The 72089-nt window shown below is 39.5% G+C and overlaps 1 pseudogene; it reads left to right on the top strand.

Annotated features, from left to right (window-relative positions):
- Positions 1-23137: 23137 nt before the first annotated feature.
- LOC149470434 (uncharacterized) lies at positions 23138-44578 on the top strand (annotated as a pseudogene).
- The last annotated feature ends 27511 nt before the right edge of the window (positions 44579-72089 follow it).

The raw sequence follows: 72089 nt of genomic DNA, 5'->3' as shown, positions 1-72089 counted from the left end.
TGTTCCCACAAAGCTGGGAGCATGAAATTGTCCAAAATTTATTGGTATGCTGATGCCTTAAGAGTTCCCTTCACTGGAACAAAGGAGCCAAGCCCAACCCCTGAAAAAAGCTCCACACCATAATCACCCCTTCACCAAACTTTACACATGACACAATGCAGTCAAGCAAGTACCGTTCTCCTGGCAACTGCCAAACCCAGACATATCCATTGGATTGCCAGACAGAGAGTGTGACTCGTCACTCCAGAGAACACATCTTCACTACTCTGTAGTCCAATGGTGGCATGCTTTACACCACTGCATCCAACGCTTTGCATTGCACTTGGTGACGTAAGTCTTGGATACAGCTGCTCGGCCATGGAAACCCATTCCATGAAGCTCTCTATGCACTGTTGTTGTGCTAATCTGAATGCCACATGAAGTTTGGAGGTCTTTAGCTATTGACTCTGCAGACATCAGGTGACCTCTGCACACTGTGCGCTTTAGCATGCACTAACCCTGCTTGACGTTTTAAGTGGCCTACCACTTTATGGCTGAGTTGCTGTTGTTCCCAGTTGCTTCCACTTTGATACAATACCACTAACAGTTGACCGTGGAATATTTAGCAGCAAGGAGATTTCATGGATGGGCTTACTGCACAGGTGGAAACCTATCATGGTACCACACGCGAATTCAATGAGCTCCTGAGAGTGACCCATTCTTTCACAAATGTTTGTAGAAGCAGTCTGCATGCCTAGGTGCTTGATTTTATACACCTGTGGCCATGGAGGTGATTGGAACACCTGAATGCAATGATTTGGAGGGGTGTCCCAATACTTTTGGCAATATAGTATATATATATACTGTATATATATAGTATAGTATTGGAGTCTGCACATGCTCACTGGGTTACATCCACCCACAACTCACTGCTTATGCACAGGAAGCAAACTAAAAGATAGGTGAACGCTTTGGAGGCAGAACACTTACCCAAATGCATAGATGTTGGTAGGCTAAAAAGGAGCACCATCTTGTGGCTAAAAAGGAGCTGGTTTATATATAGTACATTAATAATGATCATTCTCAAATTGGCATCAGGGATATAAATACCTAGAAATGTTGAGAGATAAATGTCCTTACCCTTCTCTGGCGGAAAAGTGATAGGGGTAATGAGGGAATACTGTAACATACAGAATGCACTCCAAAAAGGTGGGAGCTTGGTAACATCAGGAAAAAAGGAAATCTCCCACTCCAGATTAAAATTCTAGGTAAATCTTCCCACAGCTGAAGGTCATAGCTATGAACGGTACTTGGCTCAAGGACCACTCCAGCAAGGCAAAGCCAGCACCATAGAATCTGCATGCATGCACACATGGCCCTCTCATATCAGATAACTATAAATATTTCAAAAGATACAATTCAAAACCATAACCATTACAAATAATACATATATTGCAATTGTCATGTATACATTGTTAACCAGTGATAATGCTAAAACCAAGTATCTGTTAAAAATATATGAATTATATCTTTGTTATGCATTCAGCCCACCCATGCTAATTCGAGTGGTATTATTACATGGCAAGTTTATACTGGTATATGGTTTGTAACTGATGGAATCATTGAGTCCTGGATATTGTAAAGTATGCAGCCAATATATCCATTTTGATTAAATTTCCCCTCCCTTCTAGATTGTAAGCTCGAAAGAGCAGGGCCCTCGAATCCCTCGTGTATTGTTTTGTTACTGTATTATCTCATGTTCTGTCCCCCACTATAATGTACAGCGCTGAGCAAACCTTCTGGCGCTATATAAATACTGTATAATAATAATAATTTCAACAATGTCTTATCTATGCCCCTCCCTCGTTCATGAGAGGGGACATGTTCCAATGCAGAGAAGCCAATGGTATTTAAATCAAACCCATGATAAAGTTCTACATGTCGACTAATGGGGGTTTCCAATTTCTTCTTTGATATTAGGGAAACATGGTCTAAAATACACTTGTAGAATGGATGTTTAGTCTTTCCAACACCTACATTTCATAAGGTATACCACATCAATAGTTTATATATGTTACCCTAAACTTGGGACTATTGATTTGATTATTTGGAAGAATAATATTTCTACCTCTTAAGATGAATTGGCAGTAATTACTTTACCACAGGGAAAGGAACTAACTGTTGAAGAAGTTGCCAGATTGGACTAGTGATTCTGGACTAATTGATCTCTTAGAGATGTTGAATGTTTAAATGTAATCTCTAGATAAGGTTTGCTACACTTACAAATACATTCATCTGAACCTAACAAGTACCAATATTTTTTGTAGATATTTCTAATGATTTGATTATATCTATTATAACAAGTAATAACCTGTGTAGTTGTTACTTGTGTTGATCTCCTAGGTTTATATTCTAAAAAAGATCTGTCTTGTCGTAACACTCTATTGTAGGCCTTTCTAAGGCAAGATTTAGTGTATCCTTTAGACAACTGTCATTTTTGTAGAGTGAGCTTTGGCTTCACGACAAAAATCTATATAATTGGTACAGTTTTGATTTATCCTTAGATAAGGAGAAATTATTGCTCTTACAGCCTTTATGGCTGTAAAAGCAATCAGTGTAAAAAAAAAAACCTTTATGCCCCCCACAAGTAGTACAGTGTCACTATGGTGACACCGTACTGCTAGGGTGACAGTATGTTAAAAAAAAAATAATAATATAAAAATGTAAAAACATTTTTTGAAAAATTATAATTTTTGGATATAAGCTAATTTGGGTTATTTTTTTTTTTTTACTAAAAAGATAGCTGTATACATTTTGGCCAAGATGTATAAAGAAAGATTATTTATTTGCAAGATTTTATAAGAAAAACACTCTTTTTTTCAAAATGTTTGGACTTTTTCATTTATATAGAAAAAAAATAAAAATCCCAGTGGTGAATAAATACCACCAAAATAAAGTTTTATCAGTCTCAAGAAAATGTTAAAAAAATCATATGGGTACAGTATTGCATGGCCGCGCAATTGTTATTCAAATTGTTATGGCACTGAAAGCTGAAAATTGTCCTGGACAGGAAGGGGATGAAAGTGTTTGGACTTGAAGTGGTTAAAGGGGCATAAATTACACATCTAATATTATGACTACCTATCACATTTTTGGATGCCCTGAAGCACAAAGAGAGTGAAAACAAACAAATATTGGAAAGAAGACATTGCAAGGTATTTTTAAGAGGCATAATGAAGCTTTTGAAAATTTATTTTTTTTGTCACAGGTTTTTGAAAAATGCAGAAATAAAATGAAAATGTATTTTTTACACAAAGTTGTAAATGTTATAAGCTATTTCCCACACAAAGCATGAGTATACTTAGAATTGCAGCTCAAAACATATTTTACTATGCCTCTCAAGTATGGGGATACCACCACTTTTGTAGTGGTACATATGGAAAATTGTATCTTGTGTATCACAAAAATCAATAAAGCAGGGTACTTTAATGTTTGTCTCTGTGTGAATGGTCAGGGAATACATTATAATATAGCTTCACCTATAGCAGTCCCTTTTCCTATAAGCCAGGCAGGCCTAACCCACTTGTACATGGCTGCCTCACACAAAAGTTACAAATGTAATATGCTATTTCCCACACAAGTCATCAGTATATTTAGAATTACAGTCCAAAGCACATTCTGCAATCAGAGCAGTATTTCTGACTTACACTGGTCCTAGTGACATTGTACTGGTGTGGTGGCCATCAGGACACTGTTTCTGGCTTACACAGGCACTGGTGTGACTAGCAATAAGGTTAGCTAACACTGGCTCTGGTGACACTGTACTGATGTGGCTTGGGATCAAAACACTTGTGTATGGCTTACATTGGCACTCGTGTGATTAGTGATCAGGACACAGTTTTCAGCATCACTGGCTCTGGTGACACTGGCACTGGTGTGGCTAGCCATCAGGAATACTGTTGCTGACTGCTCTGGTCTGGTGACGCTGTAATTGGTGTGGCAGCAGTCAGGAACACTCTTGTTGGCTCTGATTGTTCTGGCGACACTGTGACTAGTGTAGCAGTGATCAGGAACACTGTTGTTGACTGCACTCGTCTGCAATCACTTGGACTGGTGTTCTTAGTGGTTGGAAAAAATGTTTAACGATGATCTGTTGATGTTGTGACCGAATAGTGACCCATGTTAATAAAAAATCATTTCCATTTTCCCTATTTTCCGATGTACATTCAGAACCACTGGTGTATAGATAGGATCTAATAATATAGAGCCATTTATACAATACTGGCTATATAAGTTAAGGCTGGATCTACACTAAACACCAGTGGTTCCAGATGCACAGCTAGAATCAGGGGAAAATATATATATATATATTTTCGAGGCTGTGCCAACTATCGTGAAATAAAGAATAATAATGCTATTTTTGGAATATAAGAGGGAATGAGACATTTTAAAAACTACTGCTCTAAAAGGGCTCTACTGTGTTATACACTGGTTTAGTGGAAGTTTTTTAGTGGAGGTGCCTTTTATCCCTTCTTATCATACATTTATGGGTTATATTTTCTTTTTCTAAGTGTATTACCTCCAAAAGCTTTTTTTTTTTTTGGGAGATGAGCCTTATTATGTCTACTTTCAGAAAGTAGAATTTTCAGAGGGTACCAATGGCATATACCATGATGGCAGAAGCAGACACCATATGCTGCCTTATACACAATTTTGTTGTTAGTTTGCCTTATAATAAAATATTATAGGTTTTGCCTACAAATAAAAAAAATCAGTACAACAATTAAATATTATAACAAATCAATGAAACTATCTAAAAGGTTTAAAGGGTAAATAGTATAATAATGCATTATTTTTCGCTAAGAACTCTTTTTTGTTAATCCAATATAAACTGATGGATTAGCTACTCATACTGAAATAAACAAAAACCATGATCAAAAAAAAGAAAAATAACTAGGGGCTCAGGTGGCAGAAAAATCAGACAAGCTTTTAGTGTGATTGCATACAATAGAAAATCTTTTTTGAACTCTTTAATAGGAGTTTCTTTTCTATGTGGCCATGTGGCTGATTTTAGCAAAACAAAATAAAAACGGGTTACTGTGCTCCAGAGTTTCAGCAAGAAATATTTTTCTTGTTAAAATAAAGAGCTAATTATGTTACAGAAGTTTAAACCTGGAGAGGTAAAGTTTGAAGTGCACTCTGGTTTGGTTTGCTAAGCAATTTAACCTTTTTTAAAATAGATTTTAATATCAGCAGTAAAAATGAATAATGAACTAAAATGTACTGTTAAGATGTTATATGTCCATGCGTAAAGAAAATCTATTGCTATCTATATACTATAACAACAGCAAATCATTGACCAAATATTGGTTTTGTGGCCACGATGCCCCATATTATTGCATTTTTTTCACCTTTAGATGCACCTTTATTTACCCTAATGAGGGATCATCATAAAATCTTCATTCTGGTTTGTGATATAAAAATACACATCTTTTTCTGATGAAGATTTTTATAGGGTTTAAACATGACTTTCTCTCTAAAAAGCAACAAAGAACAAAGAGGGAATTCAAAGATAAATAAAGTGCCTTTTAGAGTGTGTATATGATACTTTTAAGGACCTTCTCCTCATCACAGCATTTTTGTTATGAAAACATGCCTGAAATGCTGCTCTAAGGTCAGTCTTCTCTCTATTCACTTCAATGGTAAAGCTCATGCACAGCTTATAAATTCATGGTAAAGTTGTGATTATCCCACTTCTTTTGTAAATTGTGAATGCAGCATAGAGAGCAGAGGCAGCTCTTGCCATAATTGCATTCTTGCATACTATGGCAGACTTATGTCCTGGCACACTAGACTCCTATTTTTCTTTCTCAACCAGTGTTTCTCCAGAGATTGCTAGAGGTTTTTTGAGTTTTGAGTGGTAATAGATAAATCTCCTGTCTGGCCATTAATGTAAGGAACCACAATTACATTTTTACATTTTTCATTTCCTCCTGATCATTGTTTGTTTTAGAAATTTGATGATTTTTACAAAAAAGTTTATTTTTTTCTTTGTGTAGAGCAGGAGTTTTTTTCAAAAGGAACTCCATGTTCTTTATTCTTTTGCAACTAACTGATAATTCCAAATCACTATGAACTATTCATATAATAATTATATTAGCATGGGTTCCCTTAGGCATTAAAATTATTTCAAGGTTGTGAATTATATTCTGTACTATACAGTAGGTAGTACATTTATGTCTGCTCAAGTGCCATGTAACTTACATAAAAGCAATGAAATTCAAGTCAGTGATATAGTGATATTAAATACTAAGAATAGTACTGTATTCCTAGAACATCTATAAGTGACAATTTGTTAAAGGTAATCAATTATTTGGACACAGATACTGTGTGATTTAGGCTAGGTAGACAATGACAGTGAATTTACCTCTTCACTTTCTAACAGTTTTAACTTTTCATACAAAAAAATCATGAGACAAAATGGGCAGAGGTTTTAGGGCACAGTAAAACTACTGACATTTGTTTAGGCCAGAATAAATTCTAAACATCACCTCAATTTAGACATTCATAGCCTGTATTTTAAATGTATAAGTGTAAGAAATTTTGTGTCCTTTTCTATAAAACAATAGAGCTGGCATTGCAACACCTGGTAGAAAAAGAAAGTTTAGTGTTGAGATAATACAATACTTATTGAAATAGATTTAAATATGTCCATAGACATCAAATGATTGATGCCTGATCTTCAATTAGCAGTAGTTGGTTTGTAGGTCATAGAAGAACTTAACTGATTGATGCCCTTGGTTGTACTTGAAGGTGATGACCAGTGCATGTTTTGGAGGGGAGACAGAGAGATGCTAGTTAAGAGGGAGAGATTGAAGATGTAAGTTAGATAGTGTAGAATAGATAAAGAGGGTCCAGGGGAATAGGGTCCAGGGGGCAGGTAGTTAGGTAGGCATCAGAGAAAATAAGGCATAAAAGTCTTCAAAGAAATGTGACATTGATCCAAGAGGCCAAAAATTCACAGCAATCTTCAGAGAAACTGGAGAATAATGACAGATACTGTGAGCTTCTAAAGAGGACAGGCATAGAGAGGGAGGTGTAGGATGATCTTGAAAATTTATTTATGGAAATTGAAGGATTCCAACTCCACCTCCCTTTCATCCATTCAGTCTGGCTGAGCAAGTCTAGTAAAGGCCACCATGGGAGAGGGCAGCTAGGGAGTTAGAGACAGATTCCTATAACCAGGTTTCAGTAACAACAAACAGGTTGAAAGATATGTCTACCTTTGGAACCCTGAGTAAATGAGTATAAATGTATACAATTGACAAATTTCTGTGACATCAGGAAACAGCGGACACTGCTTCAACTTTTTGGAGCTGCTTTAAGATTTAATAAAAAGGGACACTGGAATTGATCTCAACTCTTACATCAATATGCTGAATCAGCTTACTATAGGGGAGTGACAGCTAGTGGCTGTGTTGATATTAGTGCTTAAGAACAAAAAGCACCCTACCTGATACCTTTTGCAGTCCCCTCTCTTACTTTGTTGAGGGGGACAACCAGGAACAGACCCACAATTAAGGTCATCAGATATTAACAATGACATAATTACTCTTAATTTGAAACACATATTTGTAATGCTGCATTTGCATTTCTTTTTAGTAGATTTAAAGTGCATTTAACCACCTCAAGTCTGGAAACTTCCACCCCCTTCCAATCCAGGTCATTTTTCAGTTTTCAGCACTGCCATACTTTGAATGACAATTACTCAGTCATGCAACACTGTACCCAAATGCATTTTTTAAATAATTTTTTGAGACAGACAGAGCTTTCTCTTGGTTGCATTTAATTGCCCCTGGGTTTTAAAGTTTTGCTATATAACCAAAAAAAGGCAGACAATTTTGAAAAACAAAACATGTTTTTCTTCGTTTCTGTTTTAAACTTTTGCAAATAAAGTTTATTCATAAATTTAGGCCAAAAACAAACTATGTTATATATATTTCATTTCTTGAGGCCCTAAAATGTCAGGACAGTACAAATACCCCCCCACTGACCACTTTTTGAAAAGTAGACAGTCAAATATATAAATGATGAGTTTTTTAAGTTGTAATTTTTCTTCGCAATTATTTTGAAAATAATTTTTTTTTTTTTTACAAAGTTGTCATTTTTAGTGACTTCTAACACACAGCATGAGCATAAATAAAATACAAAAATCCCCCTGCGCTCCACAGAACCTAGTGAGTAAGCTGCTATCACCTGTTCTTTATACCGCAAGATGTGTCAAATCAAATCATATAAGTGGTGAAGCGCTCAACTTATAATTCCCTAGTGAAATACACAAATCATACCTCTCAAGTAATACAAATAATAACAAATAAATATAAATAAAACTAGTGCAATATCTTCATATACATAAAGAATATATATCCCTGGTGATATAGTGAAAACTTATATCTCTTAAACTGTGTAAAAAGTGAAATACAATGATTAGAATAAATAGTGATGCCACACTGTGCAAAATAATGGCAAAGTGTTCAAATTAATGTCACTCCATGCTGCAATAGTGCTCTTCGTGAAAATCTTGACGTGACTCCCCTCAATAGCAGAAATGCCCCCTCACCTTCCACATTCGACCCTTGCGGGTCACAGAGCTTTTTATATATATCTCTCTGTTAGATGTCCTCCACTGCCTCCACCGACCATGATCCACCTCCAGGCAGTAAGTACCTCTCCAATTACTCCCCTCATACACCGAACTTTGCCAGGTAAACCTCTCCTCCACTGCCACCTCCGACCAAGATCCTCCTCCAGGCAGTAAGTAATATCCAATACCCCTCACACAATGGACTCAGGCTCAGAACGATTCATATAGAACGACAAAACAGACCTCCATAGTGCAACACCGTTTTATTAGACTAATCCAATACAGTGGAATATTAAACTCACATGTCCTCACGATTTAAAAGGCAGTTTCCCATATGCTATGGGTGTATACAGGAGTCCCAAGATGGCGTCCGAACCCGGAACCGGAAGTACGTCACCCCTACGTCGACGCGTTGCGCCACTGTCACGTGGCTTCTTCAGGATATCGTATTGGATGGCCGCACTTCCTTTTAACTCCTCTACATGATCTACAAGGGGCGTGTATACTACCTCCATTTTCATGGAGCCCACTATACAGAGACAGCCGCGATCCGCCGCTGATTCCCCTACTTCAAAATTCTAAAAAGGGCATATAGATTACCCATATATATAAAAAAATTACATGGGGCATATATATTCTCATGGGACCCACTGTATATAGGACAACCGGCTTATAAACACAGACAACCCCCCCATAAAGACCTTTTATTAAACCACATAAGGTAGGTAAGCTAAACCCCAAAAAAACATCAAGAGATCAAAGTTTTATTATAATTAAAAATAAAGTACAGTAAAATCAGGGGATAGATCTACTTTTAATACTTCCCCTCCCACCTAGACATATCCATAGATATATCTAAATTTGTATATATATATACACAAATATAAAAATATACACCAAAATATATAAAAACTATTTATATAAAAAATTTTTTATAAAATGTATAAAAACGTATATACAAAACCCCACCATTACATAAGTTTAATTTACTATTGTAATTGATTCCAATTATTTTTTATATTTTCTTAAATTTGGATTTGGGCCATTAAATTGAAGAAATATTGCATATAATAAAAACCATGTTCTGAAATAATTCTAAAAAATCTAAAAACTCTAAAGAGCTCCTGTATAGTACCCATACCACATGTTCACAGAAATGGAATCATCACTTATTTACAACCTAAGCTAAATATTCTTAAAAATCATTAATGAAGCAATTAAGATCAAATTCAATGTTTAAGCCTCTAGGTGTCAGCGTTTGCATAAGGAAAATCCATTTGGACTCCGCCTGACTAATTGTTCTCACTTTGTGGCTGCCTCTCCAGTGCTTTTTATAACGTTCTACTCCCCAGAATTTCAAACCCGAAGGGTTTGCACTAGTTTTATTTATATTTATTTGTTATTATTTGTATTACTTGAGAGGTATGATTTGTGTATTTCACTAGGGAATTATAAGTTGAGCGCTTCACCACTTATATGATTTGACAGCATGAGCATACTTACGATTACACCATAAAACACATTCTGCCAAGCCTCCTGAGTACACACCACATGTGTGAGACTTTTTCACAACCTAGATGATTAGAGGGATCCACAATACAAGGATACAAGGAACACCTTCAGGCATTCCAGGGGCATAAAGTACACATCAAATTTCCTTGCAACCTATCACATTTTTGGAGGCCCTGGAGCACCAGGACAATGGAAACACCCACAAAATAACCCAATTTTGGAAAGCAAGCTTTCCATGTTATTTTCTGAAAGGCATGGGGAGTCTTAAAAACTTACTTTTTTGCAACAAGTTTTTGGAAAATGTGGAAAGAAAATGAAAATGTATTTTTGTACACTAAGTTGTCAATTAATAAGATATTTATAACACACAGTATAGGCATACTTAGAAATACACCACAAAACACATTCTGCTACTCCTCCTCAGTGTGGCGATACAACCTGTATAAGGCTTTTTCACAGCGTAGCCACACAGAGGGGCCCAAAATCCAAAGAGCACCTTCAAGCTTTCTAGGGGCATAAATTACACATCTAATTTCCTGGCTACCTATTGCATTTTTGGAGGCCCTGGAGCACCAAGACAGTGGAAATACCCATAAAATGACCACATTTTGGAGAGTAAAACCCCTAAGGTATTTTCTAAGAGGTATGGTGAGTCTTTTGATTACTTCATTTTTTTGCAACAAGTTTTGAGAAAATTCAGGAAATATAATTAAAAAGTATTTTTTTACACAAAATTGTCACCTAATAAGATATTTATAACACACAGTATAGGCATAATAAGAAATATACTCCAAAACACATTTTTCTACTCCTCCTGAGTGTAGTGATACCACCTGCATGAGACTTTTTCACAGCCTAGCTACACAAAGAAAAGGAAAATACATTGTTTTTACAAAAAGATGGCAATTTAATTTGGCATTGCCATATTTAGAATTACACCCCAAAACACACTCAACTACTGCTCCTGAGTATGATGATATCGCATACAGTATGTGAGACTTATTCAGTGTCTGGACTGACTATATAACAGACATTGTATCTTGTGTATCATACAAATCAGCCAATTGTGTCAAAGCCAATGTACTGAAATGACCACCTCTATATAAGTGGTCAGGGAATATAGCTTAGATTAATGGAATGTGGAGGTTCCTGGATTTACCCACATCAGCATGAATAATGGTGTGAAAAAACACTCCAAGCAATCTTGTGCCCTACACCACAAATGAGCCTCTTACCAGATACTATGGATCTCCAATAACAGAGATCATTATAGCATTTGACATGACCATAGAGATGATTGGGGAACTTAAGCCGATTGAACTGCCAGCTTCAGTCCCAGACTGTCCCATTCCACCAGGGTTGAAGCCGGCAGTTCCATCAGCTTATGAGATGAGGGAGGAATGGAAGTTTCCCAATCATATCTATGGTCTATAATACCAGAAGAAACAAGCATTATGTCATTTTTGGTTTTGGTTTGCTGTTTACAAGCTGTCACCAGCTGTGAACCCATATGATTAAACCTGTCTTTGCTTTTAATACATACCTAGTAGTTTTCACACTATGTGCGGTCTCTACTATTTTGGAGCTGCTCAACTTGGCAGTCAGGTGACGATTATTGCAGGATACCTAAAGGCATTTGTCATGTCAATTGCTATAATGATCTCTGTTATTGGAGATTCATAGTATCCAGTAAGAGGCTCATTTGTGGTGTAGGACATGAGATTGCTTGGAGTGTTTTTTCACACCTTTATACATGCTGATGTGGGTAAATCCAGGAACCTCCACATTCCATTAATCTTGGTGGATGGACTTTTTGCTCTTTTTGTTTTTGAAATATTGATAGATTTCATATGGAATTTACATTGAATTTTTTAATCTTTCACATTTATTTGATGCTCAGCACATATCTAAAAGTTTATCTGGTAGCACACTGTCTCTATGTATATATAATTTTGCTCATCTTTCATCAGTCCCAGACTGTCCCATTCCACCAAGGTTGAAGCCGGCGGTGGGGCTAAATAGGATCACTTTACATGTGGAGGAAGGTGGTTCCCCCTGAACCACCTTCCTCCACATGTAAAGTGATCCTATTTAGCCACTCAGATTGCTTTTACATTATTTAGCATTGCTTGCTGGAAAAAAAAATACCAGGATCATGACTGCATCTGCAGCCATGAACCTGGCAGAACCACTTAAACCAGAGGATGTAAAGGTATGTCCATATGGTGCAAGTGTTCCGGATCACCCCCACACCAGTCATATTGAGAACTGTTTTGTTCTTCCTTTTTTCAGCCTCCTGTACTTCCTGGCCAGTGAACATGGCATTCCTAAGGGCCACGTACCAGTAGGCTAGGCTTGATTGGCTTATAGGAACTGGGACTACTATAGGTGAGGCTACACTAAGCTATATTCCCTGACCACTTATATAGTGGTGGTCATTTCAGTACATTGGCTTTGACACAATTGGCTAATGTGTGTGATACACAAGTTACAATGTCTGGTATATAGTCAGTCCATACACTGAATAAGTCTCACATACTGTATGTGGTATCATCATACTCAGAAGGAGTAGTTGAGTGTGTTTTGGGGTGTAATTCTCATCTTTGTATTCAAATGTGAAATAGATGCAGCTCTGGGTATAGGTAATCACACTTAGCTCAAAAAACATTTTTCTGTTTATCTACATGTGTGGTATCACCACGAACAGGGTTAGAGCAATAGAACAGACGTCCTATGTAACTCTAAACTGGTAACCTGTAAAGGCTTTTAAAGCATCACCTCTGCAAATTTTTAAGTACCGAAGTTTGTCACCATTCCACAGGCGAATGCAATTTTAAAGTGTGACATGCTAGGTATCTATTTACTTGGTGTTATATAATATTTAATTTTTTAACAAACAATAGGGTATTATATTATGCTTTTTGCACTGAAATTTTTTAAATTGCGCTTGAAAAAATGCTGCACAAACATCTTGTTACATAAAAAGTTGTAACATCCAACATTTTTCCCCCCAACCTTTGCTTTCAGAAAATATATCATGTTTGAGGGTTCTAAGTAATTATCTAGTAAAAAACACATGTATATGAGAATGTGTCAGCATAGGCTTTGAAGGCAATTGGTTAACTGGTGTGGTGGTGATCAGGGACAATATGACTGGTGTGGCAGTAGTCAGGGACAATATGACTTGTGTGGCATTGATCACAGGCATTTTGAGTGGTGTGGTGGTGATCAGCGACAATGTCACAATGGTTGGCAGTGATTAAGGACAATATGAGTGGTGTGGTGGTGATCAGGGACACTGGGACTGGTGTGGTGATGATCATGGACACCTTAACTGGCATGGCAGTGATCAAAGGCACTGTAACTGGTTTGGTAGTGATCACAGATACTGTAACAAGTGTGGCAGTGATCACTGACACTGTAACTGGTGTGGTGCTGATCAGTATGCAGTAACCACTGTGGCACTGCTCAGGGACACTGCAACCAGTGTGATGTAACACTTTGAGTGGGTGGCTATTATTAGGGACAATGACTGGTGACAATGAGTTAAAAATAAAAAAAAAACATTATTTACATATTTTTCTTTACTTGCTTTTACTTTTTTTTTACATACTGTCACCCAAGCAGTACAGGGTCACTGCAATGACACTGTATTACACTGGGGGGGCGGGGGGGGGGTGCTATCCGTGTTTTTTTTTTTATTACACTGTGATTGCTTTTACAGCCATGATGGCTGTAAGATCAATAATGTAAAATCAGCCATTGAGAACACTGCGATAGCTGTGATTGGTCACAGCTACCACGTGCTACAGGGAATCTGAATGCTGTGAGTGGCTTTGTACCATGTGACCATCATGCATCATGCCGATGCGGGGGGGGAGCATACAGGTACGTCCACTCATATCAGAGCTGCTCCCATCTGGTCATTTATGTACATGGGCTGAAAAAAAAAATGTTTTATGGTTTCAGACAAAGTCTGTGCAGTCCACCACAGCTGATCTTGAAAAAATAGTGTTATAGGTTGGAATGGCCTGTTATGAATGTGCTGGGCGGATGGAAAAAATGGTAAGTACACTACAATTGGATAGTAAACCGTTGTGATATATATAGAACTATAGGATTCAGCTTTCTGAATTATTATAAACATATTCTATCAAAGGGGTAATAGCTGTCGTTTGGAAATGTATCTGGCTGATTAAATTCAGATAGACACAATTACTGAATGTACAGTATATTGCAGAGTAGATATAGTTGATATATGTTCGGTCTCAGATGTTTAAATTTCATGAGTGTCATAATTTAATTCAGACAATTACAGCATTTATGGGGTAATCACAACAACACAGGAAATCCCTCTACTTAATTAGGCCCACAGCACGCTATGCACTGTAATTGGGATATGCATTAGAGCATTGCTGGTAGCAAGAGAAAAAGAAAATATTCAATCTTCTGGCTTTTTTTCTAAAATAATTCAACTAAATTTATTTGTTACTAGATGCATTGTCATATGTATTATTATAATTGTACAAAAGGGTTCTTTTTAGGAAAGAACGGTTTACAGTTTTTACATTTGAGGGCCCAGAAATTCAGTGGAATGATATAGTTTTACAAAACAATACAAACAGTATAGGGATAATAAAAGTGGCCCATCTTGTTGGGATAGTGTTACTTATTCACCTGGATATTCAGTCAATGGTTTTAAGTGAAGCATCACTTAGCCACTTCCCTCCCGGCCTATAGTCAAAGGATAGTCGAGCGGGACATTTACCATTCCGGACATCCTCCATGGGCAGCACTGCAGTGAGATCTGGCATCCACTGTGTACACCTGACACAGCAGATGACTGATCAGTGTACCAGCCGCAGACAGTACCATGTGATCGCTGTGAACAAACACAGCAGATCACATGACAATTGTACACAATGGATGCTGTTCATTCTTTCCTTCCAGTGTGCACTATTATGTTGGTCTCTGTGATTGGTGACAATCACAGCCAATCACAGCCCATCTGTACCAATCATAGCTAACCACAATAGTAAGCTGAATCCTATAGTTCTATATATATCACAACGGTTCACTGAATGAATCAATTCCATTGAGTAAAAATGTTTGCTTATACCAGTGAAATTCACTGATATAAACAATCATGATGCATAAAAAAAAATCCTGGTCACTTCCCCAGAGTAGTACAATGTTACTATAGTAACAATATATTGCTCTGGTAACAGTGTAAGGAGATATTAAGAACAAAATTGTAAAGAACAACATAAATAAAAGAAGAAAATAAAAAAAAACAAAAAAACAAACATACTGTCACCAGTCAGTGTCCCTGATCACTGCCACACTTGTTATTTGATGACTCTGTATTGCACTGGTGACAATATGTTTAAAAAAAATTGTGAGAAAAAAATTACAATTTAAAAAAATTTGCCATGCCTTTTACTAAATATCTTGGACTACTTTCCAAAAAGTGGTCATTTAGGGGATATTTGTACTGTCCTGGTGTTTTTGAGCCTCGAAAAATGAGATCAGTACATCAGGACTGATCAATTTTCAGGTATGCAGTATATATACCATAGTTTGTGGACTAGTGAAAAAATAACAGTAATGACTAAATACCACTAAAAGAAAGCTCTATTTGTGTGAAAAAATTGATACAAATATAATATGGGTACAGTGTTGCATGACAGTGCAATTGGCATTCAAAGTGCGACAGCTTTGAAAGCCGATAAATTGGCCTGAGCAGGAAGGTGGTGAAAGTGCCTGGTACTGAAGTGGCTAACATTGTTAAGACTTCCAGCAGGTGATGATAATGAAATAAATAAAATGATCACAATTAATTGAGGGTACTCATACAAAGACTTTACAAACATCAGGATACACTAACTATCTTGCTAAAGTGCTTATATGTCAGGTATTTAGCACCTTTTTGTAATCTTAAAATCAAAGTGTCTACTCAAAGAAAAGGGTTATAACTTTCCTTTTCCATTGCACCATTGAGCTTTGCTGTGTTTACAAGTACTGTATATGAACCATGGTTAAGCTGAAATGGCCTCAGTTAAATTGTTTATTTTATTCCAGTGATGTGAACTGAGGGGACAGACAAAATACTTTGAGTAACCATCTAAACAGGTCCTTTCCTTTCTGACTTTTGCCTAGAGGAGGAGGTCAGTGTGAAGGAAGCTCTGCCTAAAGAGGACATCAAGAGGAAGAAGTGTCTCTTCCTTCCCAGGCCTTTGGCCTTCTGTAGAAGCCAGAGTGATGAAAGATTTTTTTTTTGGGGGGGATGGATAGGTGGGCGTGTGAGGGGGTGGGGCTGAATCTGGGCCTAAGAGATCATACTAGCCTGTGGCATGGGTCTATTGAATCTAACGTGGCCTGGGACAGAGGCCTAAAGATTCTAAAGTAGCCTGTGGCAGAGGCTCAAGAATTAGGAAGGTGGCAACCAGGGGCGGACTGACCATTTGGAAACTCAGGCCCGGGGTCAGTAGGGGGCCCCATGAGATGTCCCTGGTACCTTTTTCATAGGCTTTTTTGAGTTTGGGCAAGGACACAGGGGCCCCATGATCCCCTATTGCCCGGGGGCCCCATGAGTTGTCAGTCCGCCCCTGGTGGCTACCCAACAGAAGCTTCTTCACACATGTCTGCTGTGCATAAGAATATCCAGGAAAGCTTGGGAGAAGTTGCTACTGAATGGACATTGCATGAAGACCTCATTACTCAGCTTTGTAAGGTACCTATGACCGCTTCCAGAAAATGAATTCCTATTGGAAAGCTGCTACTGCAGAATCTAGGGCCTCAAACAGTTACTCTTATATTATTACCAGAAGGTTGAAACTAAACGAATTAGAGCTACAATCAATTTTACTGTTATCAAAAGGCTTCTCTTAAGGCAGGTCATAGATCAGTTGAAAAACAAAAGTTCTGTCAATCAAAAAATGAAAATAGTTCATACCACTGTGCCATAAATTGTTTCAATTTTCTATAAAAAAAATCCTGCATGTTGGATCAGGCACTTTCAAGCCTGCAAACCCAGAAGGAGGACTGGGAGAAGATGGAAGCTCTTTCAGCAATAACAGGTTTGAGTCATACGAAAAATGATATTAAGGTGAGCTGCAAACAGCTAAATGCACAGCCTAATGTAAAGGTAAAACTTTTTGGTGGAGTGGGGAAGAGCTGGAACCACTGTCAGGTTTTTATTGCTGTAGGTGGCCCTGTTAGGTAGATTAATTCTCTAATTACATGATCGCCAATGTCACTGAGTAAAAAAGTGAGGGAGGAACTAAAATGTTGAGTTTCCACCAGAACAACAATAGAGGGGAAATCTTGTTCCTCTGACAACTGTCTAATTGAGGATATCCCTTACATTGGAAAGACATCCTCTCACTTCTTGTTGAGTCCAAAAGACAGAAAAAGTGAAGGGTGGTTTTTCTAGACAAATGGGCATTTAACCCATGCAGTGTGTGTATGGGGAGAAGGGGCACTGTGTGGATACATTTAAAATCAGCTCAGCTTTGGGTATTAAACAATTCACCTTCCTAATTCAGGAATTCACTTTTCAGTGTCATCTCCCCACCTCCAGCTTGCTCATTGGATGCATTAGGAGACATCATCTCTGTCTAAGGAAGCATCATAATGAATTATTGATAGCTGGCCAAAATGTTGAACTCTAAAATGGTAAACATATACTGTATGAATATCCAGCATGTATTTAGCAGTTTGTCTAGAGCTTTACTGTATTAAATAGAATAAATATATAGATAAAAATACATACTGCAAATACCTAAATGTTGGGAACACTATCCACTCAGATAGTTAAAAAACTAAGCATACCCCATGCATAGTGATATATAACGTGCATGGGCTTTACTTTTTTTTTTATTTGTCACTTTTTTAAAACCTTTTTTTCTCCATAACTGTATTGCTATCACTTAGAGGACACCAATAGCTCCCTATATGATAGCATAAAGGTTGTTATAGATTCTCCTTATGGAGACATCAAGGGGAAATTTTAGACACCTGCTGTCTCCCCTGTACTTCACTGCAGCTAATGGAGCATAGATCATGCTTGTGTTGCAGGGATTGTGGAAGTGGTTGGGCAGCTTCAAAAGAGCTCAAATAATTTCTACCTGAAAGCTGACAGTCATTTTAACTCAAGTACACACACTCCCACTAGCTATAGCAGCTGTAATTATGTTTAAGAGCCCTCAAATGGTTAAAGCTTTGATTATGGTGTCTGCCTCTAAATTCATTTTTGTGGGTGCAGGTGCACTGATATGTTTTGTGCACCTCATGTTCAGGAGGAGGGCTAGGACAAGGAGAGAGTGCAAAGGGGCAGGAGATAAGGCACTAAGTGAATACAATTACCACCTTAAGCAGCCACAGAATGTGTAATTATTATGTGTTTAGTTTTAATGGGATGAGGTGGCAAACCTATATAGTGCAGTGAAGTGCAGGCAGTTCTGCATTAGTGGCCAGAGTCAGTGTTAATTAACCCCTTTGTATTGCAGCATGAATGGGTTAATTAACACTGCCAATGGCCACTAATGCAGCAAAAAGAGGTTAACTGACTACCAGTGTCAGTGTTAATTAACCTCTTTATGCTGCAGGGGTTAAAGTAGCATAACTCTACTGTCCACCTATGTTGGGGGCTATTATTGCAGCTGCTGCACAAATGCTGGGATTAATGTAGAAACTGACACCAATGCTGGGGATTATTATTGCGGAAACTGGCACCCATGCTGCGGATAATAATTATGGAACTGGCAAAAATGCTGGGGATTACTAATTATGGAACTGGAACCAATGCTGGGGATTATTACTACAGAATTGGTACCAATGCTGGTGACAATTATCACGGAACTGGCAACAATGCTGGGGATTATTATTACGGAACTGACGCCAATGCTGGGGAATATTATTGCGGAAACAGACACCAGTGCAGAGGGTTATCATTGCATAAACTGGCACTTATCCTGGGGGTTATTCTTTCATAAGATACCAGAGGGGCACAGTTTGCTATTTTCATCTTGGACACCAGATAACCTTGTTCTGGCACCGCTGAAGGGTACACCTGTCAAGATTCATCCATTGGCACATGGGGTTGAGGGGTTGAAACTTTTTACAATAATCTACTACAGTACAGTTCTGGCACCAGCAGAGGAAGTGCAGCAGCATGGGAGTGTGTGAAAAGGTACAAGTGTTGTATGCAGTATGCCCTCCGCATACAGAAGTCAGAAATTCTTAACACACAGCACAGAGTGATGACATTCAGGAAAATACCTCTTCTCCCAAAATTGTAATCTTCCTAAACTCAAGCTAATAACCAGTAAACACAAATGCAGGGACATCAATATATTGTGTTAATTTAGCTCCCATTGATACCAATGAAGCCCCAAGGCTTCTTTTATCCCACTGTCAACAACATAATGGGGTTTGTTTTCCTCTCATTGACATGAACTGTATGGGACTTAGTGTAGCCCACTCTCACTAGTAATTTTGGAGTTATCTTACTTCCACTGACACTAACTATATTATACTTATTATATACTTTTATTATCTCACTGTCACTAACGACATAGGACTTATCTACCTCCCACTGTTACCAACTATATGGAGCTTCTTTTAGCCCAATATCACTGATGATATGGGGCTTATTTTAGCCCATTGACACCACAATGGAACTTACCTTCCTCCCTCTGACAAAAAGGTAAATGGAAATACATAACATACTCTCGCCAACTGCATTCTATATATTATATATTCCTGACTGCTACAGTCTGCATGTTGTAATTTACATACTTCTGATCACAACATTCTGTATGTTACACTGTACTTTACATACTTCTGACCACTGCACTAAGTATGTTCTGGTGTGTGTAAAAATGTCCTTGTTGACACAGACACACAGTGGCAGGACTAGGTCATCTAGTGCCAGTGCAAAGATGCCAATGTTTTCTGCAGCTGGGATCCCACTTCCAAATGCCACTCTGCTTACAGTATCTCAGCATTGCCTCATAGATCCAGGGTCACCAGCTGGGCTTCACATAGACCCTAAAGTGAGACAGGGACCTTCCATCTGTGTGTTCTCTGTCTCGATTACTCAGTCCAGCATACAGAGTTCAGTGGCCATAAGCACAGTATGTAACAGGTGCGTGTACGATACATACCTAAGTATGGTGATCAGAAGAATGTAATGTACACATTGGGTTGATTTACTAAAACTGCAGAAAAGACAATCTGGTGCAGCTGTGCATGGTAACCAATTGGCTTGCAAAATCAGCTTGTTCAATTAGGCTTAAAGAAAGAAAGAAACCTGGAAACTGTTTGATTTCTATACACAGCTGCACCAGATTTTGCTCTTTCCAGTTTTAGTAAATCAACCTCAGTGTGTTATGTAATGCTGACTGCTGCAGTCTGTATGCTGTGTTGTATGTTGCATGCCCTCCGCATACAGAAGTCAGAAATTCATAACACACAGCACAAAGTGATGACATTCAGGAAAATACCTCTTCTCCCAAAATTGTAATCCTCCTAAACTCAAGCTAATCCATCCCCCCAAATGAAACTTCCTAGCAAAATAATCCCTCCAAAAGCAACCTCTCCTAAAATAATTTTACACCTTTCACTCCAGTCCCCAGGCACCTCTTGTCCACAACTTATTTCTTCACCTCTGCATCGCCTGCCCATCATTTGCTTCGGCACTCACTCCCTACTTACCAGCAAACTTCTTCCACCAAAAGCAACCTTTCCTAAAGACAGAATGTATAGAAATCAGTGAGCGCTTATGGTAATAAAAAGCAGCTGTACACTAAAAGGAAACCACAAACCTTCAAAGTAAAATATATAAAACAATTGTGCAGCGCTGAGGTATTAGATATACATAAAAAACAATATATCAAATGGATTAACTTATATAAATATATATAAAACACATACAGTCCCAAAAATGATGAAGACAAAGTATTAAAGTGTGACCAAAAGGGACTTGTCCTAATCCAGATCTGGAGTAATCCCGCAGTCCATGTGAGCGGCAAGCATATAGTTAAAGTGCACACTCACCGGATACGCATAGAATATGCGCAGTGTGTATATCAATGAAGATCCACTCGGAGTCCCTCTCAAGGATGGTATTAGAGATGACAACCCGGGCTGGATGATTATGCGCCAAGGTAGATGCTGTGTCTAGAGGATCCCTTTAAGGATACGGACGCAGCCTCTTCCGGGTAATGGAATGGTCACTACTAGGGGAGGGGGGCTCTGGGGAATTAAAAGCTTGCAAAGGAGCAACAAAAGGAGATGCCCATAGTGTAGTATGTTAACAATCCAATTATTTTATTACATGTATGAAATGTGGATATAAAGCAAACATACATGCTGCAAATTCCTATTGTGGATACGACAATTCAAATAACTGCTATGAGCACTGACCAGCTGGTGTGAGTATGGTGGCCGCCGGACCTCCCTGATCCGACTGCGTAACGTCAGGGCTCCCTTCAGCCTCCTGCCCCCTTCTACATACAAACAATGCAGCCTCCCCTATACTTATGTTGTAGCATTCAACCCTCTGCCACAAGTCACACATACAGTATACAATACAATGTAGTCTCCCTCCTTACGCTTACATACAATGCAGGCTCCGTTTCTCACACATACATGCAATGGAGTCCTTGTCCCCTTCTTTCTCACACATACATACAATAGAGCCTCCTTTTCCTCAAACATTCATACAACACAGGCCTTCCTTTTTACACATATTAACAGTGCAGCCCCCCAGCCTTCCCCCACATACATAGAATGCAGTCTCCCAGCTCCCTCTTCCTCACACATACATACAATGGAGGAGCCTACCTACAGGTAGAGGAGCTGGAATGGAGGATCTCTCAACCTCACCATCCCCTGAGAGAGGACAGTCTGGGAAACAGGGAATGAGCCAGCCCAGTGTAAGGCCTGAAGGCAGCCACCAACCCATATGCTTGCAGGAGAGAACTGATTGAGTAATCAAATACCCCCTGGACCAGATAAGGGGAGAAGGGCATTTGGGTGGGAAACCTGACTAGCCCCCATCTGGGACTGCTGTTCTTAAGGTGGAGGAGATTTCATCTGGGGTCTAAGGTGGTATGTCAAGAGAGGCTGGATTGCTCTCCAAAAAAGAGAAACCCTTCTGAGCACTTGTTCCAGGAAATTGCCCTCAGTTTAACAGTTCCTTGGGCATTCCATATATCACTCATCTCCATCCAAGTTATCAACCACCTCCACATACAATTCAGCCCACAAAAAAAAAAAGAAAAATCTGCATTTGTCTTGTCCCAAAAGCTGCAACTAATATTGGTGGGATGTGTTTTTCCCCAAACATATATAGTGATCCTGAATAAAAAAATAAAGGTGACTGATGGCTGGGGGCGTGGCCTGGATGGAGATGGAGTAGGACACACGGGCACAGAGGTCCACTCTCGATTTTATCCTGCTATGATATCCTGAGTGTGTTTTGCCACTTTTCTTCCCTTCTCAACTTACCTGGAGCTTCGGCCTTACTTCTTAGTATGTCACCTTCATGAAAAGCTGCATCTGCTACACTCTCCCTGGACAAATTTGAGAGACAAGAGTGGGATCCCCTGGAGGAAGATGGCGCTTCCTCTTCTCTTACCTCAGACCCTCCTGCGGCTGACTCTGCGAAGGTACTTGAGGCGATATCCACATGCAACAACAAAAATAAAGGAGGTGAAGGTAGAAATATCTCTTACACGCCAGGACATGCACAAACTCTGTGACCGAGACTGAGGCCCGCATCAGTCCACCATTTACAGCACACCTCTGAGGCCATGCAACGCCAATTACAACCACTTGTTCAGAAACAGGGCCTGACACTGTAATCTCTGCTTTATTGGCTTCCCAGAGGGCTCAGAAGACCTGGACCTGGCCACATTTCTAGAAAACCTACTGATCACTACTTTGAGCAGGTCTGCCTTTTTGACCACCTTTGTAGTTTAACGTGCTCACCATATGCCGACCCGCCAGCCCCTGGAAGGCGCACCACCTCGTACTTTTACTGCAAAGCTTCTCAATTTCAGAGACCGAGATGCTGTTCTAAGGCTGACCAGAGAGAAGGGCAATATCTCCTGCCAGAACGTAAGAATATTGGTGTTCCCCAACTTCTCGGCTGAAGTCCAGAAGCAGCGGTCCTACTTCACGAAAGTCAAATGGCGCCTCCGCACTAAGCATCTGAAGTACGCCATGAGTGGTGGGCAAAGATCGGGTACACTTTTTTGAAGATCGGGAGATGGCTTCAACCTGGCTCAATCAACATGATGGCAACCACAGTCATCCTGCTTGAACTAGTCATCTGCTCACGAGGGTCATGAGTATGCTCTTCCCTTTGCTAGAGGGCTGGAAGGAAACTCTGTTTCTCCCTCTTGTTTTTGGATATCCTTCCTTGGACCTTGTTTTTTTTCTATTGATTTTTCTACTGCTCGACACAACCATCCAGGATCTTACCACATTTTCCTTTCCCTACTTTCTTCCCCAATTTTCCATTTTTGTCTGTCCCCTGCCCCCTTTTTTTCTCCCTCATTGTTCTTTGCCTTTGGATGCCATATTTTGCTCCCTGTATTGATGTTTGTTTTCTGTTCCGTTGACTCTTCAGTTCTTTTGCACCCTGCACATCCTTCCTTCCCCACCTCAAGATATCCAAGACTGAAGGACAGAATGGAGTACCTCCTTTTTCTCCAATGGGGGGTTTGATTCCCTGGAATTATCACCACTGAGCGGATGCTCACGAATCCAGCTAACTTGTCTGAAATCTACCCTAAGCTGGCAGATATAATATGTGTCCTACTGCCCAATCATCACTCCAGTGAGTGTTCGTCCACATAGGACTATGTTTTGTGGTTGCATATTATTAGTTTTATGCCCCCACCATGTTGGGGAGATCGGGGGTGGGGTGGGGGTTATGGGATATATATAGTTCTCTTTGTATGTTTTTTACAGATGCACATGTCAGTATCTATGGTGTATTGTTATGCATTACATAGTTGCACTACTCATTGTCTCCTCTGCATTGGATGTTCCATATATTGTCTCAGCCATGGGGGTTATGCTCTCAGCTCTCTGTAGTTCCATGTTATTTGTTGTCACATGGCCCCAGTAAAGTTTCTTACATGGAATGTCTGCAGGATCAGAGAGAAACTAAAGCACTCAGCTATCAACTATCTAAAATCCCATCGGGCGGACATTGTAGTTTTGGTTGAAATGCATGTCACAGGTCAACTCCAACCTGCTCTGAAGCATCTGTGGATAGGCTGGGCATACCATGTTACACACACCCCGTATTCTCACTGGGTGTCAGTATTGGTGGCCAAAACGGTACAATTTGAATTGATTTCACTTAGCTTCGATCCCCATGGCAGATTTTTATGTATGTGACTCTGTATGGTTGCCCCTGTTTAATTCTGGCTTGTTACATTCCATCCCCATACACTTTGGCTGTGGTCAGTGAGGGCTTTCTTTTCATGGCACAGCACCCTACAGTACCTGCTATATGGCTTGGGGACTTCAATATGGTTTTGAACCCTATTTTGGACCATCTCAAAGTGACTACAGACCCCCCCAATATGACAACATCCAGACTTAGCCTTTTGTTTACTAACTTTGCTCTGATGGATACCTGGCGATATAAAGATCCCCACATGCAGGAGTTTTCTTGTTTCTCAGTGACACATTCCACATCCTCTATTGGAGGATGCAGGATTCCACATGAGAATACTATCAGATCACACCCCGTACTGGGTACGTTTTGGCATTCCCCTGTACTACTACCTCTGAAAACCTTTAAAACACTTGAAGGAATCCTCAGTTCATTTATTTGGGGTTCAGGTAGGCATAAGCTCCCCTGGCTCACACTTAAAGATTCCACTATGATGGGGGGGGGGGGGGGGGGCTTCCTGGATTTTCATTCTTATAATTTGGCAGTGCAGCTGTCTCATTTTTACCACTTAGATAAATCTGAGGTCGCTTGGTATCAGGCCCTGGTTTGTAAGCAACCAGGTCACACATTATTTTCCTTGCTGCAAGTTGTTTTAAGGGGAGGGGTGGGCACTCCATGCCCCTTCAACTCGTGAACCGTTATTGCATCATCATAAACATATTTGGGTGCTAGCTCTTAGATGAATATACTCCCATTCCTATCACTCTTATGTTCACCTCTGGCACCACTCCCAGCTGCCTGAACTCATTACTATTCCTAACCCTGAGATATGGACCTCTAGGGGGGTCATGTATTTATATTAGGTATTTATGCCCTCCAGGACCAAGCCATTCCAAACACTAAAAGAGGAATTTGATCTTCCCAATCATGTTATTCAAATACCTACAGTTACGACATGCGCTGCAGGCTCAGTTTCCTGTGCGGCACCCCCTCTTCAGTCCCTATCTCTGTTAAAGTTTAGCCTACCAAACTGATTACGGCTCTACACATTGCGTTGCGCACCCCCACGGTGGCCCGCATAGTGGATAGGGCCAAATCCTGTTCGGAGTTGGATGTTGGGCCATTGGAAGTAGAGGACTGGGACGGTTTTTTGGATGGCACCAAGCTGGTCTCACCAAGACTACCTGATAGACTTACCCAGCTCTATATAGTGCACCGAGCTTACCTCACCCCACTTAGAGTCTCCAGATTTCACCCTGAGCAGAGGCTCTTGTGCCCACAATGTTTAAGGGAAATGAGTACCTTTTTTCACCTATTATGGTCCTGTCCAGTTTTCAGGTGTACTGAGAACAAAGTATCAAGTTCTTGCATGATCACATGGGCTCTCCTCTAAAATTAGATCCCAAGTTCTGTCTGCTTGGCCTCCTCCCGGACCTACCTGAGGACATGTTCCTTGTTACCCTTCTACATGAGACCCTCTTTAGTGCCCAGAAATTAGTTGCACACCACTGGATGAAGGCGACACCTCCTACCATTCCAGCATGGTTCATTGAAGTTAATTTGACACTTCCATATAAGAAATTGATTTATATACATAGGGGTTCCCCCATGAAATATAGCAAAATATGGGATAGATGGCTTGATATATCTACTACTTATGTGACTTAATTGAGCAGGGGTACTTGTGACTGCTTTGCCCCGTTCCTCCTAACATAATTTTTCACCAGCCTACATCCTGGTATGGAGTATCTGATTCCATTGTAATCTTGCTTGAACATTGCTATGCCCATTGTCTGTTTTTCTTGCTCTCTTTAGTTTAATGGATTTATCCCTGTTGTATAGCATGCCTAGAGGATGTCCATTCCACTGGGGACATACCCAAAGACCAGCAGAGCGCAATGGGAGCTGAATGTGTCCAATGTGTCCTGTGCCATTTCAAGCAAGCTAAACAGAAATGGCAACTATTCCAATTTATATATATATGGATGGTTTTCTTTTCGTTCAGCCAGAGGACTGAATGAAAAAAAAACAACAGACAAATAAAGTGGAGGGAGGATGTCTTGCTATGACACTGTGTTCTAACAGCAGGACCTGCTACTACACTGTGGCTACAGCCAACAAAAGTTTTATAGCCTGCTCCTTTAACAAAAGTCAATCAAACAATTGAATTCTGTGGAGCAGGAATGGTAATATAATGATTGAAATTCATCTGGTTCCTGCTGAACTGACTAAATTTTGATCATTTTATGGCCAACATAAGGTGCAGATGGAAGGGCTTTGAACAGAACAAGCAAAACATAGTGATCTACTACTTGCTATGATCAGTAGTAGATCATTGCAGTGATCTGTGGTAGGGAGGATAGGCAGAGCTGGATCAGTTTTGCCATGTCTATACATGCATTCTGGAGTAACAGAAAGTACTGTTGATGTCACAGTAAACATAATACTGGATTATTTTGCTTCCTTGTGCAGCTGTAGAGTGCCTATGGTGACACTCTTCAGCTGGTTAACAGGTGTAAAACTGATTGTTTTAGTTCATGGGCTAAGTGCTGGACTGCAACTGTTACTGGTAGATTGTGGTTATAGGACTACAGCCCACTAAAATCAGTGGCACTCAATGTGCAGTCCTAAATTAACCTCTGGAGCGCATTGGGTCACGTGCTAAGTTCTGATGGGCCGCATAATAGACAAAAGAGGTGTAAGAGGCCAAGGAGGATGGGGTTAAATTCTGAACCAATTTATTGCTTATTGCTTCCTATTACCATGCAATTAATGAACTTAAAAACATCTTCTCTCTCTCTCCCTCTGTTCAAAAGTGTGCCATTGGGGTGATCTGCACTGTACCGAATCTTTATTTGCGGCTACATGGATTTGTATTTTTTTTAATGAGTTTTGAAATAAATACTTTGTATTAAAAAAAAAGTATTTAGATTCAACTTATTTATCTTATAAACAACACAAAGCACTTCATACTCTAAAAATACAAATGTTTAAAAATGTACTTGGTAAGATAAGTATCATCATATAAAAAGGTTTCCTTTGATGTAGTTATCACCCCATGAGATGATGACACAAATATAATTTGCTTGCTTCCTATGGGTGCATTAGTTACATAAATACAAAAGGCATGTGTCATTATGTCAAAATCTAATGAGTGTTTTGTTCCTCATGGTATGCTACCATGTTCCTTATTTTTCTTTGTTAATAGGCAATGCTTTCTAAATTCAATTTAATATAAGACTTCTAGCTTGAAATGAAAAGTTAATGTTTAATTAGAAAAGCATTGGGAGGTGGTCTTAGTCAAAAAGATTAACGTTATTGTAGTGTTACTTGATGAATGATGCAGTCAATGATTAGCCTGAATGCCTTTCCACAAAAAAGGAGATACATTGCTATAAATAAAAGTTTATTGATAATTTTGCAAAATACATCTTGCTATTTACTCAGGCATACAGTCTCATCAATTATACAGTACAAGAAGTAAAAAAAAGGTTGTTCAAAGTGCAATTCTAAAATCAAACAGCCATAAGGTCACTTTTCATTAGTTGCCAAGGGTTATTGCACTTTGCAAATACAGCACAGAAAATAATATGGTTATGCATACTAATCATCTTTGTTCTTTGCACTACATTATTGAAATTACCTGACAGATTAGGTCCAACTTAGATAATATAATATAATATACCATAAGTTATTAAAGGCAATGTATAAACCTTTCAGTGTATTTTTTACGATTAGGAACTTGAAATGGACATTTTCCATATACTATATGTTGCCAGCTGCACTTATGCATAACAAGCATGAGGTCACCATCAAAGTAATGTCAACCCAAAAACGTTTGACCTTCAACACTGACTGTGTTGATGGGAGAATTGAGCTCCTGGTGGAAAGAGAAAGGAAATAGAATCATCTATGGGCTGCCTTAGAAGCTTGTGTTGATACTCCAGAGCAGATTAACATACTTTAAGTCATCATGCACACTGGACGTTTTGATAACGCTGGTAACGTTAGCTGTGTAAAGTCACGTTAAAATCATAAGGTTTTTTTTTTAGCGTTTTTGCTTTAGCGTTCAGCTGCGTTTTGCTGTGTTTAGCTGCATTTTTCCACGTTTGTGTTTTTTAGCGTATTTTTTTACTAGAAAAATTTTTTTTTGGTCAAAAAAAGTCCAAAAATGTTGGTTTGCTGTGTTTTACCGCGTTTTGTAGCTTTTTTTTAGCACTAGAGCATTTTTACAGCTAAAAAACTCCTCTAGAAACCCACTAATTCTGTGCTTTTTTCCAGCCAAATAAACTTACCAGCCAAAAAACATTGATTACAGTCTATGTGTGCATGGACACATAGGATAACATGCTGGGGGGTTTACTAGCTGCAGAAAAAATGTCAAAAGCCAAAAACAGCAGCTGTAAAAACATCAAGTGTGCATGAGAACTTAAAGGGAGCAGTCCAAGCAGGGGTGGACTGACAGCTCATGGGGCCACCGGGGATCATGGGGCCCCTGTGTCCTCGCCCACACTCAAACCACACCCAAAAAAGCCAATGAAAAGGTACCAGGGGCATCTCATGGGGCCCCCTACTGACCCCGAGCCCTCGGGCAGTGCCCGAGTTCCCAAATGGTCAGACCGCCCCCGAGTCCAAGTGACCACAAAGAAGCACAGTATGTAAAGGCAAAACACTGAAAGGTAACACTAAGGATTAATAAGAAGCACGGCATTGAAGTAAGCAGCTGTTAAAATGATCAAAAACCTAATTTTCGGGTTTTTTTAAATAACAAATATGTCATACTTACCTGTTCTGTGCAATGGTTTTACACAGAGCAGCCACAATCCTCCTCCTCTCAGGTCCCCCGCTGGCACTCTTGACTCCTCCCCCCTGCCAAGGGCCCCATAGCAAATCATTTGCTAGGAGGGCACTTTTGTGGTCTTGCTCCTGAGCTGGCTTTGTGTGTCCTGGACCCTCCCCTGCTCCCTCCTCACTGGAAGTGATCGATAACAATAGCTGCCTCTGAGCCTATGAGGTGGGAGAGATCCAATAGAGCCTCTGCTCTCAAGCACAGCGCTGTATCGAGATTGGGCTCAGGTAAATATAAAGGGGGGAGCAGAACACACCTTAAAGTGGTTGTAAACTACATAAATGAAATATGACCAAACATATCCATCTATATTGTGTACTTGTCTCAATTAAGAGCACTAAATGTCATTTCAGTCTGCTGCTTCGTTCCTCTGCTATCAGTCTGGTCATTTCTGACAAATTTTGCTGACACCAAGAAAAAAATGATGACAGGGGAGGGACCCCCAGCAGATTGACAGCCTCACCTCTGTTCCTGTGAGCTGTGTGGAGTTGGTGGGGGGTGTCTCTTCCCTCCAATCAACTCTCCTCACTGAGCTCTGAGTGTAATTTCAGCTTTCTGCACCCTTTTTTTCTGAACCCTCAGACAAGCTTTATAACGTCTGAACTTTGAACAGATGTACAGAAGTAGAGTATTAGAGAAGACTGCAGAAAGACAGGTACAATTTATGTAGGAGGATTTGTTTCATCTCTGTGTATCACTTGAGGCCAGTCACATCACTAGATGTATGTAAGGGTTTGCAACCACTTTACCTGGAGAGCTGATCACAGAAACTAGATTGGAGAAAAAAAACAGAAAAAGAAAAAATCAGATAAGGCATCACCAGGGGTCAAAAGAGAAAGGTAAGCCAGTGTATGGGGTTGATTTACTAAGGACAAATAGGCTGTTCACTTTGCATGCATTTTCTCCAGGACTTGACACACAAAATTACATACTCATACAACACACAACATAGAATGCTGCTAGTGGAGCCAAGATTGAAATCAGATGACATACCATACAGTGATGGGAAAAAGAATATGAAATCCTCTCTGGAGGAGTCAGGACAGGCAGCTGGCAGTAGCAATAATCTGTGAATTTAGCAAAGGCCAAGGTAGGCAACAGACAGAAGAGGTACCTGGTAAAATAGCAAAGGTCAGAAAGGCAGTAGACATAAGAAGTACCCTTTTAAACATAGCAAAGATCAGTAACAGGAACAAATGAGTAAAGAATGCAGGCATATTTTATCAGCAAATAAAATATTACAAGCACAGAGGAACAGTCTGATGCACTTTAAATATGGAACCTCCTGCAATATGAACCAATCTAAGATAGGGGGTGTGTGGCCAGACTCATTTCCCTGTAGCTGACAAGGAATTCAGAGGAAATACAAGGGTCGATAAGCACTTGGAAGAGATGGGGAGGGGGGACTAGACTCTTTACCCATAGAGATGTGAGGTGCTGGGAGGCTGCCTAGTTACTGTTAACAATTTGACTGACAGGAAAAAAAATCTTTATGGACACAACAGTATAGATTCATTTCCTTGGTCAAAATACTTTCACACTACATTTTAATAGTCGTAGCTGCATGTCCAGTTCATCCAGTTCTCTTTTACATTCTGTTTTGCCATTAGAACCTCATTTGTTACAGAAGTCTGAAGCTGGCTGGGTAAATTGCACCATTCTCCATACAGAAATGACATCTCCTTGGATCTTTCTTTAAAAATAAAAGTTGTAAAACCTTTTTATGGATCACAAAGATAGCAGGGGTATAATATTCACCCTTTCTTCCCTAACATAGTGAGCACAACATTTCATCATAAGTAAAACATCTATTTTTGCATTCATTTATTTGCTGCTTTTAAATGTTTGCCTGGTGTCTTTATAGAGCAATTCCCCAAATGTTACTCATATGGTGCCTCCAAAAAAATTATTTATGAACAGTTGTCTCCCTACAACTGACAGTAATATATTTCTCTTCTGTAGCCAGGTGCTGGCATATAAGAAAAAGAATTTAACTGCACAAAACTATTATTTTGGGGCAACAAGTCCTGGCATATCCACTTGCTGTGATCCCCATGACTTTGTATGTGTAGCACTACCCCCTTAGGGATTGTTGCTGAATTGGGTCCCTCTACAGTCCTGCCCAGTCATTCAGCATTTTCCACACAAGTTTTCATTCAGATACAGAAAACAATCATTGAGTGTTGGTTTTGTTATTTTATTGAGGGGATTAGAACTTGGATAGGTTAAGAGGGGTATAGGATTCCCAAGGGAACCAATAACTGAGGACAACTTTCCTGAAACTATTCTTTTACTGATGCAGTCTCTGTTGGAGTGCTAGCCAGCATCTCCTTGTTGTACCACCCCAGACTCTAGATGAACTCCTCTTCACCCAGCAATCTGGAGAGTTTTTCCTGAGCAGGGGATCTGGCTCCTGCTCCTTTAAACGAGGAGGGCAGTCGCTAGCAGGTGGATAATCTGGTTTCCCACCAGAATGCTCCTTCTCCTATCTGCCCAGGGGGTGAAGGTGATCCTCTCCTATACCACTTGTGGGATGGCTGCTGCTACCAGGCATATCAGCTGGACTGCTCCTTCCCTGCCATACAGGTGGTCCTTTCACGTGGGGCCAGTGAGTCCCGGGTTCATCTCCTCTCCAGCTCCAGGTTCACAGGAAGGCCTCATCCCTCTGTTTCCTGACAGCCTTCTTCCTCTGCCTCACTCTTCCTCTCCACACTCCTCTCCTTCTCCCACCCAACTCATCACTCCATGCTACTGAGCAGGCTCCTACACTTTTAAAGTAGTTACAGCCCCTTGCCAAGCCTTCTGTTGGGGATTGGCTAAGATCCCTCTAGAGCTCAGCAAGCCACTCCTCAAATCCACCCACTGCCTCCAAGGCCCTCTTTGACCCCACTGGCTATTACAACTGAGCTGCTAACAGCTTCTGTATAACCATTAGGATCTAGCTCGCCTAGCTAAACTAGGAGGGTGCTACATATGCTTTTCCTTTTTTGGTTAATATTCGGCACTAAGGAGGAGGTGGTGTTGAGAAAAGAACAATGGGAGGTTTACTTCCATTATATGTAACTGGAATTGCTCCTCATTGAAAGAAAACTACAGTTTCCAGGTATCTGAGTGACCTGGCAGAAGGAATGGGGAGAATCTTGGCAAATTGCTCAGGGAAGTTCTAGGCACTTGGCAGCACACTGGAGAAGTAAGCAGATGTCCTGAGCGTAGTGCTGAACCTCCCTAGCACTTGGCCTATTCTCAGCAGTCCAGAAGCATAGAGCTGATTTACCAGGCTACACTCTGCATCTTCAGGGACTTAGAGCGGGTTCGCTGTAATCTGCATCTCCAGCAGCATAGAAAGGGTTCACTGGTCTAGACTCTGCATCTTTAGTTGCCTAAAATTGGTTTTACAAAGCTCAATGCATCAATTGATGAGGAGCCCCTCTGGATTGAATTAGGCGTAAACACATCACTAAATGGTTACTAGTTGGTATAGCTTGCAATAATTGAGTGGTATAAGGTGTGGGAGGGTGACCCTGTGCCACTGTTTAACCACTTGCCGCCCTGCCACTGTATATATACGTGTGCAGGGCGGCACTGGGGCGCAAAACCACGTTTTAAAATGGGTTCCGCGCTCCCAACGTTTTCACCAGCAGGGGGCGCGCGTGCGCGCTCCCGCTGTCCCGCGGGTGACACGATTTGATCAATCATTCGATTTCAGCCAGTGATGTCTGGCTGAAATCAGATCATCGGTCCCTGTCCTATCCTGTCCTGTGTTGACATTTACACAGGACAGGATATGATGTCATTCTTCTCTGCCTGGACACATTCCGTTCCAGACAGAGAAGAAGACATCCAAACAGTGAGTAAAACAGTACATACCCACAGTTAGAACACACTTAGGACACATTTAACCCCCTGATCGCCCCCCCCCCAGTTAACCCCTTCACTGCCCTGTCACCAGTGTCACTGATCAGTGAATCGATTTTTACTGATCACTGTATCAGTGTCGCTGGCGACTTCCGATAGTGTTAGCGCCCCTCCCAGATAGCGCCAGTTTGCCCGCCAGTACACCAGTAGTCCCATTTAACCCCTTAATCCCCCCCCCAGTTAACCCCTTCACTGCCCTGTCACCAGTGTCACTGATCAGTGAACACATTTTTACTGATCACTGTATCAGTGTCGCTGGCGACTTCCGATAGTGTTAGCGCCCCTCCCAGATAGAGCCAGATTGCTCGCCAATACACCAGTAATCCCGTTTAACCCCTTGATCGTCCCCCCAGTTAACCCCTTCACTGCCCTGTCACCAGTGTCACTGATCAGTGAATCGATTTTTACTGATCACTGTATCAGTGTCGCTGGCGACTTCCAATAGTGTTAGCGCCCCTCCCAGATAGTGTCAGTTTGCCCGCCAGTACACCAGTAATCCCGTTTAACCCCTTAATCCCCCCCCCCAGTTAAACCCTTCACTGCCCTGTCACCAGTGTCATTGATTACAGTGAACAGATTTTTACTGATCACTGTATTAGTGTCACTGGTGACTTCTGATAGTGTTAGCGCCCCTCCCATATAGCGCCAGTTTGCCCGCTAATGCACGGGATTTTTTTTGCCAAAAACATGTAGCAGAATACATTTTGGCTTAAATTTATGACTAACTTTGAGTTTACGATATATTTTTTATAGCTGAAAGTAGAAAATATTGGTTTTTTTCAAAATTTACATTTTTTTTTTATAGCGCAAAAAAAAAAAAAGCGCACAGGTGATCAAATACCATCAAAAGAAAGCTCTATTTGTGTGAAAAAAAGGACGTAAATTTTGTTTGGGTACAGCATTGCATGACCGCGCAATTATCATTTGAATTAGTGTAGCGCTGTATAGCAAAAAAGGCATAAATTACAGTATCTATACCATAGTTTGTAGACGCTATACCTTTCACACAAAGCAATCAATATACACTTATTGGGATTTTTTTTTACCAAAAACATTTAGCAGAATACATTTTGGCTTAAATTTATGACTAACTTTGAGTTTACGATATATTTTTTATAGCTGAAAGTAGAAAATATTGTTTTTTTTCAAAATTTTTGTGTTTTTATTGTTTATAGCGCAAAAAATAAAAAGCGCACAGATGATAAAATACCATCAAAAGAAAGCTCTGAAAAAAAGGATGTAAATTTCGTTTGGGTACAGCATTGCATGACTGCGCAATTATCATTTGAATTAGTGCAGCGCCAAACAGCAAAAAAAGGCCTGGTCATTAAGGGGGGTAAATCCTCAGGAGCTCAAGTGGTTAGAATGGTGCTTTACACCAGATTTTGTAAGAAGCAAGCACACTAATGGCACAGGTGTGTGCTGGCTTCATATGAGAGCCAGAGTTAGAGCCTAGGGCCCTATCCAGAGTTAGAGCTTAGGGCCCCACCCTCCCGAGGGGGACAGTGTGTGAAGGGAGCCAGGAGAGATGCACCCGACCGTTCAGGTCGGGACAGACCAAGGCTTCAGCCTGAGAGAGAGAGTAGATAGGGAGTTGCAAGAAAAGATGTAGAGCTGAGGTGCAGCTTCTATGAATGAACACTAGAACGTGTCTGATGGTCAGGGGGACCAAAAAGGTATTAAGGGTCAGGAGGACCTAGAGGTACTAATCAGCACAGTAAAGCTGCAAGAGAGAGCCAGGAAAATGCATGTTATGTTTTGTTTGCATTGATGGTGGGAACCTCCCGTGTAGGGAAAACATATCTGTATGAACTTTACTTTCTTTTAAATAAACCTGGTACAGAGAGGCCCTAAAAACTATTTCTGGCATGGAGTAAGCTCACTGTTTTGTTGCTGCCACAGAGCTATAAAACCCCCAACATGTTATAAAGGGTAAATCAAAATTCATGATTTTTATAAAGATTGACAATTGGCAGGCTGCTTCTTTTTGCAAAAAAATTAAATCACTAAAATAATAAATACAAAAGAAAATAAACAGTTCAAGTCAAGCTTGAAAATGTACAGTTTATGTTTATTTAAAATATGCTCCAATTTCCCTTAAAAGTAATGACATATGCACAAACGTATACACTTCACAGACAAAATAATATATTGTATATATTCACACTAAAATGCTACAAAGAAAACACATGCATTATGCATTGGGCAGCACAATAGCTAAATGGTTAGCACTTCCACCTAGCAGGACTAGGGTCATTGGCCTGGAGTTTGTATTTTCTCCCTGTGCCCGCATGGGTTTCCTCCGGGTACTCCGGTTTCCTCCCACACTCCCAAAGACATGCTGGTAGATTAATTGGTTCCTGTGTAAATTGGCCCTAGTATGGATATGTATGAATGTGAATTGGGGACCTTAGATTGTGCGCTCCTTTAGGGTTAGGGACTGATGTGAATATACAATATATATGTGTATATATACACACATGTAAAGTGCTGTGCAAAATTAATGGCGCTATATAGGTACCTGTAATAAATAAAATAAACGTTGTAGGGTTATACTGTACTATGTGTTTTCCTTGTAACACATTTGTCATATTTCTGAGATATAATAGTACTATAGTAATTCAGACTTCAAACGTTTGAATCCACTATACTCGTTCCACAAATATCTACTTTGCTCTCTGGAATGTTTGTTCAGAAATATTACTGTATATGTCATGTACTTGGTAACTGAACATATCTACAGGCATATATGACATCGTGATCAGCATCTACATCAGTTAATGTAAGTGCCATTTACTGGACATTCTGTAATAAGTATTGTCAATGTCATTATTCTGAACCTGATGCCTAGCTTATGGTGATATAAATATCATCTTCCCTCTAGCTTTGTTATGGAACAATTGGAGCACAATAATTTCTGAATTTTGACCTAATGATACAGTGCTTTGGACCATGCCAGAAACATTGCCAAAGTGAAATCCTAACCCACAATACACAACATCAACTGGTTCCTAAAATGTGTAATAGCATTCTAAGCAATGCCATATATGCTCATGATGCTTTAAACACATTTGGGTATAAACTTTTGGTAACTTATGTTCAAAATTAATAATTTTAATTGGCCCCATACCATTTCTTTAGATTTATTCCAAAGGATAATAGGTCAAATGATATTCTTGGGAAAAGAACAATGTTTAAAATCTGTATGCATCAGAAAACAAGCCACTATTAAAAAGTCCTTTTTATTTATTTTTTTACAGTGAATTAAAATGGTTGTAAAGGCTGAAGGTTTTTTTAACCTTCATTCACTCTATGCATGTAAGTAAAAAACCTTCTGTGTGCAGTATTCCCCTCAGTCCCCCCAATACTCATCTAAGCTGCCTCTTGATCCAGCGATGAGTGTATCTGAACCCCATCGTCCATATCTTACCTCTGCATCCCCATCCATAGCTAATCTCTATATCTATTATCTACAACTCACCTCTGCACTTTTGTCCACAACTTATCTCTGCACCCCTGTTCTGCAGATAACCTCTGCACTCCCATCCACAATTGTCCACAGCTAACCTCTGCATCCCAGATTGACATTTCACCTCTTTACCCTTGTCTGTGGCTCACGTTTGTACCCCTATCCACTACTGTCCACAGCTCACCTCTGCATCTCCTTTGAGAACTCACCATTGTACCTTTTCCTACAACTTATCTCTGCACCCCTTCAGCTCACCTCTGCACCTCCAACCACAACTGTCCACAGCTCACCTCTGCACTCCTTTGACAACTCACCTCTGTACCCCTGTATTCAGCTCACCCCCATCCACAACTGTCTAGAGCTCACCTCTGTACCCCCTTTCACAACTCTCCAGTGCACCCCCATCCACAACTCACCTCTGCACCGCCATTCAATACTCACCTCTATGTCCTTGTCTGCAACCAAACAGCTCAATAGCTATTTTGCTATACTTTTAGTTGTGTCACTGAATTCTTTTTTATATTGAAGATAATTGGCATGCTTGTCCTATAGGTTGACTTTAGTATGTGGACCTTCACATGCCTTCAAAACAGGTTATTACTGGGAAATCACCTCACATACTCTAAATCAACCTTTTTGTTAAAATTTTATAATAAAACTAAGGATTTTTTTGTCACACTGTAATGTTGTACTGGTTCTAACCTACCTACCTCTTTCGGCTCTAAATTTGGTTTACTACCCCCTGCCTCCACAAATACACAGAGAGAACCACAGAGTCATATGATGGCCGAACAGCCAGCTTCTGTTGGACCAGCTGGCCCTACCCATGGGCTGAATGTCCGTCGGTTTCTCTTGAACCGGCCAATGCCACTTGATATTTGGCCGTGTGTACTAGGCTTTACTGAGTGGTGTTAGCATCAGATTAGCATATAAATTATACCATAAAGATTTGTTTTATGACTTCTTGCCTCTTTTTTTGTTCTATTTACCTTTTTGATAATTTGTAATATATCACAAACAAAGTATTCCTTACATTTTTTTCTGGCAGGTGCAATATGGTGTATGAACACTTACATGTCTGTTTTTACCAAAAATATAGCCTTAGCTACTCTCATTTGAGATTACTTATTGGAAACTACGATCTGATGTAGAAAAGAAATAGACATGTACGGTATTTATGAACTGATATTTTTCCAAGGTGTGGTTTAGCAAGTAAGTATTACAAAACCTGAAGCATATGCCAGCACTCAGAAAGGCCAAATAGAAGTAGTATATATTTATGTGATGAGCTCATATAAAATTCCATATAGAACTAACCACCATTGATTATTGATGGTAGTATTCATGGTTAGAGGAAATGTCCCAAAGAAATGTAAACATATGTATGTACCTGTTAAATGCCTTTTCACTCTCAAAAGTGAAAAGAGTGGAAGAACTTACAATGTAACTGTATAGTTTAGGTACAATAATATATTGGATCCCTACACTCTGCACATTACATACTCCTGCCCCCTGCACTTTGTACATTATACACACCTGCACTTTGTATGTTACACAATTTTGACCCCTGTGCTCTATACAAGTTTTAAAACAAAACCCTCCCACTGTTAATGCAATTTTGCCACACCCAAATTTCTCCACGCTGCCTGCAGGCTAGGGGAAGGGGTGGTTGAGCTCAGACCCTGGCCTTGTCAGGTAGGGGGGCCTTGTGAGGTAATGTCTGGGGGGCCTAAATGATTGCTAGAAGCGTCCCTGACTGGTACAATATTGAACAATGTATTCCTTTCAGAGTGACCTTTGAAAAATAAAAACATGCAAGTTTTTGATACTATTCATACCAGAACTTTATTCAGGCATGCAGCCTGGATAGCCAGGAAAGGGAGGGCATGAAATGCCTCTTCCTGTACCAAACCAGACCACATTCCTGTCAAAATTTAGAAGGTACCTTGTAGGGGCAGTGGATGAGCCTCCACACTTGCAAAGCACCTCATTCACTTGTTGAAAAGCCTCATCTCCACATTCTGTTTGCCAAAAGAGATGTGGGGATTTGCAGGTGTGGGAGGCTTAAAGGTATATTGTGGTCCATTAATAAAGTCACCACATCCTCAAAGGTATCATGAATTAGTAATGTACAAAACACAACAGAGAGAAATGGATATGGAACTTTCACAGTGTAACGTCTTGACAAAAGTATATAGATAGAAGAAAAGTTTACATAAAATCCCAAATTTGTATTAATTCACAAAGTACAAAGATTAAAATCCAACACAATGGTTAGGCATTCATAACACCCTTGTGGGACCAAACCACAGCAACTATGCATTACTATCAACAAATGTATGTTAATCTAAAACCAGAATGTGAGGTAGCTCAATATCTGAATTTGGAAACTCCCCCTAGAATAAGGGGCTCATGGTTATCTGTAAATTGGGATGGAGTACATTAGTACCCCCTATTACTTGTTCTATAAAAAAAAAGAGAACACAGGACTTACCTGGGAGAAGCCATGAAGTTCTGTGCAGTAATGGTCTATATCCCACTGCAAATGTAGCATTATAATGACAGGCAGGTGTAGAAAGCCTATGACCTCTGAACAGTTAAGCTTGTAGAGCTAAAACAAATTCATTATAGAGAATTCCAGGTCTTGTGCTGTGCTTACACAGCATCTGGAAGATCTTCAGGAAAAAGCCACAAGGTACATGGTTTGCATGCACTATTTTTAATTTGCAATTTCAATTTACATTGAAAAAAAAACGTTAATCTTTACCAAAATCTATGTTCTTCCAAATTTTAGATAGCCTTTTAATAAGCTCCCCAAGTTGCAGTGAGGCTGATTTACTAAAGGATTTGAGAATGTTCACACAAATTGTGTGAAGATTCACTTCAATTATCTAATTTTGTGAAATTAAAAATCTTGTTTACTTATTTCATCTGCACATGATTAGATAATTGAAGTGAGTCAACCAATTTATTGTGTGAACAGTCTCAAAACCTTCAGTAAATTAGCCTCAAGTTATCTAAAAACAAACATTTGTTATTTAAGAATGTTCAATGTAAACTTCATACATAAAAATAAATATGTATAAAACCATAAATAACAACAATAATAATAATAATATACTGTAATTTTGTGTATGTATAGTAAAATAAAAGAAATATACAATCAGTTGTATAGCCAGGGTGTAGCACTTATGGCACAGGCCCTGGGAATCACTTGAGGAAGGGCATGGCACAGAAACAGTGATGGGATGGGGGGGAGGTGCTTGAGTGTACTATAGCACTTCCAAAATTTTTGCTGGTACCGCTAAAGCCCCTGCACCCCTGAATCAGATTAGTAGATCAAAGCACCCCTAATTTATTTTGAAATCACATATTTCCTGGAGTCTTTATTTAACGGTACAGCGTCATTTGTTTTCATAGGGCAGGTTGACTGATTTGTCTCCATCATTAAAACGCATGGCACTAATCCAGGGCAGGCACACCAATGCCATCCCCAGTGTTCAGAAGAGGCAGTCTAACTTCCAAACCTACTCTGCCTTCTTCCATGTTGAGGCTACTTTAGTAATTAAAAGGTAGGACACTGATGTGAGGGGGCTTTGAGGACTCTGATCTGAGGGGGGCTCTGAGGACAGTGATGCAAAGGGTGCTCTGAGGACATTGATGTGACTAAGGCTCAGAGGGCTCTAATGTAAGGTTGGCTCAGAGGACACTGATGTGAGGGAGTGCTGAGGACACTGATGTGAGAAGGGTTATGATGTGAAGGGGGTTCTGAGGACTTTAATGTGAAGGGGGGCCTCAGATGTAAAGGGGTACTCTGACACAAAGGAGGTTCCTAATGTGAAAGAAGAGCCTGATATGAAAAATATGACTGATGGGAAAGCTTGTCGATTCAAAGAGACTGCAGAAACAAGGGAGAGTGACTTTCTGATGCTTACAGCAATGCAGAGTGAGCATTGCTAAGGCTGCCAGGTGAAGCAATGGCATTGTCATATCAATGGGTTAGTATATCACTGTTTGTCATGGATATATTGTTAATTTAAAGTTCAACACATTTGACTTGCATTTTGATATTCTGGTAAAGTTATCTAAAATATGGGTGTCAGATGTCTGAACAGGGGTGAAATTTGAGTGCTTGCCATAGACTCTATTTTCTGTAGATGCGCAGCTGTATACAATGACCTTCTTTTTCTTACAGCAACATGTTTGTTGATAACTTTTATTTTGCTATGTAGACAGTATTCTTCAGTACCTGAAAGGCAGTGTAATGTTATTTATAATAAAGTTATTCTGCTGACAGTAAGCAGTCCCAGAATGTATAATGTTTGTGCTTCCTGGGACCCATACAAATTAATTAAAATTATTAAATCTAATTTACAGACAAACAACTTTAATACAATGTAATTAAGATTCGCAGTATGTGTTTGGTTAATGTCATTTGTACTGGGATATTTTAAGTGTGTGCAGGATAATAAATTTATGAAAAATAAATAAATAAACTCCATGTAGACTTGTAGAGGAACTCTCCTATTCCTATCTAAATTGATGTCTTCATTTTAAAAGTATCATTTCAGTATTAGAAATACAAACAGGGCTTTATTTTAAAATCTTGCAAAGACTACCGTAAGTCTGTGCATTAACACATAGCAACTAAGGGAATATAAGCTATGTGTTACAGCATATTACAGGCAGTCTAATTACATCTGGCTTTTGGAGACCATTTTATATTTGTTTTATGTTATTAAATAATGTCCATTATGTATGAAAATATAAGATGCACATAAAAGTGGGTCATGCATACTAATAAAATACCATAGCAAGGCTAAAACAAATTCAAGTTCTAAAAAAGCAAAAACCCAAAAACAATTATACAGTATTTTGCAATATTGCAGCTTATCTGTTTTTAGAAGTGGCGGCTGCATTTGTCTTCACTTCTCAGGCTAAGAACATTTTCAGCAAGAACAGAAAAAAACATGTTGATCTTAGAAATGTAGTGGTCTTGTCACTTACTGGGAGCCCAAAAACAAAACAAAAAAAACATATCTCTGTTATAAACTACCAGTCACATCAATTTACCATGCAATGGTAAATTACCATGTAATGGACATCATAGACTTAAAGTAGAACTATAGGCAAATCTTTTTCCTGGTGCCTCCATGGCAGCATACCTGTGATAAGCACCACCCTAGACTCCTCCCTCAAGACCAGTGAATATATAAAAAGAAAGAATTAAGGTACCCCTGCATTCTCCTTTTTTCCTCATACCTTATGGTTAGTGAATGTAAGTTGGTCATCCTTACCTCTGCCGTGAGCAGCTTCCGCCTGGGTTCAGACTCTTCCAGTCGCAGTCCCTACTATTGGGCAGCTAAAGGTGCATATAAGGTAGGGAGTCTCTTCTGGGGGTCTTTTGGGACAGCAGTTGTTGCTCATCCTGTAGCACTATATCTGCCAACAGGTTCATGGCATTCGCTGGGGCTTAGGACAGAGAAAGTAGCTATTCCTAGCCTTTCTCCATGACTTTCCATGCACTCTCCCACTCCTTCTCTGTTCCTCTGTTTATTTGCTTTTCTGTGATCTGGCTGTCTCTCCCTAGATTCTTGTCTTTCCCTCCATTTTGGCTTTGTTTAATTTCTTCCCTTTTGTCCTCTCTTTTCTTTTTGCTCAACTATAGAGCCGGCGTGCTCCCATCTATGGATTTTCTAAATGTCCCAGCTTCTTCCCAGGCACAGTGTGCATGCGCAGATGCCCACATTGTCTAACGTGGCCGGCGGGGACCTAGGTCCGCCAACTTGCGCATGTGCGGTGCAGCTCAATGCTAAGGTGGCCATCTTGGCTATGGGCAACAGGCTATTTTTACCCTTACTTAAATTCCTGTTATTTCCCTTCTAGGATAGGGAGCAAATTTGTTTCCCTTTATCCAGCCCCTTCCACTATTTAGTCCAGGGAGCTTTACTGTGGTCTCGTGTGGCTTCAGTGTAGGTCGGCCTTTCTGAGAGCTCCTGGAAGTATTGCCAGTATTCGCCGGCGGTAATTCTTCTTTTTTTTTTTTCCTCTTTCTTTTCCTTTCAGCCTCTCTTTTCTTATTTTTCTCTCTTTCTCTCCCCCTCTTCCTTTCCCCATGCACCCTCTTTCATCCTTTTTTTCTTTTTTTTTCTTCTTTTTTTAAAAAAAAAAAGAAAAAAGGGGGAGGGGAGAGGGCAATGCAGTAATCTAAATCCTCTTCCTATTTTATAGCTGCTCTTTTTTTGCCTTTTGCTTAAGATGAGCCGTTCGCCACCCGAACAAGACCCTCCTATACTTCAAAGGTAAGGGCCATAAGGAATCCCACGAGGGTAGCCTGAGCCAAGCTCGATCTTCCAGATCCAGATAGCATTCGGCTGGGGCACTGCCAAAAGACAATGATCCTCACGTTCTCCAAGCCCTAAACCTCAAAAATACCGGTCATGTGAAGCCACTTCGCTACCGCGCAAGCTAGTCTGCAGAGACTGTTTCAGGGATTATGCAGTGTAAAGAGGTGCAGAGAGTCAGCAGGTTGTAGACCTACTAAAAAAGCGGTCAAAGATTCACTCACAGAACTTGTAGCAGCTAATTCATCATAGCTATTATCACAGCTTCCTCAGGAGAAGGCAGCAGATGCGCTACTACCAGGCCATTCTTGGGTGAATCCTCTCACCCAATAGCAGAACGGCCATCTAAACAATGTGGAGTGGAAGGTTCCTAGGATGATTTAAGATCCTTCAGGCTTTAGCTTTTCCCTGGTTCAACCTTATGTCCAGGCAGTCAAGCTTGCTATTGGTTGGTAAAAAACTGATTCCCCAGCACAGAAATCAAAGAGCTACTACCCATATCTTAAAAAACGAATTACCTTCTTTCCTCTGATGGATGAAATCAGGGATGTCATTGAAGGGGAATGAAAAAGGACAGAGAAAATATTTTCTCTCAAACACCTGGGCAAGCTATATCTGCTTTCAGAAGCAGACTCCAGAATGTTGGATGGTCCACCGGTAGTGGATGCAGCGGTTGTCCGCTTAGCAAAAAACATAACATTGCCTATGGATAATTCAACCTCGTTCAAAGATCCTCTAGACAGATGAATAGATCTTGACCTAAAGAGGGCCTATCAGATGGCCGGAAATGAATTCAAGCCAGTGATTGCACTGACATCTGTCTCCAATGCTTTGAGAGTATGGACGGACAACATAAAGGTGGCTATCAAGCAGGGAGTTCCCAAGGAAGATATAGTCAAGGCTTTAGATGAGCTCAAGCTCTTGGATGACTTCATTGGGGATAACAATGCAATAAGATCTTCTGCAAGATCAATGCTGCATGCCGCAATGGCAAGGCAGGCCTTATGATTGAAGCTGTGGTGTCAAAACAAAATTGGTTTAAAAAAAAGGGTCCCTTTTGATGGTAAAGCACTGTTTGGAGAGAGGCTGGAAAGGGCCATTCCAGTGTTACAGGAGGAAAATCAGGTCTGTTGCCCCAAAACAGAAGACTTACACGTACCAGGGGATTTACTTCAAGGTTTCAGCAGTTCAGGGAAAAGATTGCAGGCAGTTCAGACAGGGCAGAGACTCAAGGAAGGCCTGGAGAAGCACACAATCAACTTTTTTGAGGACCCATGAGCGGTGGGAGTTACGCCCACTGACAGAGATAGCAGTTCATCATCTGGGATGGGATCACAATAGATCTCCATATTTAAACTGGCTAAGTGGTGATCAGATCTTTTCTCTCTCTCCCCTGGCCACATACTGGACAAGTTACAACATCTCTGCTGAGCAGGACACCTAATATTGTACGAGTGAGATCATTGTACTCCCTTGATTTCCTTTGACTTGTTTGTTTATTACAGGTACTTTTATAGTGCTGTCAATTTACTCAGCGCTTTACATATATATTGTACATTCACATCAGTCCCTGCCCTCAAGGGCTGTACAATCTAAGGTCCCTAACTCACATTCATACACATACTAGAGTCAATTTAGACAGGAGTCAGTTAACCTACCAGCATGTCTTTTGATCACTTAGCCACTGTATTGCCCACATAGGGGCATCCAATTAATAGAGGGCATTTGTGTAGACATTTTCAAGTTTGGCTGTTTGGTCTATAAGGGTGAACAATAAGCAGCTTTTGAAGTTTATAGCATTTTTTAGAACCTTACTTGGCACCAACTTTTTGTCCCCCTTTAGTGTATGTATATATATGCTGTTAGGAATCCCCTTTAAGGTAAGGTAAGGTATTCAAATTGGAAATACCAGTATGTTATATTATGATTTGTGAATTCTTAATATGCTTTCCCCTTCCTCTAGTGTGTACATAGGTGGCCCCAGTGTTTACTTGGTGATCCCATGTTAAGCTGTAGATTTGGCCTTACTTACAGAGTGTAAATGGATGTATTATTACAAATACATATATATAAATATCCATGTACCATCATGCTATATAATACTGTACTAGTACATACAAAGAAATTGGAGGTGATTGGGTTTTAATATATATTTTTATTGTTTTGTACATAATTAAAAATGATATGAATATCTTTTAAAACAGTTTGAAAATATAGTATACTGCCTCTAAAGTCTCAGTTGGGGTAATTTTTATATACAATAGCTGCTAACTGCTATAAGGGGTGTTGGCAGTTTCAAAGAAATCTCTAATTTAATTAATGCCTTACCATTGCATGCACATCCCATGAAACCGTGATAAGCTACATCACTTTTAAATAGGTTAGAGTGTTACTAAACCCATGACCCTGCATTTATTATAACTGGTCTCCCACAGTACATAGAACATGGAAATGCAATTATTTTAGTAAATATAAACTGCTAAATACCTCTTTTCATCAGCAGTATATAGCAGTCTTGTGACTTCTATCAGTGTCCAGCTGAGCACCGGTTAAAGCATATAGGAGGAGTTTTCATTCTGCTGTGACTGTCCTATGTGGCTGCATAATCCCTGACCCTCTGTCTAGACAGAGCTGATTAGCCCTGTGCTGATCACATGCATCCTCCCAAAGAAGAAAAAAACTCTCTAGCAATACACACTAAACTGAGCATGTGCAGAGTGACTCCTAAAGCTCTGTACTATCAGCAGATTGACTGGGGACAGTAGAAAAAGGGGAGGATCAGAGAAGACAGGATCAAACAGCCTTTTTACACAATTCAGAGGATTAACCCCTTAGGTTCCACAGTTATTATAACAAGCATGCTTTACTGCATATACAGGCTGATTTTACTGATGTGTGTTTAGTAACACTTTAAGTGTATATATGAATGCATACTAATCACTATACAAGTATTTACTTAAACAGACCTTCTGAATATATGCGGATTCCTGAACAAAAGAAGTACCGTACTTCAATCTTCAATATACTGTACATTTATTAAATAATTAAAGGGGTGACTCCCCTATACATATCATGTATAATAATACATAAACAAAAAACACAAAAATTAATTACAACATGTTTACAGTAAATTGATAAGCGCAAAAATTACAAATTGCATGCCATATAAATGCTAAATTCTTATTTTATTAAATTATAATTTTAATAGAGAGTTTTACACAATGTTGAACTTTGCCTGCACAGGGTATTGTTGCACTGGAGATTCTTTATGCACTGGACACTTTATTGTTTATATGAAATTGTATGCACTGGACACATTATTGTTTGTATAAATTTGGATTCACAGGACACTTTCAAGGCTATGAATTTTGCCAATTTGGATATTGTATTGAAAGAATGTAATATTTATTTGCTATGCTATTTGGAATTGTTTACATTTTTCTATTTATTGAATACATGTTTTAATGAAATTTTGTTTTTTTGTGTATTTATTATTATGCATGATATGTATAGCACAGTTACTCCTTTTAATTTTATAATTTTGGAGCACTGCTTTGCTTTTAATGACTGCAGCTGTATATTAAGTAAGGACTTTTAGTATTTTGTTTGGTGTTATCTCATGCGGCACAGACTTTATTTGAAATCAAAATATACTTTTATTGATAGGGTTAAATAATATTTACAAATAACACACTAAACAACATTTACAACACAATTTACAGTATAAGTACGATAGGTTACGCTATTTACAAATTACACACAAAAGCATTATTACAGTACAATGTACAGTACAAATATATAGAGTTAGTTTACCTCTCAGCTTCATGTCTGGTTATACTGAGTGCTTTTGTGTCCCAGCATAAAAAAAAGAGAGCACGACTTTGTAACAATTCATTCTCCTCTAATTTCTGAACAGTGGCTAATATAATGCACACCAACTGGTCACTACACCTAGCAAATGTACATGGGGTGCAACTTGATTGGAGGCTCTAATTAAAGTTTCTCTTTACAACCAGTGTAAGATGTAATAAGCAAACAAAACAATGGCCAATCCTTTGAAGTAGAAAGAGTCACAGGAACACCAGCTGGGAATCTGGAAGTGGTATAAAATGTGAAGAACCTCAATCAATGGTTAGAATATTCCCATATATCTGAATACCTATTGAATATTTTACACAAGCAAAACTTTATATGGGTACAAGTACTCAAAACTATCCATAGCCAATTCTTTAAAAGTCTGTACAGGGTTGTGTTCAGCTCCAGCAGCAAATAACAAGAGCTCTGGAGCAGCCAACCATATTTCACTTTCAAGGCACACTTCACCTTTCCCAAATTTCCCCTGGACTGCTTTGCACAAACAGGTCTGAAACCAGTGGAGGGAAACCTCAGAGCCAGCTATCCATCATTTCATTTTTTCTCTCCTCATAACCATGACACAGCTGACCTTTCCTCCATCCGGTTAGTGCAGACATGCAATTCATTCATGTGCATGATAAGATCCATGGGTATACTGTCTGCTAATTCATAAGAGTCACACTACAGCTTCCAGTTCCCTCACCATCAGGCAATTTACCCTGGCATCCTGCCTACTGAGCTGCGGGAACTCTTCCCTTACATCCAAACTAAGGCAGGGTTCAACACACTCTCAATCTGCGTAGAGAAATTTAAGGAGATCTTTGAGATCCTGCAACAATTTACTAACAAGCTTTCTACTTGGACACAAAACAGCTGTCACAGCTACTTAATAAGTTTACAGGCCCTGAAAATGCAACTTACCACTGTGCTCCCACATTTCTTCCTCCTCCTGTTCCAAATAGAGGATTTGGAAAACAGGAGCTGGCTAAGCAATGCACATAAGAAGACTTCCAGATGTAACTACTCCAGCCAACCTCTGAGACACTATTGTCAAGATTTTACACAACTTCTAGAGGACCTCACGATACCACATGATGTTCAGTGATGGCTGTGCTATGAATATGATTTTCTATAATGAAGGAAACCATCATCCACAAAGCCTAGTAAAATAGATTTGTGGATTTCAATGGGACAACCTTACATATTTTCCCAGATCCTTCACAGAACACTTCGCGAAGATGCATTATTCTGAAGCAGCTCTTTCATAAGTTATGCTCTGCAGGTGCCTCATACAGATGGCATTACCTGCCTCATCTTGTCGTCTGAAACAACAGGGACTTTTATATTGTTCATACCCCAGTGATGTACTGATTGTGCTTGAGACCCTAAATGTTGACACTTTCCTGATGGGGACTGTCTTGGAGTACTACCAAAACCAAAACCAAAATTTGAGTCCCTGCACTCATCTCTAATGAACCCTGAGGAGTTTATCTCAGATTAGCACTTATTTCTCTTTTTACCAAGAGCTTTCTCCTGATACCCAGGTCCAACCCACTGCAAACTCATCACACCTGTAAGGAATCCTGCCAGAGACCTCCTTGACTTTGCTTTTTACCCCAGGTGGATGGTTACATCAACCCATGAACCATCAGTCCCTATACTGATGTCAGAGGAAGAAATTCTTACACCGAGACTTAGCTTTTCCCACCTTGTAGATAGATGTATTGCTGCTTGACAAACTTTCAATCATTCTTTACCAGACTGGCAACCAACTCATAGACAATACAACAAATCTTCTAGGCCCCCCCAGGGGCATGTTATGTGCATTGGTACACATAAAGGCACCTTCAGCATCATGAACCCTGAGATCCCTTATAGGGGTCTCCTTCCATCCAGTATACCCCAATTTGTACCTCATCATCCTCTCCCAAATTCCTGAATTTCTGTTTTTTTGTAAAATGCTTGGTGATATGTTTTTCTGTTTGGATTGTGATTTAAGAGGTATCTTAGAGAGCTACAGGCACCAAAACACAGGCATCATGGTAGAGCACTCCATTCAATCACAATTGAATCCTAGGTCCCAGGTACTGAATGCTCAGCCACCTACATACCTGCGAGGATGTCATGGTGTTGACCCCCCCTTGTCCTCTGGGACCCACATAGACTCTAGAGGGGCAAGACAATGCTTGACAAGTCAATATAAGTACCAAACACCCCCATTGGGGATGCTAGCATTAACCACACCACATTATCTCCTTCTTTGGCCTCAACCCTGATACCTATCTTTCTTTACTTTTGTTTAACTGCATGCAATCCTAATATGACTTTATGGTTTATGAGGGATCCTATCAGTTTGGGAGTCATGTCTCGCCCAGGTACTACAGACACCCCAGGGGGCCTTCCATTTAGGAATGTACTTTCCTAAGATTTATAACTGACCTGAAGGCAGAGTTTTTAATCCCTCAACTTGTGTATCTCCATACCCCTGTATCACCCCTGCTTTAGGGTTGCTTTCCTAACTCCTATCCCCTTCCCTAGCTGCTTTACATGCCACCACTCCTAACTCTCTAAATTTATTTTTTCTTTACTTCCCCTTTATCCAGTACCTCTTTAATTCAGGGCCTACTAGGCAGTAGAATTTGGTCTATCTTCCCCTCCAGCCCCTTCCCCCTCAATCTTTCCATCTTTATCCTCCCACATCCATCCTCCTTCCTTTTCTCCTAGCACTCTTGAAACATGTTAAACCATGTTAAAGATGACCGATTACTATCAATGGGGTTTATTTACTAAAGCTGGAGAGTCCAAAATCAGACTCCCTTCTGCATAGAAACCAATCAGCTTCTAACCTCAGCTTGTTCAATGAAGCTTTGGCAATGAAACCTGGAAGCTGATTGGTTTCTATGCAGAAGTGAGTCTGATTTTGCACTCTCCAGCTTTAGTAAATAAACCCCAATGTGTCTACTGGTAATCTATGCATCTATGCTGCTGTTTTTCACATCCACTCAAAACCTGAGGCTGACTGATTACTATCAATGTGTCTACCGGCAGCAGTGTTGTAAACCTTCATTAGGTGAGGAACTAGAATGTGTTTACAAGTTTTGAAATATTCCTCAGCGAAGCCACCAGGGCCTGTTGATTTATTATTAGGCAGTGATTCAATAATGTATGAGATTTCAACATCAGTGATGGGGGAATTAAGTTTACTTACTTGATCTTCTGTTAATTTAGGGAGTTTAATTGCATTAAGAAAATCTTTAATGACATCAGCTGTAATTTGTGACTTATTAAGGTCATGTCTATGATTATAAAGGGAGCTGTAATAGTGACTGAAAGCTTCAGCAATAGCTTGTGGGTGTTATAGTTTATCTTGTAATTTGATAAAAAGGATCTTGGTTTTATATCTATGGCCTTGAAGGTGGTTAGCTAATATTTTCCCTGCCCTTTTTCTACCTGCATAATGCAACATTTTTAACCTAGAAGTTATCTAATAGAATTAGTCTAAGATCATGACATTGTTTTATCAATTGCTCAGATAAAGATTGAGAGGGATTGATCTTGTTTTGATTTTCTAATGATTGGATTTTTGTAATGGTGTCTTTAATAAGCTGCCGCCTCTGCCTCTTAGCCCTTGCTCATATTTTAATAAGAATACCACAAATATATTCCTTATGGGCATTCCATACTACAGCTGGATCTTTAACAGATGTTACATTAGTGCTAAAAAATTGTTTGTTTTTTTTCAAGCATACACCTGGAAGGAGTTGCCTGGAACAGCCGGGGATTGGATCTTCAAATGAAGGTAGGGCTGATGGAAAATGAATCTCCAACCAACAGCAACACTGAAGCATGATCTGACCAGGTGACAGTATTGATCACAGAAGTTTAACTTTGGGGACAAGCCACTTGTCTGTAATAAATAAGTCTATTGTAGTATATGTATAATTCCTTGTAGAAAAAAAAGTGTAGCCTCTTTCATTAGAGTTTAAACACCTCCAAGCATCATAATGCTCGTGGGTGTGCAGGAATGGTTGTAGTGAAGGTTGAGGCCATAGGGAGTGAAGGTTGAGGCCATAGGGAGTGAGTGGTGGAGTCCATCATGGGGTCAGGAGTGAGATTAAAGTCCCCATATAGCAGTAATGAGCCTTGATGTATTGTGTGAATCTTCCATAAGAACTTATTTAAAAAGCAGACCTGATGCTTTATTAGGGTGTAGATACTGGCCACAGTGTATGTGGTGGAATTGATATCATGTGCTAATATCAGAAAACGGCACTGTAGATCAGCAGTCTTTCCCTCACTTTAGTAATTTTTCTACATTTTTAGTAGAAAAATGTCAGGAAACTTAGCATCAGAGCATTTAGGCTGTGCTTGGTTTTGAAAATACATTTCTTGAAAGCAGAGAACGGCACAATTGTACCGTGCTGCCTCTTTCCACAAGGATCTGTGCCTTCAGGGTGATTTAGTCCTTTTGCATTAATAGTGAGGAAGTTCACTGTCATTGTACGTAGTGGAATATATTTGATGAGTGTTTAGTGCAGTTAGACATACGGTAAGTGATGAGGTTTTCCAAGTTATGTTAGCGCATCTAGTCTCCAAGGTTGTTTTCGTTTGAAGGATTCATCCATATTCAGACTAATACACAGGTGGTGGTATATAGATATATCTTATTGTAATTACAAACAGGTAGTAAACAAGCAAATATCAATGAGAGAACATATCGGCAGACTGACAAACAGAAAAAATGTAGGTCATCAAGACCTGGGTGCAGCATATTGCCACTCAAAAGCAATGGGGGAAAAAGCTTGAGTTGAAAAGCTCTTCTGGTACAGGGACTAGTAGCTAAATGAAAACAGAGCACCCATTAGCAGGGTTGGGTGTGAGTGAGATGAGGTTTCAGCTTAGCCTTCAAGTATGATATTCCAAGATTTTAGAAGGATCAGTCCTTTCATCACAGAGTCAATAACATGTAATCCTTAATAATGGTGATTTTGGTTGGGAACCCCCACTTGTAATTGATTTTGTGGTTCCTCAATGCTTTTGTGATTGTATTGAGGTTTTTATGCTTTTAGGGTGTATACTGAGACAAATCAGCATAAAATTGGAGATCATTGTATTGTGCTGGTATGAGATCTCTATTGTGTGCTACAGACATCAGATGCTCTTTTACATGGAAAAAGCAAGCGTAATATGACATACACTTAATTGCCAAAAGTATTGGGATGCCTGCCTTTGCACGCACATGACCTTTAATGGCATCCCAGTCTTAGTCTGTAGAGTTCAATTTTGAGTTGGCCCACCCTTTGCAGCTATAACAGCTTTAACTCTTCTGGGAAGGCTGTCCACAGGATTTAGAAGTGTGTCTATGCCAATGTTTGACAATTCTTCCTGAAGCCCTTTTGTGAGGGCAGGCACCGATGTCGGACAAGAAGTCCTGGCCCACAGTCTCCACTCTAATTCATCCCAAAGGTGTTCTATCTGGTTGAGGTCAGGACTCATGTCTTTGTATATGGTCAGGGTGATGCAATGGCTTAGGCAAGTGGTGTATTTTGTCCACAAGCATATCTAAAGCCAATAGATCAGGCAAAATGGAGCTGAAAAGTTGTGTGACACATTTGCAAATCTCAGACTGCTGAACTGACTCTGGACTACTTCTGATCTTTAAGTTGTTACTTCCTTGATCTGTCAGCTATTTTAGCTTTAAGTGTGTCCATTCTCTTTAGTGTCATAAGCATCAAACAGATAATTTATGGTTGTGGCAAATTCCCCCCATCTTTGTTTCTATATGATCCACCCTGGAAGAGACAGACTATAATTATGTGCCAAACTTATGGGCACATGACACCATATCAGCATGTAGGGAGCTTCTCAATGTTATAAGCATATCCTTCAGGGTTGAATCTAGAACAGGCTGATTGTTAGTGGGGAAGAGATCAATAAAGTCATGGAGCTCTCTAGTGTTATCCCGTGAATCATGGATAGAGTTCACCTCGTGTGCAGAATCTGAGCCATCCATCTGGAAACTTGCCTTCTCTGGACTCCCAAATGTAAGTGTAGATGGAAGAGAGTGTTTGCTCTTTGGTGGACTGCTTCTTTTTTGAGGATTGCTGTGTTGCGTGCATTGATGTGAAGAGGAAGAGGCTGGTGTAGAAGATGAGACGGTGCCATCTTGTCTGTGCCCCTGTGTGAAGAAGGCTGTTAGTTTCTGTGGCCTGCAACCATCTTTTCTCTTTTTATTCATGGTTCCCAGGTGCTGGGGATGTAGATCACTATAGTGTTGTGCTGTGGAGTGACCCTGTGGGGCTGCAATGTGCTGCTGTGTCCCTCATTAGATCTGAGCTCTTCAGACAAGCATCCATCCCAGAATCATAGCCCCAAGCTCCACCCCACCGCTATATTGTTTTTTTTTTTACATCTTATATATATCATCCTAGCTTCTATACTCTCCTTATTACTGCACTTACCAACTCCTGCTTATTTTAAAATTTTGAAATTCCCACAATCATTCTCTGTGAATTCAACATTAACCGCTTGCCCTCCTGAGGATCTATCTCCTTTCCTCTCCTCTTCCTCCAATCAACTAACAGTTGCCTGTAGAAATGTTTGCCACTTCAATCAGCAAATGGATATTCACTGATCTTCTTCTGCTCTCCTCACTGGCATTTGCTACTGTATGTATGTTCTAGGTGTCCAGGAGAGGCAGCAAAGCCAAGAATACGTCTTGATGGTGGTGGTGGTGGTAGTGGTAGCCGGGGGGGGGGTTATACATGGGGTGACAACATGCAACATGTGTGAAAGCGGTGGGAAAGCTTTACACTCGATTCTTTGCAGTACATTTACAGTTGTGTTGTCCGGGATGTAGGACTTATACTTGTCGCAGTGAAAGGGTAAAACTTTACTCAGGAAACTGACTTGCAAACAAAATTACCACATGGGGGCAAAACTTTATTGAAAACATAGTGAAACAAAACTAACATTTGTTAGGAGTTATTCCCCTCGGCCACCTTCTTTTTCTGAATGGATAACAGCTTAATAAATACATTTCTTATGAAAAACACACCTATCATCTTAGCAATATGGGCCAAGTGGATAGACTCTATGGGGTTTATTTACTAAAGCTGGAGAGTCCAAAATCAGACTCCCTTCTGCATAGAAACCAATCAGCTTCTAACCTCAGCTTGTTCAATGAAGCTTTGGCAATGAAACCTGGAAGCTGATTGGTTTCTATGCAGAAGGGAGTCTGATTTTGGACTCACCAGCTTTAGTAAATAAACCCCTATGTATTCTAATTGTTGGTAGGAATTATTTGTTAATTACTGTATTCTTATGATGATTGTGCTCCTTTTTCCTCCTCCCTCTCCCATCTTTTTTTTTCTTTTGTGTGTATTGTTTGTTTATTTGTGAGGTGGATTGTTACTTTTTTGTGTGTAATTAAAATAAATATGATCTGAATTTAATAAAAGTACGTATGAGATTCAGATCAGACATGGGATTTAGGTGAATGCAGCCAGTTTGTGATTTTCAGACTCATTAAACTAATGGCCTCCCAAGTTTTTCCACCTAAATTGCCAGCTGCTGTAATGTAATGTAAACAAAGCACCAGGGATGTTTACATCCTGAAAGCAAGAGGAACTGTCCTATATCAAAGGAAGTGTATTGTGTCAGACAAGAAGTCATCATAAATAATGTGAATTTACATGGCTGGATGCCATGACTGATGTGAATTACATTGCTTTCCATATAACTGTTTGTGGGAATGGGTATAGGGTACTAATGTACCCCATACTCATTTCCTTGGAAGAAGGTGGATAATTTGGTGCCCCTTAATATAAAGGGAGCTCTCAGATTCTGCAATAGGCTTTGCTCCTAAAGCATTAGAGTTGGGAAAGGGCCCTTGTCGTTCAACATTTCTCTTCCATGGTATTTGCCAAAGTTAACAGGCATGTGGTTGGGGGAGCATGTGCGCATCTAAAGATAGCAGATGTTTGAATACTTTGCTCTATATCATGATTGCTGTTAGCCATAGAATACAGCACAAACATAGGACCCAGTCAGTCCGCAGCCATCTCACAATGGACACCAACACAATGACCAAGATCCTTATGGCAGAAAGCAAGCAAAAACAGACATCGAACAGGCCACCCAAGGAATCAACACCAGTCACAGCAGTCAACAACATGGTGCCTGAAGCACTTTTGGTCCTTATTGGTGAGCCAAAAATCTTCTCTTCACAGTCCCCTGCGCCTTTTGTTAAGGGGATCCCTTTTTAGAAGATATCCTCAAGCCTCTCCTTCATCCTTGGATAGAGCAATAGTAGACATGATCAATAGCCAGGGCAACATGAAGGATACTCCAGAGCAATCCCCAGCTCCACCACAACCACCACAACTTGAATACTCCAAAGAACCTCTTGTTTTAGCTAGATTTTCAAAACTTCTGAAGCAAGGGCCAGAAAAGACCAGTAAACAAATTACTCCTGAGCTGAAACAAGAGTTCAAAGAACTGGGATAATGTATGAATAAGATAAAGACTAAAGTTCACATCATGCTAGGAAGAAAAAATCAGAACACTGATCACATCCAAGCTTTCCATACACCTTCAGAAGATACCCTAACAAAGATCGATAATGTAAAAAATAGATCTTGTCATTATAATTTTTATATATGATACATGGTCTTCCTGAATCTATCACTGATGTAATGACAGCAGTGAAAAAAAATTATTAGGCACCCTTATATCAGATGTACCGGAACACAGGTTGGTGCTTGAATGGCAATCTGAGAGATTTTATTGCCAAACCACACTTCTAAAGTGTGAAGGAGCATGCCATGCAAAGATCCAGAAAAACTGAAAATTCAGCTCTGAGGTCAAGTAATCCATATATACAATTCCACTTTCCCCAATGTGGCAAAACAGGAGATGCACCAGGCTCCAAGCTTAACCCCTTTAATCATTTTCCACATACTGGGACATGAACCCATCTTATTCTCATTTCTGGGTCCTCTACACTTGAGTCTTAGTGCATTTACAGTACATCTGGGAGAGCTTGTGTAATTCAGCCTTAAGTTGCTAAGAATTTTATAATCATTCAGTAGTTACATTACAATTTTTCAATATCTGTCCATGTGTGTCAGAGAGACTTCAGCTCCGCATTACTTAAGCAAAGGTCAGGAAAGAAAATTCTGGTTTATCTATAGTATATGAATAGTTTTGACTTTATTAATTTTTTCAGTCTAAGCTCCTCTTTTTATTTTGTATATAGTTGAGGTTTAGGCCATGACACTGTATCATCATGTTGATAGACCATTGAACGTATTATGATATTGACAATTTTTGCTATAGGAACTGTTTATAGATATTCTGTTCCAATGTTTGATGCTAGTCAGTGCAAGTCTTCCACAAATGACCTGCACACCACCTTTACTTCATCTCCACCTTTGATTTTTGGAATGAACTCGAGCAGAGAGTCCTCAATTGTTGGGACAAACTTGTCTGTGCTTTGGACAACTGTACTCCAATTTTTTTGGTTGTTTGCTTCGACTTTTACATTACCTACATGTTGTTTTTTCATTAGAGCTATAGTCACTTGAAGCCTTTCTATATCTACCGCGCAATGAGGTGTTTCTCACCTTTTACCTATCTTGCCTTACAGGTGTCACATATGGGGGGATGCACCTCGGTACACTGCACATCAGCAGAGACCACACTACATCGGCCAATGGGTGGAGAAATAGAAAATCTATGGAGTATAGTAAATTACATTTAATAAAGAAGGTCCAATGTCTACCGGTCTCCTCTGGGGGTCTAATACACATATAGACCTGGAGAGGAAGTTGGTACTGTCAGGGAAGATTGCCACGGCGCATGAATCTGCGCATGCACAGGATCACGACAAGGCATACAGGCACAAGGACCCAGGTGCGCCTGTCACCAATGACGGCGCCGGGCGGGCACTAGGACCCAGGCGTGCCTGTCGGCGCCGGGCAGGCTATTTAAGCAGGCCACTGCAGGATCCAAATTGCCATATGGTCCTTTCCCCTGCCTGTGTTCCTGACCTTTGTGATTATTCCTTGTTGCCGAATTTAGCCTGTTCCTGACTACTAATTGATTATCTCCTGCCCTGACCCCTGGCTTGTCTCTGGATTATTCTCTGCCTGCTCCTGATTGACTGATACTCTGCTGCTGAACCTGGCCTGTGACCCAACTACTGTCCTGCCTGCTGCTCCTGCCTGATCTGTCTCGTCCAACCTGGCCTGTTTGACTCTGCTGCTCGCTCCACGGTGCACCTGCATCCATCCATCCTGCTCGGATCCATCCACATCCTGCCCTGGTCTGCTTGACCTCTTCACGTCAGGCTCACTACTAAAGTACGTGACACTAGCGGTCTCCTCTACCACATCTGGGTGTACCTGGGGGCCACGACCTGGTCTCAGCCTGCTCCAAGTCCACCCCCACCATCAGGGGCTCTGGTGAACAAGCAGACTGGGGCTTAGACCCCACGCCTTGGGAAACCCCAAACTGTGGACCTATAGAGCTACCACCAGAGTCGTGACCGGTCCAAAGACTATACAAGAGTGTCTTCATCAATAACAAAGTATTGGAAGCATGCAACCAAGTACAACAGAGGGGCAGAAGAGGGTTAATCAGATGTATAGCTCACTACTTGCAGTACTATTGTATCATTTTAAGCCAGGCTGTGCTCCTCCAGAGAGAGGCTATCAGCCAATAGGTGCCCTAAATCAATTGGCACAACCCAGGTATAAAAGGATTAAATAAGAAAAGTGCCCCATTGTGAAGGAGCAGCCACAAGGATGTCAATAGCACTCCCCCAGCCCAATATGTGTGCGGCTCTGCCCCACACACTGGCAGAATGATGTCACACTCTATGTGGCCACGGTCTCCAACAAGAGAGAGAGCGGCAGACCAAACCCACAATCCACACAGAATTCAGGAGTGGAAATACCACAGTGACACAGTTTCCTAGTGGAAAGGGGGCCCAGTGCATCCGCCCAACACCACAGACAAGAGCTCCCCCGACTAATTGTTAGGGGAGCCTGGGTGTGCTGGGTGATGAGTGGTGACCACATAGTAGTGCCCCCACTCGTGACCCCCTAGAGGTGACAAAGGAGGCATCCACCCTGCTAAAGACAATAAAATAATAATACAAGGTAATACTACATAAGTAATGATAACTATACAGAGGAAAGAAAGGATGGAGGAAAAAAGGGAACACAAAGTTAATGAAACATGAACAAGAAAACAATAGGAATCACAAATCTATTACAAAACCCCCAGAGAGGAAACCTGGCAGAAATGGTTTGAATTTGAAGGCCTCATTCAGGCCAGGTGGATTGGTAGCATTGAGGTCATAAATCCACCTCAGCTCCCGCTGTAAGAGGGACTTATTAAAGCCCCCCCTTAGGCTAGGGTGGATACGGTTCAGCGCTAGAATGTAAACTTTAGGGAATGTACCCCCATAGACGTAGGCCACATGGCAACCCAGGGGTACCTCAGGATCACTTTTGAGCATGCCGGCGACATGTCAGTAGACCCTGCGCCAAAATGGAAAATTGGTCTTCCCAACATAGAAACACCCACACTTGCAAAAGAGCAAATAAATAACCCCTGGGGTTTTGTAGTTAACATAATGTCTGGGGAAAAAAGTCTTGTCATTAGAAAGTCGAATATGCAATCGTGTGTCCATAAATTTGCAATAGGAACAAGAACCACAGGGAAAGGTCCCCAATCTTTTACATGGATCTCCTCTGTAGGTCCCCCTACATTCACTTTGGACCAGTCGGTCACCCACAGAGGCAACCCTCCTATAGTTGATGGTCGGCATAGTGGGCACAAAAAGGGCCACCGTGGGGTCCATAGTGACCGTGGTCACTGATTTGTGGATACATGCACCCTCATCTGCAAAATGGCTCGGCAGTAAGATTTATTTTGGCTCCATAATACTATGAGTTGTCTACATACCCCAAAACACATACAAATTCTGTAATACGATGTGCAGGATCTGAATTCCCCAGTATAATGCTGCAAAATGCTACAACATTACCATTACACGGGCACAAAGATCCTCTTTCTACAAGAAACTAATTTTCCATGGTTATATAACTCTAAATTCCTCCACAAACATTATCTACAATTTTTCCTAGCAAATGCACCAGACAAAACAAGTGTGGCCATTTGCTTTTCCAAGAATTTTGTCCTTTCTTCCATATATGTGACAATCTGTGACCTGGCAGGAAGATATTTTCTTTAAAAGACGAGATCCATGGAAACTTTTATGGCAAAATGCCAGAAATAAAAGCACAAATGTGGCGCTCTATAATATTTACAGTATACAGGTGGTATCTCACAGTATTCAAACTTATTTGATATAGTACATGCGGATTAATGTGACTGTTGTGACACAGTGAGCAATAATTAACTTTCGTGACTGCTGTGACTGTGGTACTATATAATATTAAAAGTATACAAATGGTATCTCGCAGTAACAAAGCTTATTGGATATAATTCATGCGGAGTGATGTGACTGTGGAGACACAGTGAGTAATGATTAATATTCGTGACTGCTGTAGCTGGAAACAATGAGCATACTATGAGTAACAATGAGTGATACTATCTGGTCGGTGCATATTATGCTCATTGTTTCCAGCTACAGCAGTCACGAATATCAATCATTACTCACTGTGTCTCCACAGTCACATCACTCCGCATGAACTATATCCAATAAGCTTTGTTACTGCGAGATACCATTTGTATACTGTTAATATTATATAGTACCATAGTCACAGCAGTCACGAAAGTTAATTATTGCTCACTGTGTCACAACAGTCACATTAATCCGCATGTACTATATCACATAAGTTTGAATACTGTGAGATACCACCTGTATACTGTAAATATTATAGAGCGCCGCATTTTTACTTTTATTTCTGGCATTTCTTGGAGGATCTGAGGTTGTTTCCTCTTCTATGCTGGCTGCTCCTGTCTGTTTTTTCCTTGTTGTCACCCAGCGCTCATATTTTTATTGTTTAGATTTTTATGGCAAAATGGCTGCCTTTTTTTAAGACTCTGCTTAAATTTTAAACCTACATTTTGAAGGGACTTTCTTAATCGGTGGAAATTCCTACATACAGTAGTCTTGAATTCTGTTCTCAATAAATCTAATACAAACAAACCCCAACTCACATCTGAAAGTTGCAGTGTCTTCTGATCCTCCCCTATTCACATTAACCAACATAATTAAAGTCCCTTAGTCTGATCATTCCCCAGTAGTAGACAGATAATAAATGCAAGCACTATCCTATCTCAGAGGGTGGGTAGAGGAGTATGAGGAAAATCTAAAATACATACTTATTTATAGACCATACAGCACTCACTAGGGATGAGCTGATGTATCGGACCATACTTTGGTTGTTCAGATGAATACCCAAACTTTTGCACATTTGTGGAGGGATGTGCTACAGAAAAAGTGAGATTTTCAAAGAAAAACATTATACAGTTTAAATTGCCAGAAAATTACATTATACAAACTATGTTAAGCAATTAACAAACTAAAACTATGTTTTGTAACATTTTTGTCAATTTTCTCTAGTTACAAAAAATGTATGAAAATAAATCATTTGTGGCCCCATATGTGCTAAAAATATGTAAAACTATTTTGGTATAGCAGACAATTAAAAGATTATTTTTGAGTAAACCACTGGACACCAAAAGATCAAAGTTTGGTTGGTCCCATAGGTTTTATTACCATCAGTGATTAAGGACACAAAGCACCACTGTTTTTAGTTCCCCTTTCCCCTGTAAATATAAATAGCCCTATCATGCAAACATTCAAGCCATATTTCATGGATATCATTTAATTTATAGTATTCTTCAGTTACCACACCACAGTCTTTTATATTTTGCTTTTCAGGCTAGAATTAGTCATTTTGTATAATTTGACTGCATTTGTGACTAACTGTAACACAATGGTTTTGTATCAACTGGCTTAACCTCCCCCCATTTTACATATTTCCCCTTTGTTTTCTGACATGCTCTGTCCAGCCTTTTTTAAATACTTTTCCTTACTGCATCCTTTTTTTTTTACTAAATACTTTTTTCTTACTACAGCTTGCCACCTTCTAAACGTTTGCAGATCATTTTTAGCATACATTGTATTATACATTGAATCCTAACAAAAAGTAAATACAGTGTCAATGTCAAGGTTAACCAGGCTATGGTGCAGCTATTAGTTCTTGGTCACATTCAATTGGGCTTGTTCTGTAATAATGAAGACATTTTGCAGCTTCTGTAAACCACGTGCTGCATATTGACAGTGGTCAATATTAAAAAGGACTTAAAATTTACAAAAAAGTGTTGGTTATTTATTTTAACATCAAGAGTAAAAATGCAGGAAAAGTAACATAATCTTAAATCTAGCAATCCATATAGTGAATATTCTCCAGTTGTTGAGTTAGGGGCACTGTGGCCTAATCCTGTATATAATCCTCCTTTAACACACGCATAGTTTTTTGCATGTTTTTACTTGATAGGCATACCTCAGTTCATGCCAGAGCATTTTACAGGGGTTAAGGTCATGACTTGACCATTCCAAATTATAATACTACTTCTGATGAATCAACCTTGTTGTATATTTACTTCTTTGTTCAGGATCATTCACAAATTGCAAGACACACTTTAATTTGAAGCTTAGATCATTGATACATTTTGCTGTAAAAGTTATTCATAAACATTGGGATTTATTGGTCTGTTGACCACAATGACTGCAAACTGACTAGGTCCTTGAGAGGAAAGATAATAGTTTGGGTACGCATTGTTTTGAAATCTTTGTTTATCAAAAATGTTAACTTTTGCACAGGGGCGGACTGACAACTCATGGGGCCCCTGGGCAATAGGGGATCATGGGGCCCCTGTGTCCTTGCCCAAACTCAAAAAAGCCCATGAAAAAGGTACCAGGGGCATCTCATGGGGCCCCTACTAACCCTGGACCCTTGGGCAGTGCCCGAGTTTCCAAATGGTCAGTCCGCCCCTGCTTTTGCACCATTTGTCCACCAAGCATTATTGAAGCAGCTCTGTGGAACACTCAGATGCCTTAGGGCTCATGTATACTGCAGCTGATAAACTCACGTTTAGGAGCTGTTTAGCATTTTTTCCGCAGCCCCTGAACTCACCCTAATGTTTTCCTATGTGTCCATGTACACATCTTCGTTTACAATCGTTTACAGGCATTTTAGTTTACAGTCGTGTTTTTGAATGCAGAAAGCTTGCGTTCAGCAGTTGATTTTATCAGCGTTTCAAACGCAAAATGCTTGTAAATGCGGCTAAATACGGCAAATTGTGTTGCGTTTGCGTCTGAAATTTTTTTTTAACTCTTTCAGTTCCCAGTGCTGTCCAGAGCCTTTTTTCATCATGAACAATGCATGCAAAGCTTTTTCAAGGTACTCAGATGGACAAAACACTAAAAACAGGATGTTCCTAGGAAGCTTGTCACACATTGGATTGACCAATTCACACCTCAGACCTCTCCTACCCTTAGAAACAAAAGATATGTTAATGATCATTCACACCTCAAATTCCTCATGAAGACCCCCTGCCAGGTGGCCTTAATGACTCACTCCACCAGACACTTTTTCCACCCTTGGAAACACAAGAAATGTTAATGAGCAACTCACACCTAAGCTAATTTCAACACATGCTGCTGTCTCTGCTTCTACTTTACTGTATTTCTCTGAAACAGTTTGCAATAGTTAATAATTTACCACTTTTCAGTGTGTTTTGGGCATTTGGGAGGTTTTCCTGTGCTTATCGTAAAAGAAAAAAATGCTTCTAAATGCAAACGCCATAAACGTGCATAGATGCTCATAAACACATTATGCAAATGCGGCTAAACAGACGTTTTTTAACCTACGTTTTCCAGCAGTCAGTTTCCATCGTTCAGAAGTGTCCCGTGTACATGGGGCTTTACATTGGCATATGGTCACTCACAGTCATGCTTTGATCTGGTGCAAATAAAATACTCATATTGTAGTTATCAGAATTACATAATTAATCTGGTATCACATCCAATGTTTCTGCATTAAATATTTTCATGTTAAGTTCACAGTACGTTGGAGCCCTTGCAGATAGTATAGGTGCATTGGGCAATTCTCCTGTTTGTTCTGTTTCAATGGATGTGGAACTTTGACAATTTGAAGTAATGTTGTGATCAATTTACTGATATTTTCACAATTACTAGTTACTTCAACAATTTAGCTCTCATTTTTAAGAGAGCTAATTGCGGTATGTAACTCCACCTCTTTCAACACAAACTTTCTGTGCTATAGTCTGAGATCTCCCTGGCATTTGCATCCAAAGCCTTTCTTTGTTGTGTGGCCCAACATGAAGCTATTGGCCTATTACTGCTATGACATATCTACTTAGTTTATCTTTGGAGGTATTGAAATTGTATTGTTGCCTCTTTCTCTTTGAGACTCTGGCCAACCTTCTTAAAGTGTGACTTGATAAAGAGGTATTGTTGTTTGTATTCTGGTAATATTCCTCCCTTTAATTCTGCTTTAATGACTTGGACTTTCTGAATACATGGAAAGTCCTCTGCATCAACTTATTTATGTTTTCATATGACTGTTTAGGAAAACCATAAAAAATCCACATTTAATTTTAAATTTAGTATGTGCATTAGATATTTGGAGGGTTTTGTACTCCAAGTCCTCTCTGTTTCTCTTCCTTCCTTTGTCTACATAGAAGACTGACTATAGCCTGTTTGCATAAATAAGTGGATTCTCATTATTTCCCTACTTTGTTCTATATGCTACATTCATATAGATGGCCATGCATTATACAATTTTCTTGTACAATTTCCTTTAGATTTACCAAAGCCATACAGTATAGTATGAAGTCAAACCTAAACACTTTCAATTTATATATAATCAGGCAGACCTTTGCTCTACATAGAGGACTGTAAATCTAAAGTGAATTGAACAAGAATATTTCATGTATGGCCACCCTAAGTCAAAGGAATATAATACTCTCTACAATTCATCTACAGTTTCCTTGTAATTCCCTCTTCCTTCTTCTAACATGATCTGATAATGAATACCATTTGGCCAATTCAACTGTTAATAGTAAAATCTATATCTGGTCAATGCAGCTAGTAATTCCTTGTAATTTACAAACAAGATTGTAATGTACCTGGTGGTAAAACATGAAGTGCAGAGGAAGGCCTCCCTTACAGCTCTGGCTCGGGGGCCCTGGTAGAGTAACAGGGAGTGCCGGAGCACAGAGGTGCATGAGTGCCTAGTAGAACTTCTGCAGATGGATGTTGACGTGTATCTGGAATGCAGGAGCAACTGGTGGATGGCACACTGGCAGAATTGCAGAAGCAGCTGGTGGATGGCATGCAAGCAGAAGTGCAGGAGCATCTGGTGGATGGTATGCTGGCAGAAGTGCAGGAAAAGCTTGGCAGATGACACACTGGCAGAGGTACAGGAGCAGACTGGCATATGGCATGTTGGCAGAAGTGCAGGAGCTGAATACTGGCAAGAATCAGCTGGTTTGGGTGTAGGAGGCAGAGTAAGGCAAGGTCAGACGATCCAGGTAGGCAACTAGCAGGCAGAGCAAGCATAAACAGTAGGCAGAAGAGTAGTCAAAGGGCAGGCCAGGGGTCAGTACAGGCAGCATTCAAGCAGGGTCAATAACAGATCAGATGGGCAATGAAATCACAAGTATGCACGGGTGCTCAAAAGTAATAGAGCAAACGGCACTAATGCAAGGCTCTAGCGCAACTTAAATAGCCCGCCTGGCACCAATGTGCCATCGCACATGAGCACTTGCACGCACTTGTGTGCACAATTGCGCACGTGCATTCACTAACAGGCCACGAGCAGGACTAACAGGGGTTCTTCGCCTGTACATAGTTATGCGCATTCTCTGACAAAGACATTGTCTGTGTGAAATGTTATGTGCATTCCTGGTATTAGTTTCCCCATATTATTAGTTAGCACATTTTTAAAAACTGTATCAAGTACATGTTAGTGGAGCTTGAGATGATGAGCCTCTTGCACAATATCCATTTAAGCTCCCCTGGCAGTGGAGACAGGGACTGCTAGGGCAGTGGAAGGGCACATGTGCCAGGAAGTTGATGCAGCAAACTTAGACTTGGAGATGCTGAGGTAGGATGAGTATGGTCACAAGCTGAGTTCGGCAACAGCCAGGCAGATGGGTACAGAATTACAATCAGATTTAAGGTTAGAGACAAGCAGTAACGTGATGACAGCAAGGTAAAAAGTCAGCAGGCACAATTGTGAACAAAACTCTAGAACGGGATCTGTCACATAAAATCATTAGCGGACCTAAGCTGGCAATAGAAACCTAAATAAGAGTCAGACAGAGCCGGGTCAGTATCAGAATCAAGCAGGCTTTCAGGAATACTAGTCACAAGGTAAAAGACCACCCAGCAATGATAGTAGGCAGGCCTCTGGTTTAAAAATGGCTGCCAGGCACTGAGTATTGAGCACATCTATACTAACGAGTATGAGCATGTACATGAAAATGAGTGGACTTAGGTTTCTGACAATGCCTGTGCACACTATAGTTATATCAATTATCAATCTTTTGTGCTGCACTGTTGAATCATGTCGATCTGCACCTCATCAGATACAGGAAACATATTTTTAAAAATAAATAGCTTCTTGCATAGAAATATTTGGCAACAGCTCTTTCTATCTAAAATTCATGGATCTGGACTCATCATATAGAAATTCAATATTACATTTAGCCTTTAAAAAGTACAACTAAAATGATGTGCTCCTTAATATATTACCAATATGCTACCAACTGATTGCAAACTTAAATAGAAATCTTTTTATTATAGCAGATCAAGCCATCATATACAGCACCCAATGCTCATTGATGGTATTCAAAAGAATACTCTTCTTTAGAGTGCCTTGGCTAATATTGCAACCATTTAAAATATTGCTTAAAGAGACTACCAAATTTGCATATGATGCTTTTTTGCCAACTGTTAACTTGGTTAAATATAAATGTGGACACATTCCAATCACTGTAAGAATGTTAACATAAACACGCCTAGATCTGAGGATTCTTGGACAAAAGAAGTAGTTCAACTTGCAATATGCGTTTATTGAGTGGGTTACTTATTATTTACAAATAACACAATAAACAATATTTTAATCAACACATCAAAGAATATAAGTACAGTGGGTTAGATGATATTTACAAATTACATACAGAGGTATACAGAATATACAATACAATGAACAGTACAAGCATGGAGTTAGTTTACCTTCAGGTCTGGTCATACTGAGTGCTTTTGTGTCCCAGGATAAAGAGAGAGCATGGCTCGGTAACAATTTATTATATCACCCTCTCCTTCTGTACACTGGCTAATGTAAGATACATCATCAATGTACCTAGCAAATATACATGGGGTGCAGCCTGACTGGAGGATCTAAATAAGGTTGATTTTTACAACCCATGTAAGATGTGATAAGCAGACAAAACAATGGCTTAAGTCTTGCACACAAAATGATATTATAGTATGAATAAAACCATTTTCAGAGCAATTGTCCGATAATCTGATCATTAGTACACAGCTTTCAGGAGCAGATCACAGCAATTCATGCAAAATATCCAAAGGGACAAGCACCAAAATTTGTCTTGAAAGATCTAACACTTTTCATTTAATCAGTACAGTATTTGTCTGTAAAAAATTGAGTGACCAAGACATTGCATGCTCGGAAACAAAAGAATACATTATAATACAATACATTACATGGTTGCGGGAAGTTGTATGCTGTCTCATGAGAATATTCATAACTCTAGTAACCTATTTGTTTTCGAAATGAGACTAGCAGGCAAAAGAAAAAATCGACGATCATTCGTATGATATTCTCATCTTGTGTACCAGGCTTAAGGCTTTGACATAGAGTAAAATGCTGGGAGGAGTATGACATGTAGAGAAACAGTCTATGGTTTAAATATATTCCAATATATCAGAATACCTATTGAATTTATTACACAAGGAAAACTTTATATGGTAAAAGATAAACAACTGTCTTCCATGTTAACAGTGCTCTTGTTTGGTGTAATTCTGATGGTAAATTTTTGAACATAGATGTTAAAAATTGCAGAACAATACCTGAAGATCCTTACCCTTACTGATGTAGCAGCTGGCAGGAGTCACAACAGTGTGCAGTAGAGGATCAACAGTCTGACACATCCAGAAGTGTGTCAAATGATAAAGATCCCCAAGAGAGGGCAGATAGAATTCACTACCCTTTTCATAGATGAGTATTATTTATCTTCTTTCTAGGGGAATTTTTTAAAAGAAAATATTTAAGATAGCAGAATCACTTAAACTGATGGCCACAATTTTGATAAGTCTAGGCTGCAATTTTTAACGGAATGCTTTTTCTAACTAAAGCAAACATGCACTTAGAACCAGAGAAAATGCAGCTGCCTTAAAGATTCCAATGTGCTCACCCAGTACGCTGCAAAGAATTCTATTCTACTGTAGTAGTTTTGAGAATGGCAGAACAAGGCATAAAGCTTGTCATCCTTTTAACAATAGTTGTTTTATAAGTACTTTCCAAAGTTTCTGTGTGTGCTTTTTGATTTGGATTATACAAGTTTTAAGCAGAAATCTAATTTGCAGCAACTTGGTATATAACAAATACTAAAGATTTTTAATAACTCTTAAGGATAAGAACTATTACTGGCCAAAACTAAAGACAAAACTTCTTTTTTCATTTTGGATAGAGGAAGGGAGGGTTTTAACCCATAAAAGGTTTTTTTAATTTGCCATCTGTGTCCCATTGTGGAAATTTCCCTTCACTTTCCTCTCTCATAGCCAAAACAGGAAGTAAGAGGAAATCCCAGGGTGTCACCAGGTTCACCATAACTGATGTCTCCATTGGAAGATTTCCCCTCTATTACTGTTCTGAGGACAACCAAAAATTTTGAATTTTCTTTTACTTTTGATGATGACGGTAAACAGAACAAAAAAAGAGAGAACATTCAGTAAAGTGACCAGTGATAAGGTGCTATATATAATATATATATATAAGGGCACCTTATCACTGGTCACTTTACTGAATGTTCTCTCTTTTTTATATATAATCGATATTTATTGCATATGTGGATATGAAATTTTGATACTTGATCATTTCAGGATTTTAGCACTGCACCCTTTTTATATTGATACTTTGGAGGTTTTTGTTCGTACCTTTTTCGTGTTTCAGCAGCTCATTTGACTCCAGCGCTCACTTATCTCTCTGTGCTTTCTAGAACAAAAAAAGAGTGAATCTCCCTAACACAGGCAAAGACATCAATAAAAACTTAACAGGTGTTCTAATCCCTCTCCACCTTATTCAAAACTAACAATTTTTTTTTTCATTTAGATATACTTTAAAAAGCTGAGACTAAAATACTGGAAAACAAAATGAATACCAGATTTGATCTTGAAAGTCACAAAGCCATAAAATAATAATAATAATAATAATAATAAATTAGACAAAGAATGAGAATTATTTACTAAAGGAGCAGAGATACTTCAATCAAAAATGTGTAAATTACCCAATCATGTGAAAGGCATCTTCCTGGTCCCTTTGAATACCCAGTCACATGATTGTATGAATTTGTTTTGTTTGTTTAGTAGAGATTCTCAACTATAGCCCTATAGTCTCTTCTTTCAGTTTTTAGCATAACAGTAGAATATTTTTCAAATAATTAACAATTGAGAAAATGAATACGCTTATTATTATTATTAGTAATAATAATAATTACACAAAGTACTTATTACATATTTTATATCATAGCAATTCAAATAAAGCATAACATTATATATTAATAATCATAATATTTAAAATATGTTTCTGTAAAAATCACTATATTCAGTTTGATTTGCCTCTAAAAATCTTGCTTCAAATTTTCAACCAGCTAGAATAAAATTTTAGAGGAAATAAATTTTATAGAACATGTAAAATATGTAATTGAATAAGCTCATTATAACTGTCAAATGGCAAAAAAAGATGGTTAAGAAAATCTGCAAAAATGGTGAACATAAAGAAGCCTTTAGGTCATTTGAACAGTACTAGTTATTACAACCAGAAAGAGATTCTACAGTGCACGCATATACAGTATATGTTAGATGAATGTCTGTGAACAAAATTTTAGTTGCAAGTACTTTAAAGCTCATATTACTAATACCTGTATTTTATCTGACTGGGATTTTCCTCCAAATATTTATGTGAACACAGTTTGTAACAATATTTCCTGTAGTTAGAAACCTGAAAGAATAAAACAAACAGTCATTGCCTTACCACAAAGTGTGCAGCAGAATTCCCATATGAAATAAATTTACAAATCCACTCTCAGTAGTAACCTGATAGTTTGCCAATTAAATCAGTGCATGTACTCTCCTCCCCTGCAGATCTGTACACTTTGGAATGCAGTTAAAGTTATTGTATCAAAACCCCCGCAAATTATTCCATAATTTAGTTTATGTATTCTGCCAATGCTGCACAAAAATGACTTAATGTCTATGGAAAAGCAAACATTCATCTTGTAAAGTTATTAACATCCTCATTTGTTAAGAACTTTTTTTCTCTCTTCATGAAACAAAGTTTTTGCTGAGCCCATTAAAACTGTTTATAGTAAATTGTGCTCCCTCTGTGCTCAACACCTGATTTCATCTGCTGCTCTGCAAGACATGTCCCATGATGCTTTGCACAAACTGCTTGACTCAGCCAAAATAGTACCTAGCCATTTCAGCACAGAACATCTGGTATATAGTGTTATTTCTTCAATTGCTCCTTTTAAATAACTGTGGAATATCAGACACTTCTGTGAAATTGTTTTAAGTCATTGATGCATTGAGTTACTCAAGTTCAATAACCTTCTCTTTAGTTTTTAACAAGTGGTATTGTTTTTCTATTTTATATTAACTATACAAATAAAGAACAAGGGAATTGGAATTTTAACAATAATTCTTGTATAAACCTTCACTATCTTTTTTTGTAGAATTCTCATATATTATTACAAGTAAGTAATGTATGATAGTTACATTAAATTAATGTAAGAAATATTCAAGGTGTGAAAATGTAAATGTCCAATGAACCTTATACACAAGATGTGTCATACAAAAGAGCTATTAATGAAATATGCAGCGATATATATTTAAAGGTCCCGGAATCAGAAAAAAAAATAAAAAGCTGTTAGTTTAGTAATATTTTACAAGCAACAGTCTTCATGATGAATACTTCCACTGAAGGTCATTGCAGGCTTGTAACTAGACGCGACATAGGCTGGTACCTACAGCAATAACATGTCAGGAGAACAATGCAGTACTCTTTGTCTGGCTTATATTTCTACTAGTACTCAAGTATAAGGATGAGTGAATTGAAAATTAGTGTCCACTTTGAATATGGACAGCTTATTGGTGGCCCATGCTCGCTGTTGACTTATGAGGGGTTTATGTATAATCTTCATCAGCAACTGTAAATAGATATTTTTCTAACTATATGTTAACCAAGTTACAAAGCTGGAATTATCAGAGCTTGGTTTGATAGCGGTGTGTTGTACATAGATTTGAAACAAGTGATCAAGTTGTAGAGAAAGCTTTGTATTGTATTGGAGGAATGTTTGGTGTGTAAACATGTGCATGCCACAAGAAATGTTCTATTATGTGAGAGGGGGCAACCACTAAATTAACTACCTTATCTCAGACTTTATAGGGCCCACATAACGATCTAGACCAGGCCATTTAAATCTCTTTGTTTGTATGAGGGCCACTTCAAAGTACCCTCTCTTTAGATATGCAATGGTGATGGCTATCTGGGGAATGCAGTTTTACCAGGCTATGACCTAAGGTTTCCTCCAAACTCTCAATAATGGAGGGAATTTTGAGGAGAAAGCCTGGATCCAGACGCCTCGGTGCCATGACCTGGCATATGTAATTTTATCACTAAAAGGAGAGGCTCTGGGATGGGGCTGAGTTATGTAAGCGATATGAGATGGGGAAACTGTCCAATCCTGGATGAGATGCGTCAGATATGGAAGATGGATTGGATAGTTCTACCAATCAGGATGGCCCCATGCAAGTCTATGGGAGATAGGTGCATATCAGGGTAGGTTTTGGGGAAAGACAGGAGAGAAGATCCACCGATCCTGGGGGCCCCCATGCTACACCATTGGTAAATATCAGGACTTTTCTCTGGCACTTACATGTATACATGATTGTCTTATGTGTTGTCTGTCTTGCTGTTTGTGGGTTTAGGGTATGAGTAGTATATGCTTTAATTCATTGGTTGAATCATATACATTTTGTTTCTCTTTTTCTTATTGTTAAATAGATAGATTGTGGTATGTTAGTTTAGACCTCCCTACTATTCACCAATAAATTTTGGTTGTTGTGTTAAACCTTTCACTCTTGGTCAAAGAACTCTCATTAAGGTTAATCAAATCATATCAGAGAAATATTATATTTCATATTCCATAGATTTGGTCAACACTCGCCAATAATGAGTGACCCATGTAACTACCATTTGTACCATTTTGAAACCACATGGGTATTTGGTATGATATTGGACCATCTATATCATTTTATCTGAACTTAGACACAACTAGACCACTTATGGCAACAACCAGACTATTCTAATATACAACCTTTCTTCTGAAGGTTCCACCGATATAGATTATAGATGTTATGTTGTAGATTTACTGTTTTATCTTGGATAATTCACAATTTGTATGACCCACTTTCATTTGAAGTTTATATTATTGATACATACAGTATACACTCACTGGCATTTGAGGCCAAGTATAAGTTATTAATACACTGGTACATGGTGATCCAGAGCATGGTCAAATTTGTCCCTAGGGGTATCTCCTCACTGTTTTCAGGGTTGCACAGATTGTCCTAAAGTCAGATATTACTGAATTAGTGTTTATCAACTGATATATACAATTTTGGGGAAAATCATAAGGTAGGATCAGTAGGAAGCTTTACTAAACCTAAAACCAGAGGTATGTTCCAGCTTCTAATTTAGATGCATTACTTTTGTCTTCACAGC

The sequence above is a fragment of the Staurois parvus genome, unplaced genomic scaffold (assembly GCF_062004578.1).
Source record: "Staurois parvus isolate SC_StPar_1 unplaced genomic scaffold, SC_StPar_1.0 ptg000045l, whole genome shotgun sequence".
NCBI lineage: Eukaryota > Metazoa > Chordata > Amphibia > Anura > Ranidae > Staurois > Staurois parvus.
The sequence above is the reverse complement of the archived record's forward strand: the minus strand, read 5'-3'. Positions and strand labels throughout refer to the sequence as shown.